General features: G+C 44.3%; 1 protein-coding gene across 1 annotated transcript; it reads right to left on the bottom strand.

Moving 5' to 3' along the window:
- Window positions 1–14,099: 14,099 nt before the first annotated feature.
- On the bottom strand, window positions 14,100–62,758 carry PAXIP1 (PAX interacting protein 1). The gene is made up of 20 exons (XM_073677701.1): window positions 62,343–62,758; window positions 52,665–52,799; window positions 48,845–48,888; window positions 46,187–46,250; window positions 41,540–41,653; window positions 40,803–41,444; window positions 35,197–36,712; window positions 33,679–33,773; window positions 32,708–32,803; window positions 31,136–31,273; window positions 29,323–29,444; window positions 29,001–29,185; window positions 27,976–28,019; window positions 27,815–27,876; window positions 25,793–25,895; window positions 24,507–24,675; window positions 22,278–22,378; window positions 18,386–18,520; window positions 14,947–15,022; window positions 14,100–14,862 (listed from the first exon to the last, which is right to left on the bottom strand). Exons 1-20 carry the CDS (start codon window positions 62,421–62,423, stop codon window positions 14,783–14,785), a joined length of 4,002 nt encoding a protein of 1,333 aa, XP_073533802.1. The 5' UTR covers window positions 62,424–62,758; the 3' UTR covers window positions 14,100–14,782.
- Window positions 62,759–72,089: the final 9,331 nt, after the last annotated feature.

Here is a 72,089-nt window from a genome sequence, read left to right as displayed (position 1 = left end):
CACCAAGACAAAACATAAAATCTTTAAAATCCTATAAGTTATTAGATGCAGCCTCCAAGGATCCAACTTTTTACGTTTTTCCAGGACATCCCCTAGATGCTCAGTTAGAGCTCATTCAGAAGTCAGTTTTCGCGTACTAATTCTATTTGTGTTTTTCACAGATAGGTCTAAAGGGGAATGTTTCTCCTTGCGGAGAGCGCCAAGCCGGTGTAAGGAGACTTATAGGCCATGCAATTATCCTCTGCAAATTTAAATATGCAAACAGTCTCTTCAGAAGGAAGAGGACTTTATCTCTGGTGCCACCTATTTGATGTAGCAATCCTAAATGTCAATATTGACCCTTTTACAGAGCAAGGAGAAACATTCCCCTTTAGAACCTGTCAGAGGCCTCTCATCTAGCCAAATAAGATCTCCTGATTTGGACTGAGGAGGGGAAAACACTCCGAAACACTTGTCTGCAAATGGAATTTCGGGTTTGGTTTCTTATCCTAGGTCATGTGGAAGGGCTCGTTAAAGAGTCGATATTGACTTTTAGGATTGCTACAGACAGAGGTAAAGGGTTGATGTTGACTTTTAGGATTGGTGGTGCCAGAGATAACGTTCTCTTGCTTTTGAAGAGGCTATTCGCGTATCACAGGTAGAACTCATACCTATTATAGTCTATGGGACTGTTCACATGTCCCTACATTTTTTCGGACTGAGTGGTCTGCACAAAATCACAGAGACATGTCAGATTTTGATCCTAATCAAAGCTCAAACTCTCCAAATGCAAATTTATGGATCCATGAAAAAATCAGACAATACTTGGATGCCATCCGTGCTGCCAGTTTTTCATTTTTCACAGACTGTTTGATAGGAGAAGCTTGAGAAACCTCCATCATTTTATTTTTTTCATCCAAGATAAACTGATGAAACTCTAATGGTAAAAACACTGAGCAAACGCTGATGACACTGAACAAAAATATGACAAAAATCAGTGCCATCTGAATAAGGCCTTAGATTGAGATCTAAGGAATTTGGAAGCCAAGTCAAAACCTTAAGCTCTTGTCATGTTCCTCAAACCATTCCTGAACAATATTTGCAATGATATTGGGTTGTCGTATCCCTGTGGCTGGTTCACAGATTGTGCTTCCTTTGAACAGTTTTGGTAGTTATTAGCCACTGCCTAGAAGGAAGACGTGCGATTTTGGCGATGTTCTGACTCTGCCATCTAGTCATCACAATTTGGTCCTTCTCAAAGTCACTTAGACATCTTTACACTTCACAGTTTCACCCAGCCATCTACAAGAAACGTGTTCACTTACTACCTTATATATCCCATCCCTTTATTGCTTGTAAGAAGATAATGAATGCTTCAGATATAAACCATTTTAATGTAGTATTATGCACAATACAGTATGCTACACTGCAAATAGAAGGTAAAATAGGAAGAAATTAGTACTGGGTTATCTCTGGCCAGTACCACCAGTATAAGCTGCTAAGAGTTGTGCCCAGTGATGTTCCCATCTAAAACATAAAGGCATTATAATAGAATATAATAAATATAAGCAGGGGCGGACATAGAAATTATGGGGCCCCATAACAAAGTTCTAGTTGGGCACCCCCCCCCCCATCAGAAAAAAAAAAGTTTGGTGGGATCACAGAAGAGCACATATCACAACTTTGCAGCCTTATCAAAGTGATTTTCCTCCTACTGAAGCCCTAGATTCCCCTTTCATTGCACCCATAAAGTATGATGCCAACAAAAATGCCCCACAAAGACTGTATGATAATTCCACAGTGAACTCCTCCACATGTCAGTATGATGACCCTACTGTACCCTACTTCAACTCCTCCGGGAAAGTATGGTGACCCCAATAAAGCATGATCCCCCCAACTGTGACCCCCATGCAGCCCTCCATGCAGTATAATGAGCCTACTTACAGTACAATAGCCCCATACCTCACTACACTGTATGACACCAACAAAGCCCTCCAAATATTATAATGTCCCCCACATAAATCTCCAAATATTATATTAGCTCCCACATAGCCATCCATATAGTATAATGGGCCCCATAGTCCTCCATATTGTGTACTGCACCCTATAATCCTCCATATAGCATACTCTACCCCATAGTTCTCCATACAGAATAATGCACTCACCATAGTCCTCCATACAGTATAATGTGCTCCCTATGGTCCTCAATATAGTATAATGCACTCCCCATAACCATCTATACAGTATAATGCACTCCCCATAGTGTTCCATATAGTATAATGCACTCCCCATAGTCCTCACAGTATAATGCACTCTGCACAGTTGCCCATATAGTATAATGCACTCCTCATAGTACTCCATAACAGTAAAATGTGCTCCCTATAGTCCCCCATACAGTATAATGCGCTCCCCAGTCCTCCATACAGTATAATTTGCTCCCCAGTCCTCCATACAGTATAATGCACTCCCCAGTCCTCCATACAGTATAATTCACTCCCCATAGACCTCCACATACAGTAGAATTCACTCCCCATAGTCCTCCATATAGTATAATGCATTCCCCATAGTCTTTCATAGACTATACAGCATACTGCACCCCCCATAGCCATCCATACAGTATACTGCACTCCCCATAGTCCTCATACAGTATTATGCATTCCCCGTTGTCCTCCATACAGTATAATGTACTCCCCATAGTCCTCCATAAAGTATACTGCACTCCCCATAGTCCTCAATACAGTATAATGCACGCTGCATAGTCTTCCATACAGTATAATGCACCCCCCAAAGTCCTCCATAGTCCATACAGCATAATGCAGACCCCATAGTCCTCAATATAGTATAATGCACTCCCCATAGTGCTCCAGTGTAATGCACTCCACATAGTGCTCCATACATATAATGCATCCCTTAGTTCTTCATATAGTATAATGCACTCCCCATATTCCTCCAGTCCATACAGTATAATGCAGACCCCATAGTCCTCCATATACTATAATACACTCCTCAAAGTCCTCCATACAGTATAATGCACTCCCCATAGTCCATACAGATTAATGCACTCCCCAGTCCTTCATATGGTATAATGCACCTCCCATAGTCCTTACAGTATAATGCACTCTGCATAGTCCTCCATACAGTATAATGCGCTCCCCATAGTCCTCCATGCAGTATAATGCACTTCTCATAGTACTCCATCCAGTATAATTGTTAGAACCCTCCTGTTTGTTTTTTCCATCTTGTATTTTGCGGTCAAGTGACCATCTGCCTTTATATTCCAGCTCCGCCCTTTTGGCTGTGCTGGACTTCAGTGTTTGTCTGTTTCTCTAGCCAGGTGCTTCTGTGCCTTTTTCAGTCAGTTCGCTTGGTCCTTCTGGGACCTCTAGTACCTTTTTGTCAGTTTGTCTTTTTGTGTTCTGCAACATCTTCTCTGTTTAGGAGGTGTCCCATTTTTGTCCCAGTCCTTAGTTCTTTTAGGGACCCCTCCCCTTATGCTATAGGTCTTCGTTCAGACTAGCTGAGGACAAAGGCGGGTCTGTTCACTAGGTACAGACAGCCCGCTACATCGTAGGGATTCATCTTAGTCTTACTGTAGGGGCAGCTTTCCCCTATCTTTCCTTAGTACTTGTTGCAGATCATAACAATAATGTGCTCCCCATAGTCCTCCATACAGTATAATGTACTCCCCAGTCCTCCATACAGTATAATGCACTCCCCATAGACCTCCACATACAGTAGAATTCACTCCCCATAGTTCTCCATACAGTATAATGCACTCCCCATAGTCTTTCATAGACCATACAGCATACTGCACCCCCCATAGCCCTCCATACAGTATACTGCACTTCCCATAGTCCTCATACAGTATTATGCACTCCCCGTAGTCCCCTATACAGTATAATGCACTCCCCATAGTCCTCCATAAAGTATACTGCACTCCCCATAGTCCTCCATACAGTGTAATGCACTCCACATAGTCCATACAGTATAATGCAGACCCCATAGCACTCAATATAGTATAATGCACTCCTCATAGTCCTACAAACAGTGTAATGCACACCGCATAGCCCTCCATACAGTATAATGCACCCCTTAGTCCTTCATATAGTATAATGCACTCCCCATAGTCCTCCAGTCCATAAAGTATAATGCAGATTCCATAGTCCTCCATATACTATAATACACTCTTCAAAGTCCTCCATACAGTATAATGCACTCCCCATAGTCCTCCATATAGTATACTGCACTCTCCATAGTCCTCCATACAGTATAATGCACTCCTCATAGTCCACTACACAGTATTATGGCCACTACAATTTACTCATTAATTAAAAATATATATACAATACTCACCTCTCCTCCTCGTTCCCAGCTGCTCCGGTCTCTGCAGCTAGCGTTCTGAAGCGCTTGCACATCTCAGCACAGCAGGCATCATGTAGTGACGTCATCGCGCCGGCTGAGCTGAGACGTCAGACGCAGAGGGGGAATGATGGGAGGCTCCTTCCATTATTGCTTTCAACTGTATTGGCAACCAAGATGCCGATATAGTTGAACTTGCCATGACAAGCGAAGAGGTGGCCCTGTGCCGGAACTGACACTGGGCTCTCCTGGCTCACTGGCCCTATAGCAGCCACGTGGCCTGCCACCATTGGCGGTATGCTACTGAATATAAGGTAATACTGACGAACAGAGTCAGGTGTTCTGAAAGCATGTTCAGAGGTATCATAAAATAGAGGTCTCCATTTAAACCACCATGGATTGCATTCAACATAAATGCCGTGGACAAAACTGAAAAGGCGAAACCCTGAGTCAGGAGAGAAACATGAGGCGTGCTGTTTAATGGCCTGTTTTATGTATATGAGTAAAACACATTGGACCTAATTAATCAAGCCATACTGTTTTACACTATAGTTGGATGTCTGTTTGTCCTTAAGAAGTAGTGCTGGATAATTATTCCCCTGGATGCTGTGTAGTGCTTAGGAGCTGGTGGTTTAAATGGGAGACACTTATCTTATGAGACCCCTGAACAGAATCAGAACATCTGACTAGTCGTGAGTGGATACAGAATCTGTATTACCGTAAGTCGTCCAACACGATATTTAGTGTAACTTTCTTTGAGGGCTTTTAAAAGCTTTCTGCCTCACGGTTGTGTACCTGCTCCATAGGAGACTATTTTTAATGAGTGTGTTTTGCACTGTTAGGTATAGTCAATTGTTCATCCTGTCTACAATTTAATTTGTTTGTGTTGGCTGTCAACCATAGTACCTTTATATTTATAGGATATGCCATAACTGTCCAGTAGATATGGGTCCCACCACTGATACCTTTATGTGTTGAGAACAGGACCTCTACGTGCCCGGTCAAGAATGGAAAGGTGGCTGTGCATGTGCTACTCTCTCACTTCTTGTCTATGGAGGTCCAGAAACAGCCGAGTGAGCGATGCGGGGCGGTATGCCTCTGATTGTATCAGATATTGCTGTATGCCCTTTATAGTTATCTCTCTGCCTGGTTAACACTGGTATTTTGCTATGATCCAGAAGTGAAATTTGATTTGGTTCCACGAGAACATTCAGACTTCATTGATGAAAGAAACTGAATTTGTTCTTCCTGGATTTGTTTTCCTAGACCGACAAAATAGAATTAAATGTTCATGAAATAAGAATACTATCCGACCCTCCAGAGTGACCCAGTCCAGCCAGAACAAATTGCTTTACTTCAGTTTAATTTTATTTTCAATTTTATGTTACGGTGAAATAAAAACATCACTCTCTTAAGAATATCCTTATGTTAAAATCCAGCCGAAATCCTATTATCTGTGCCCTCTTTCCTCTATAATTGTGCCTTACCTCATCAGTTTCTGATTGCCCTAGTTATTATCTAGAAATTGGCTGTAGAGAATTGAGAACATCTCATGACTCTGAATGTGTTGGCAACAGAGATGACAGGCTTCCAGCAGCAAATTGTTCTAAGGACAAAAATACCTTCAAGAAATCTAGTTTGCAATATTCAAGACTATCAAAAATGCTGTGAAAAGCAGGACAAAGACCGAGAGGTTTCCAGCTATATTTAATCTTTCTTGGTGTAGGTGTGTGACTTGGCCAACCAGCAGCTATGCAAAATAGAGGAAAAAAAATATTTTTGGTTTGGTAAAATAGTTTTATGCACATATGTCATTGCTTACCATACTTATCAATCAGCCAATATTTAAACTGCGGTGAGAAGTTAAGGTTGGAGACGCACTGCTGAACACTCAATCTGGCTGGCAACTTCCTGGCTTGATTGAGGACCCAGAGGCTGCATAGATACAGTGGCTTGCAAAAGTATTCACCCCCTTGGCTTTTTACCTATTTTGTTACATTACAACCTGTGTTTAAATATTTTTGTAACCCGATTGGTGTGTGATGCATCAGCACTAAATAGTCTAAGTTGGGAAGTGAAGTGAGAAAAATATAGACATAAATTAAATTTATGGGATCAAATAAATTGCCAAGTTCATATGTATTCACCCATTTTGCTATGAAGCCCCTAAAAAATTTCTGGTGCAAGCAATTACTTTCATAAGTCACAAACTTAGTGACACGAAGTCCACCTGTGTGCAATCTAAGTGTGACATATCTGTCAGTATACACACTTTACCTTTATTGAAAAGCCACAGAGGCTGCAACACCATTAAGCAAGAGGCACCACTAACCAAACAAGATCATGAAGACCAAAGAGGTCTCCAAACGAGTCAGGGACAAAGTTGTTGAGGAGTAAGTCAGGATTGGGGTTATAAAAAAATATCCCACTCTCTGATGATCCCCCGGAGCACCATCAAATCCATTATCATCAAATAGAAAGAACAAAGTACCATAACAAACCAGTCAAGAGAGGGCCGCCTACCAAAACTCTCAGCCCGGGCAAGGAGGGCATTAATCAGAGAGACAGCACAGAGACCAAAGGTAACCATGAAGGAGCTCCAGAGCTCCCAAGCAGAGACTGGAGTGTATGTCCATACGACAACAATAAGCTGTACACTCCATAGAGGTGGCCTTTCTGGAAGAGTGGGCAAAAAAAGACTTTGCTTACAAAAAAATGTAAGGCTTGTTTTTAGTTTACCAAAAAACACATGTGGGAGACTCCCCAAATGTATGGAGGAATGTGCTGCGGTCAGATGAGACCAATGTTAAACTTTTTGGCCACAAAGGTAAACGCTAGGTCTCGCGTCAAACCAACACAGCTCATCACCCCAAGAACACCATCCCCACAGTGAAATATCGTGGTGGCAACATCATGCTGTGGAGATGTTTTTCGGCAGCAAGGACAGGAAAAATGGTTTGAGTTGAGGGAAAGATGGATGGTGCGAAATACATGAATAATCTTGAGCAAATAAGGTTTCAGTCTGTCAGTGACTTGAGACCGGGACGGCGGTTCACCTCTCAACAAGACCATGACCCAAAGCATACTGCTAAAGCAACACTCGAGTGGTTTAAAGGGAAACGTGTAAATGTTTTGGAGTGGCCTAGTCAAAGCAAAGACCTTAATCTAATTGAGAATCTGTGGTCAGACTTGAAGATTGCTATTCACCAGAGAAAACCATTAGTGATGAGTGAATGTGCTCGGATAAGAGATTATCAGCGCACGCTCGGGTGCTAACAGAGAATCTTCGGCATGCTGGCAAAGTAGGTTCGCGTCGCTGCAGATGCAGGTCTCGCGGCTGTTACAGCCACGAATCATGCAGGCACGGCGACGCAAACCTATTTTGTGAGCACGCCGAAGATACTCGGTTAGCACCCGAGTGTGCACTGATAATCCCTTATCACAGCACGTTCGCTCATCACTAGAAACCATCTAACTTGAAGGACCTGGATCAGTTTGCCTTGAGGAATGGGCAAAAATCCCAGTGGCAAGATATGGAAAGCTCATAGAGACTTATCTAAAGCAACTTACAACTGTAACTGCCGCAAAAGGAGGCTCGTCAAAGTACTGACTTTAGGGGGCTGAACAGTTATTCACACTGAAGTTTTCAGTTATTTTGTTTTATTTGTTGTTTCCTTCACAATTAAAAGACAACCAAATGTTCACAGTTGTAGGCATGTTTACTTGAACTGAAGCAAACCCTAAAAAAACCCCCAAAAAAACACCAAACAAACAGGTTATGAGGTAGGAAAACACAAATAAATGCTAAGTGGGAGTGAATACTTTCATAAGCCACTGTAGATGTGGTACATACAGTGGTGGCCAAAAGTATTGGCACCCCTGCAATTCTGTCAGATAATACTCAGTTTCTTCCTGAAAATGATTGCAATCACAAATTCTTTGGTCTTATTATCTCCATTTAATTTGCTTGCAAGGAAAAAACACAAAAGAGAATGAAGCAAAAATCAAATCATGGATCATTTCACACAAAACTCCAAAAATGGGCCAGACAAAAGTATTGGCACCCTCAGCCTAATACTTGGTTGCACAACCTTTAGCCAAAATAACTGCGGACAACCGCTTCGGTAACAATCAATGAGTTTCTTACAATGCTCTGCTGGAATTGTAGACCATTCTTCTTTGGCAAACTGCTCCAGGTCCCTGATATTTGAAGGGTGCCTTCTCCAAACTGCCATTTTGAGATCTCTCCACAGGTGTTCTATGGGATTCAGGTCTGGACTCATTGCTGGCCACCTTAGAAGTCTCCAGTGCTTTCTCTCAAACCATTTTATAGTGCTTTTGGAAGTGTGTTTTGGGTCATTGTCCTGCTGGAAGACCCATGACATCTGAGGGAGACCCAGCTTTCTCACACTGGGCCCTACATTATGCTGCAAAATTTGTTGGTAGTCTTCAGACTTCATAATGCCATGCACACGGTCAAGCAGTCCAGTGCTAGAGGCAGCAAAGCAACCCCAAAACATCAGGGAACCTCCGCCATGTTTGACTGTAGGGACCGTGTTCTTTTCTTTGAATGCCTTTTTTTTTTCCCTGTACACTCTATGTTGATGCTTTTTGCCAAAAAGCTCTACTTTTGTCTCATCTGACCAGAGAACATTCTTCCAAAACGTTTTAGGCTTTCTCAGGTAAGTTTTGGCAAACTCCAGCCTGGCTTTTTTTATGTCTCGGGGTAAGAAGTGGGGTCTTCCTGGATATCCTACAATACAGTCCCCTTTCATTCAGACGCCGACGGATAGTACGGGTTGACACTGTTGTACCCTCGGACTGCAGGGCAGCTTGAACTTGTTTGGATGTTAAGGTAATAGTAGGTTTAGAAGGCGCTACCGGCTAAACACTAACAAAGCGGCGAATTAATGGACAGGGAACCACCGGTGTCCAGGTAAAGGTTAGGTTAAATAATAGGTATAAATTCGCGCCAGTGGTAGTGGGCCTGGAGAAAGGAAGCCAGAGGTGGACAATTAAAAATATATTTATTGAGAAGATAAAAAGCAAATAATTATAAAATGTAAAATATAAGAGGGTAAAGATAAAAGATAGTGGGCGTCACTCAGATTGATGGACCAATAGCTTTGGAGGGTACCACGCTAATTATACAAGGAACATCAATACAGCATAAATACAATATAAAATTAGTTGAGAGAACTTTCTTCTCAGATGCGACGGGCGGGTAGAGTCAGCTGGGCCCGTTAAGGTAAGGGACTCACGTAATGCCTATAGCAAAAGAGGGGGAGATTAATTAAAAGTATGTAATGGTAATCAGTAGTAGCTTGGATATAAATAAATATAAAGTAAGTACCTGTAAGGCCGGAGAAACGGCGGGAGGTGTCCAGGAAGAGTGGAGTTGGACTAGTAAATATTGATCCCTTAGGTCGGTACAATAACTAGTTAAGACTGCACCAGGAGGCTCAGGATGAGCCGGGTAGGTCCAAGTTAGACTTGGACCTACCCGGCTCATCCTGAGCCTCCTGGTGCAGTCTTAACTAGTTATTGTACCGACCTAAGGGATCAATATTTACTAGTCCAACTCCACTCTTCCTGGACACCTCCCGCCGTTTCTCCGGCCTTACAGGTACTTACTTTATATTTATTTATATCCAAGCTACTACTGATTACCATTACATACTTTTAATTAATCTCCCCCTCTTTTGCTATAGGCATTACGTGAGTCCCTTACCTTAACGGGCCCAGCTGACTCTACCCGCCCGTCGCATCTGAGAAGAAAGTTCTCTCAACTAATTTTATATTGTATTTATGCTGTATTGATGTTCCTTGTATAATTAGCGTGGTACCCTCCAAAGCTATTGGTCCATCAATCTGAGTGACGCCCACTATCTTTTATCTTTACCCTCTTATATTTTACATTTTATAATTATTTGCTTTTTATCTTCTCAATAAATATATTTTTAATTGTCCACCTCTGGCTTCCTTTCTCCAGGCCCACTACCACTGGCGCGAATTTATACCTATTGTTTGGATGTTAGTTGAGGTTCTTCATCCACCATCCGTACAATCTTGCGTTGAAATCTCTTGTCAATTTTTCTTTTCCGTCCACATCTAGTGAGGTTAACCACAGTGCCATGGGCTTTAAACTGCTTGATGACACTGCGCACGGAAGACACAGGAACATTCAGGTCTTTGGAGATGGACTTGTAGCCTTGAGATTGCTCATGCTTCCTCACAATTTGGTTTCTCAAGTCCTCAGACAGTTATTTGGTCTTCTTTCTTTTCTCCATGCTCAATGTGGTACACACAAGGACACAGGTTGAGTCAACTTTAATCCATGTTAACTGGCTGCAAGTGTGATTTAGTTATTGCCAACACATGTTAGGTGCCACAGGTAAGTTACAGGTGCTGTTAATTACACGAATTAGAGAAGCATCACATGATTTTTCAAACAGTGCCAAAACTTTTGTCCACCCCCTTTTTTAGGTTTGGTGTGGAATTCTATCCAATTTGGCTTTAGGACAATTCTTTTTGTGTTTTTTCATTGAAGACAAATTAAATGAAGATAATAATACCAAAGAATTTGTGATTGCAATCATTTTCAGGAAGAAACTGAGTATTATCTGACAGAATTGCAGGGGTGCCAATACTTTTGGCCACCACTGTACTTCCTACACTGGTGCATAGCAGCTGAAAAGTTTGCCACTTTTGTGACCTAAATTATGATGCACCCACTATTTCTTTTTCTTACATTTGTTGGAGCTAGCATAAAAAAACAGTCACAAAACTGATCTGCAACCACCAAGCTGCATAAAAATGTAACCGTTTTAGGCCAGAATTCTGATGAAAACTCTTTCTTGAATTGGGGCCCTTGTGCCCATCGATGAAAAGATAATGGAGCTGTCCCTCAGGATTTGGGCTCGGCCCTTATTTCAACGAAAGTGTAATGCTGAAGGGGTATTGCCATTCTTCGGGAGTGTACGCACTTCCTAGGCAAGCAGGAAACTGGGTGGGGAGTGTTCCTGCTTGGTTGACATTTCAGACCAGCGGCAAGATCGTTTTATTATATTATGTTTTGCACTTATATAGCACCATTAATTCCACAGCGCTTTACAGACATCAATATCAGAGGCAGCGATACTAAAGTTGGCAGGATCCAAAAGTTCCTATTGGAACGAGCTTGTAAACACAGTGCTCTGTGCCTAGGAGATCGGTCACATTTTTAACCACTTATGAAGAGAATAAACTTTTCAATGCTATAAAGACTTTTCTTTTGGACAAGTGTAGGTTTTTCAAAATTGTAGCAACTAATCGAAGCTTCCAGGTCAGTCTTAAACATTCTGCTGAAATAGTGATGCTCTACTACAAAATCTCAGATCTGTAGGGATGTGATGTGGTGTAGCCATGTGATCCCCAGTGTTTCCCCTGTTCTAGCAATAGTACCAATATGCGGGATGGACAGAAGTCTACAGATGCGTGACCATGAATTTGGATTACCATAAGTGGACGTTACCAAAGATGGCTAGATTTCCAAACAAGTCAGTGGGAGTGACAAAATAAATTAAAATTACCATTAATGCTTCTTTTAGCATTTTGCATCCCCTTATACCAGGGGTGTCAAACTCATTTTCGCCGATAACCAGATCAGCATTATGGTTGACTTCCAAGGGCAGCTTGTAATTAAAAGGGCTCATGCAAACATCCGTGCAACATGGTATGAGCACGGACTGCAAAGCACGGATAGGGTAGTGGGGCTAAGAGCCGTCCCCGGGTATAGTGGGGCTAAGAGAGCCGTCCCCGGGTATAGTGGGGCTAAGAGAGCCGTCCCCGGGTATAGTGGGGCTAAGACAGCAGTCACCGGGAAGAAGGGCTAAGACAGCAGCCCCCGGGAAGAAGGGCTAAGACAGCAGCCCCCGGGAAGAAGGGCTAAGACAGCAGTCCCCGGGAAGAAGGGCTAAGACAGCAGTCCCCGGGAAGAAGGGCTAAGACAGCAGTCCCCGGGAAGAAGGGCTAAGAGAGCAGTGCCAGACCTAAGAGTCCAAAATGGACTGCTCCGTATGCCAAGTACTGGTTGCATATGCTCTGATTCAAAGATGGAACCACACAAAAGTGCTTACTGACTGCATTCACTTTTTGTGCTGGCTGACTGTGATCACTCATTCCCTCAAAGATGGCACCCGCTCCTTGTGCTGGCACTGCCCCTCTACTAAGTGCTGGCTGCGCCCGCTCAGTTTCCAAGATGACACCAGCTCTGCCCCCTCTGCTAAGCACTAGCTGTGTCATTTAGAGCGCAGCCAGTACTTAGTAGAGGGGGTGGCACCAGCACAGGGGATGCATTTTGAGCTCTGCCACCCACCTATACCCTGCTCGGACCAGCTCTCCATATGGGAAAGTGGAGACTGGTCCTATGTGTCCTGATCTCGCAGGCCACATAAAATGACGTGGGGGGGAGGGGGAGGAGGGGGGACGACGACGACTGGGTTTATACCATAATGTAGCTTAAAAAAAAATAGAAACCACTGAAAACATACAACCAAAGTAAATTTATTTTAAACTTTGGAAAATATCAATATAAAATGGACTCTGAATTTAGAAATATAAAATAATACAAAAATGTTTTATTTTCTTTCTAATATTTAACAAACATTTAGCACTTTATTCTCCACAAAAAATACTGAAAGTACCTTCATTATTTTACATTTACATAAAAAAACAAAAAAGAAATTATTCAACATCTGGAGGGCTCATAAAACCGCACTATGATACAGACATGATCATTTATCTTAACGTTAACAAAATACACATCCCAAGAAAAGATGTCCATCATTTTATTTCAATGTATACAGCTGTATATCCTGCCCAACATTCAGTAACGTTCAGCATTATCCATAACGGCTGAGGAGCCTTGTGCTCCAGCGTGACCGCTGCCTCCTGCCTCCGGGTGTCACAAGCTTCATGTGAATTTATATGTGTGCTGGTTAAGGAAACACTGAATACAGTTATAAGTAGAAGTGCCGGCTACAGAAGACATTACAGGGGGCAAGTATTATTACATAGAGGCAGTAAAGAGGACCTGTCACCAGGTCAAAAAAGTGAACAGTTTATGCTTTTATTTTATTCCTGCTGCTCCTCTAAGCTTTTTTTTTTTTTCCAAGCTCCACAGATATGGGACTTTTTATTTAGTGCCCCCAGTATGCTAATTTTATAGTCTTTATTTAGATTAGATGAGCGGCTTAAAAAAGTGTCCGCAGAGAATTTTGTGCACCTCTTGGAAAAGACCATAAAAGTTAGCATATTGGAAATACTAAATATAAACTGCCATATCTCTGTACCTGTATGGCAGACTTAAACATTTTTTAAAAAATAAAATAAAAAAAAATAAAGTTAATATTTAAAGAATAAAATCAAATCAAAACACTGGCCACTTCTGACCTCGCTAAGATCCTCTTTTAAATGGTTACTTCTAGTGATGAGCGAGTATGTTCTGTCCCAGTATGCTCGGGCCGAGCTCCGAGTATTTACAGCTGCTCGGTGTTATGTTTGAATCGCTCCCGTGTGCATGATTTGCGACTGTTTGACAGCTTTATTACATGTGAGGAATGTGTAAGAAATAGACATTCCTCACATGTATTAAAGCTGTCAAACAATTGCAAATCATAAACACGGGAGCGATTTAACCTGATCACCGAGCAGCTATAAATACTCAAAGCTCGGCCCGAGCATACTCGGCGAAAGGGTTAATAGAACATACTCGCTCAACACTAGTTACTTCCATCTGGTACATTTCTACCCACAGGATATGCCATGAATGCATGGTGGGTACAGGTCTCGATAGTCAACCTGCACCAATCTTGATAATAAGCCCCAATACACAGCTGTCGGTGGAGACATAGAATGAGCTGTAATGATGTGTATGGCAAATCCAACCACCTCTTCCCTGACAATGGTGGTAAATATTGAGTTTTTCCTTCGGTCACTTCCAACACTGAATGGACGCACCATAATCACGAATTAGCTATCAATTTATTCATACATTTCCATGAGGAATAACAGAGGTACGATAATGCATAGATGCTAAAAAACTGCTATTTTAATGTGGAAAGCAAGTGTTTTATAAAGGACTTGTCAGATGAGATGGCAGGCAGTCTTTAAATCAGAGAAATTAATGTCACCCAGTAAGGGAATGTTCCGAAATTCTAGCAATTATATGATGCTCACCTATTCACTAAGAGTACATAGTATTACACAAAATAAGAGAAGCCATAGAAGCAAAAGCCATAAAGGCAAAGTGGCAAGTAGCAGGCGTGGTAGTCATGTGTTCGCTAGGACAGGAAAGCATGGAGGCAATAGCTGATATACTCATGTCTAGGTCGTCTGTAACAGTTCTGCACCGATATATGACAGATAATAGACCAAGAGTATACAAGCCCCAACCAGCAAGTGATCAGCAGTGTAAAGGATATGACTCATAATCCAATGTCTGTGTGAGGACGCCGGTGAGCACAAACTCTGCATTATGGACATCTGTGAAGGGAAAAAATAATAAAAAGAATTACACACATTGGATAGAGGCGAACTGCACATACCGGCAGCAAACACCCGTCTCACCTATACTGCCAGCAAAATATTCTCTGCAGAGGTGAAGGTCATTTTCACACGATATCAGAATGATCTCCGCCAAACTCTACAACAGAGAACGGGAACATGAATAAGACAAAGCCGAAAATGTCATCTTCAGAGATCTGATCTCACCACAGACACCATGCCGAGACCCCCACAGATTGTCAAAACAGACTGTCCCCGTTTGAACCCCTGCTCTACTCATTATCTATGGGACTGCCAGAGATGGCACTGTCATCAGCTATATCCAGCATAGTCTATGGGACTGCCAGAGATGGCGTCGTCATCAACTATATCCAGCATTATCTATTGGACTGCCAGAGATGGCGCTGTCATCAGCTATATCCAGCATTATCTATGGGACTGCCAGAGATGGCGTCGTCATCAACTATATCCAGCATTATCTATTGGACTGCCAGAGATGGCGCTGTCATCAGCTATATCCAGCATTATCTATGGGACTGCCAGAGATGGCGTCGTCATCAACTATATCCAGCATTATCTATTGGACTGCCAGAGATGGCGCTGTCATCAGCTATATCCAGCATTATCTATGGGACTGCCAGAGATGGCGCCGTCATCAGCTATATCCAGCATCATCTATTGGACTGCCAGAGATGGCGTCGTCATCAGCTATATCCAGCATCATCTATGGGACTGCCAGAGATGGCGTCGTCATCAGCTATATCCAGCATAGTCTATGGGACTGCCAGAGATGGAACCGTCATCAGCTATATCCAGCATTATCTATGGGACTGCCAGAGATGGCGCTGTCATCAGCTATATCCAGCATAGTCTATGGGACTGCCAGAGATGGCGTCGTCATCAGCTATATCCAGCATTATCTATGGGACTGCCAGAGATGGCGTCGTCATCAGTTATATCCAGCATTATCTATGGGACTGCCAGAGATGGCGCGGTCATCAGCTATATCCAGCATTATCTATGGGACTGCCAGAGATGTCGCCGTCATCAGCTATATCCAGCATTATCTATGGGACTGCCAGAGATGGCGCGGTCATCAGCTATATCCAGCATTATCTATGGGACTGCCAGAGATGGCGCCGTCACCAGCTATATCCAGCATAGTCTATGGGACTGCCAGAGATGGCGCCGTCATCAGCTATATCCAGCATCGTCTATGGGACTGCCAGAGATGGCGCTGTCATCAGCTATATCCAGCATAGTCTATGGGACTGCCAGAGATGGCGCCGTCATCAGCTATATCCAGCATTATCTATGGGACTGCCAGAGATGGTGCCGTCATCAGCTATATCCAGCATTATCTATGGGACTGCCAGAGATGGCGCCGTCATCAGCTATATCCAGCATAGTCTATGGGACTGCCAGAGATGGCGCCGTCATCAGCTATATCCAGCATTATCTATGGGACTGCCAGAGATGGTGCCGTCATCAGTTATATCCAGCATTATCTATGGGACTGCCAGAGATGGAACCGTCATCAGCTATATCCAGCATCATCTATGGGACTGCCAGAGATGGCGCCGTCATCAGCTATATCCAGCATTGTCTATGGGACTGCCAGAGATGGCGCCGTCATCAGCTATATCCAGCATTATCTATGGGACTGCCAGAGATGGCGCTGTCATCAGCTATATCCAGCATAGTCTATGGGACTGCCAGAGATGGCGCCGTCATCAGCTATATCCAGCATTATCTATGGGACTGCCAGAGATGGCGCTGTCATCAGCTATATCCAGCATCACCTATGGGACTGCCAGAGATGGCGCCGTCATCAGCTATATCCAGCATTATCTATGGGACTGCCAGAGATGGCGCCGTCATCAGCTATATCCAGCGTTATCTATGGGACTGCCAGAGATGGCGCCATCAGCTATATCCAGCATCACCTATGGGACTGCCAGAGATGGCGTCGTCATCAGCTATATCCAGCATCATCTATGGGACTGCCAGAGATGGCGCAGTCATCAGCTATATCCAGCATCACCTATGGGACTACCAGAGATGGCGTCGTCATCAGCTATATCCAGCATCACCTATGGGACTGCCAGAGATGGCGCTGTCATCAGCTATATCCAGCATTATCTATGGGACTGCCAGAGATGGCGCCGTCATCAGCTATATCCAGCATCACCTATGGGACTGCCAGAGATGGCGTCGTCATCAGCTATATCCAGCATTATCTATGAGACTGCCAGAGATGGCGCCGTCATCAGCTATATCCAGCATCGTCTATGGGACTGCCAGAGATGGCGTCGTCATCAGCTATATCCAGCATTATCTATGGGACTGCCAGAGATGGCGCCGTCATCAGCTATATCCAGCATCACCTATGGGACTGCCAGAGATGGCGTCGTCATCAGCTATATCCAGCATTATCTATGGGACTGCCAGAGATGGCGCCGTCATCAGCTATATCCAGCATCACCTATGGGACTGCCAGAGATGGCGTCGTCATCAGCTATATCCAGCATCATCTATGGGACTGCCAGAGATGGCGCCGTCATCAGCTATATCCAGCATCACCTATGGGACTGCCAGAGATGGCGTCGTCATCAGCTATATCCAGCATTATCTATGAGACTGCCAGAGATGGCGCCGTCATCAGCTATATCCAGCATTATCTATGGGACTGCCAGAGATGGCGTCGTCATCAGCTATATCCAGCATCGTCTATGGGACTGCCAGAGATGGCGCCGTCATCAGCTATATCCAGCATTATCTATGGGACTGCCAGAGATGGCGTCGTCATCAGCTATATCCAGCATCACCTATGGGACTGCCAGAGATGGAGTCGTCATCAGCTATATCCAGCATTATCTATGGGACTGCCAGAGATGGCGTCGTCATCAGCTATATCCAGCATCGTCTATGGGACTGCCAGAGATGGCGTCGTCATCAGCTATATCCAGCATCGTCTATGGGACTGCCAGAGATGGCACTGTATTCTAACTGCAATATATTATACTAGCTATTGAGCCCGTTCTACACCCGTATGGCGAGCATTTTTATTGGTATATGGTCTCCAATGTTGGTATTTGTGCTGCCCCCATCCTGGTATTTGTGCCCCCCCCCCCAATCCTGGTACGCGTGGTACCCCATCACCCCCCCCCCTCCAATTGTGGTACCCCATCAACCCACCCCCCCCCAATCCTGGGTATAGTGGGGCTAAGAGAGCCGTACGTGTGGTACCCCTCCCTCCCCCCAATCCTGGTACGCGTGGTACCCCTCATCCCCCAATCCTGGTACGCGTGGTACCCCTCATCCCCCAATCCTGGTATGTGTGCAGACAGAGGGATGCTTGGCCGATTATATTATAGATTTAGCGATTTTACAAATTTCAACAAGTTTTCTGTAAGCAGAAATCCCATTTTAATAAGCTTGAACAACCCCTTTAAATTATATTTGAGAAATCAAAATAGACAGAAGTCTACATCCAACTTACTTTGTTTTGTTTATGCTCCATAATTTTTCGGAAAGAAGGGGGTTTTGTTAATATTTTCCCGCCGGCACACTCCACAATAGACTTCATAGTTGACAGGCTGGGACATATTCCAGGAGTGATGTAAAAATACTTTCCCTAAATGAAAAGTGAAACATTTACCACATTTTCCAGACTATAAGACGCATCTTGCCATAAGAAGCACCCCAGTTTTAGACAGAAGAAAATAGGAAAAACATTTTTTCCTATTAAATTAAAACTTGGCGGTGTCAGGTGGAAGGTCATTATCACTAACTGTAATGTACTACGGTAGAATAGAGAGTTAGTGCCTCTCTGTAGTGTTTTACACACAACAAAGCTCTGCTACATGTGCACATATACATACACACAGCTCTGCTACATATGCATATAGACACACCCAGCACTCTGCTGCCTGCACATATAGACACACAACTCTGCTGCATATGTACACAGTTCTGCTGCATGTGCACGTATACACACACCGGTCGGCTGCATGCACATATATACATACACACACACACACACAGCTCTGCTACATCTGAATATAGACACACAGCTCTGCCACATATGAACACATACATACACGCACAGCTCTGCTACATACACATATATAGACATACACAGCCCTGCTACATGCACATATAGAGACAAACACACTATACATTACTACATCCTACAGTTCCTGATCAAGACCTGTATGGCGGCTGCAGCAGAGCATTTGCAGGACCTTCCACTTGATCAACTCAAGCACCTTTCAAGTCATGTGATCAGTCACAAGACCTGAAAGGTCCTGGAATTACTGGTGCAGAAGGTCCTGCAGCCTCCGATCATTCCCAGTGGCTTCCTCTCCTGCTCTGCACCGAGCTGTCAGACAGGAGGGGAGACAGCAGCTCTCTCTGATAGGGAAGGATGCGGTGTCAGCTTTCTGCTACATCACAGGCTATAACATGCACACACTTTTAACAAAATGTTATTTGTTAAAAAATACTACATGCATGCTACTTATTCTCACTTGATCTAAACTACACATATGTATCTTACACACCCCTTTGACCCATACAACTATTATTGATGAGCGAATCGTGGACTGTGGCCATGTCAGCAGTTCATGGCCGCCGAATGGTAGCCTTGAAAACCGCCTCCTACCTGCCGTAACCCCCAGCGCCTCTTCTGATTTATAAGCCAGGAGTGAAGTCACATTTGTGGCATGACACACACATGATTATTGTGCCGAGCTCCACTAATCAGGAGAGGAGCTGGAGATTCAGGCAGGTTACAGGTGGCTTACAAGGCTCCCATCTGATAGCCAATGACCAAGGTCCTGTGAATCAATTTGCTGATCTCTCCTGTTTATTAAAGGTAACAAATAAGAGGAGTAAATACAGATCTGGCTTTTCTGCCCTGTCAGTCAGCTACAATCACTAAAGGATGACTCCAGGGGAAAGGCAAGATTATTTTAGGAAGCATTCAGATGTCGACTTTTTTTAGCAAACGTGAAAAACAGACCAATTTCCATCAGTTCGCTGGATAAGACTTTTTTTTTCTTATGAAAAAGAACATGTGCACATCCCTATATATAGTAATGCAGTGGTCCCCAACCTTTTTTGCACCAGGGACCGGCTTGAAGCAAGATCATTTTTCCATGGCCCAGCAAGGAGGGGGTGGGGTGGGCGGGGCTTTGGTCATATGGGGGCGGGGTAATGGAGGGATTTGGAGTTTAGTGCATACTTATCATATAGTGTAGACCAGGTCCCCGCCAGGAGCTATGCCAGGAGCCCCACATAATGTGCTGTGCCAGGAGCCGCATCACTGAGGCCCCATCACGCCCTGCAGCAGGACAGGGCAGCTGTCTTGACAGCTGCTGTTCAGCTGCATTTACTTCATCCCAGGGGCGGACACAGACTGTAGTGGGCCCCTGTGCAAGAAATTTTTGGGGGCCCCCCCCGCCCTTCATAAGGCAACAAAGTTATGTAAACATAACCCCCCCATGTGCATCTCTCACCCCCCCATGTGCAGCTCACCCCCGTGCATCTCTCATCCCCTCCGTGCATCTCTCATCCCCCTCCGTGCATCTCTCATCCCCCTCCGTGCATCTCTCATCCACCCTCCGTGCATCTCTCATCCACCCTCCGTGCATCTCTCATCCACCCTCCGTGCATCTCTCATCCACCCCCCGTGCATCTCTCATCCACCCCCCGTGCATCTCTCATCCACCCCCCGTGCATCTCTCATCCACCCCCCGTGCATCGCTCATCCACCCCCCGTGCATCTCTCATCCACCCTCCGTGCATCTCTCATCCACCCCCCGTGCATCTCTCATCCACCCCCCGTGCATCTCTCATCCCCCCCGTGCATCTCTCATCCACCCCCCTGTGCATCTCTCACCCCCCCCGTGCATCTCTCATCCACCCCCCGTGCATCTCTCATCCACCCCCCGTGCATCTCTCATCCACCCCCCGTGCATCTCTCATCCACCCCCCTGTGCATCTCTCACCCCCCCTGTGCATCTCTCACCTCTCCCCTCCCTCCCATGTGCATCTCTCATCTCTCCCCTCCCTCCCATGTGCATCTCTCATCTCTCCCCTCCCCCATGTGCATCTCTCATCTCTCCCCTCCCCCCCATGTGCATCTCTCATCTCTCCCCTCCCCCCCATGTGCATCTCTCACCTCTCCCCTCCCCCCCATGTGGATCTCTCATCTCTCCCCTCCCTCCTATGTGCATCTCTCATCTCTCCCCTCCCCCCATGTGCATCTCTCATCTCTCCCCTCCCTCCCATGTGCATCTCTCATCTCTCCCCTCCCCCCCATGTGGATCTCTCATCTCTCCCCTCCCCCATGTGCATCTCTCATCTCTCCCCTCCCTCCCATGTGCATCTCTCATCTCTCCCCTCCCCCCCATGTGCATCTCTCATCTCTCCCCTCCCCCCCATGTGGATCTCTCATCTCTCCCCTCCCCCATGTGCATCTCTCATCTCTCCCCTCCCCCCCATGTGGATCTCTCATCTCTCCCCTCCCTCCTATGTGCATCTCTCATCTCTCCCCTCCCCCCATGTGCATCTCTCATCTCTCCCCTCCCTCCCATGTGCATCTCTCATCTCTCCCCTCCCCCATGTGCATCTCTCCCCTCCCCCCCATGTGGATCTCTCATCTCTCCCCTCCCCCATGTGCATCTCTCATCTCTCCCCTCCCCCCCATGTGGATCTCTCATCTCTCCCCTCCCCCATGTGCATCTCTCATCTCTCCCCTCCCCCCATGTGCATCTCCCATTCCCCCCACTCCTAGTTAATTGTATTTAAAAAAAAATAAAACTTGTTATACTTACCCCCATGCGATCCCTGCAGAATCCTGGCGCTCGTCCAAATCGCTGACACCAGGTTCTCCTGACTTCCGGCCATGTGACGGCGCCGTCACATGACCGGAAGTCAGGGGAATCATGAAGGTGCTGCCGCAGCAGCGCAGCGCTAAGATGTCCCGGACCCGGCGCTTAGCATGCGGCCGGGGGCCCCATGAGGAGAGAGACGCACAAGAGGGGGGCTCCGAGGGGGCTCCTACCGGCCGGGCCCCATACTGGAGTCAGGGCAGTCATGCCCTGATGGCGGCCCTGCTGGAGGCTGGAGGGGCCCCCTCTCCCCGCGGACCGGCTGAAAAACCCCAACGGCCCGGTCCTGGTCCGCGGACCTCTGTAGTAATGGATACGTGTCCTATCTGTGAAATTCACCCATAGAACAAGTGCGTAGAACATGGACATCTGAATGAGGCTTTACAATGATTTCATGTCTGACAAGAGTAACATAAAATGAAACTAAACATGTGAACAAAACGAGAGACCCGCACGGCACCAGAGTAGTAGTACATTACATCCAGTGTCTGTTACCTTGAAGAGAGCGGCCACTCGCGCTCTTTTTAGAGACTCTTCTAAACTAAAGCAGAAGAGAACTTCCGCTTCGGCGTCTCGCAGGATGTAGCTCTGTTCCTCTATGAATGGAAACACAGAAAGCGAGAATTAGTGAACAAAATTAAACAGACAATATAAATGCAAAGTCCCCATTAAGAATGGGGAGAAAAAACGTGACCAATCTATTATTCTGGTTGCAATGTATTTTTATATCCCATTTCCTTCCTGCCAACATAATGATGTACAAGTACATTATCAGGGGAATGTCATTCCCTCTGATTGTCGAAAATTTATGTTGGTCCTAAACAGCTGTACTGTGCAAATCAGCAGTACCCTCCAGCGCTAATGGCTGGGACCGGAGAAAACACGGATCCCGGCCATTTCTCTCTTAGGCACAAAGATCCATTCTGATTTCACTGTGGGCAAATGGAGGAAGCTCCTTTGTCTAGTCCATACATGTCAAAATGGGGCCCGCAGGGTGGTTATATTTGGCCCGCGACAGCAAAACCGCCACCCCTATGTGTGGCCATTATGCAGCATGGAGGACTATGGGGGGGCCCATTATGCTGCATAGAGGACTACGGGGGGGGGCCCATTATGCTGAATGGAGGACTATGGGGGGCCCATTATGCTGCATAGAGGACTATGGGGGCCCCATTATTCTGTATAGAGGACTATGGGGGCCCCATTATTCTGTATGGAGGACTATGGGGGCCCCATTATTCTGTATGGAGGACTATGGGGGCCCCATTATTCTGTATGGAGGACTATGGGGGCCCCATTATTCTGTATGGAGGACTATGGGGGCCCCATTATTCTGTATAGAGGACTATGGGGGCCCCGTTATTCTGTATGGAGGACTATGGGGGCCCCATTATTCTGTATGGAGTACTATGGGGGCCCCATTATTCTGTATGGAGGACTATGGGGGCCCCATTATTCTGTATGGAGGACTATGGGGGCCCCATTATTCTGTATGGAGGACTATGGGGGCCCCATTATTCTGTATGGAGGACTATGGGGGCCCCATTATTCTGTATGGAGGACTATGGGGGCCCCATTATTCTGTATGGAGGACTATGGGGGCCCCATTATTCTGTATGGAGGACTATGGGGGCCCCATTATTCTGTATGGAGGACTATGGGGGCCCCATTATTCTGTATGGAGGACTATGGGGGCCCCATTATTCTGTATGGAGGACTATGGGGGCCCCATTATTCTGTATGGAGGACTATGGGGGCCCCATTATTCTGTATGGAGGACTATGGGGGCCCCATTATTCTGTATGGAGGACTATGGGGGCCCCATTATTCTGTATGGAGGACTATGGGGGCCCCATTATTCTGTATGGAGGACTATGGGGGCCCCATTATTCTGTATGGAGGACTATGGGGGCCCCATTATTCTGTATGGAGGACTATGGGGGCCCCATTATTCTGTATGGAGGACTATGGGGGCCCCATTATTCTGTATGGAGGACTATGGGGGCCCCATTATTCTGTATGGAGGACTATGGGGGCCCCATTATTCTGTATGGAGGACTATGGGGGCCCCATTATTCTGTATGGAGGACTATGGGGGCCCCATTATTCTGTATGGAGGACTATGGGGGCCCCATTATTCTGTATGGAGGACTATGGGGGCCCCATTATTCTGTATGGAGGACTATGGGGGCCCCATTATTCTGTATGGAGGACTATGGGGGCCCCATTATTCTGTATGGAGGACTATGGGGGCCCCATTATTCTGTATGGAGGACTATGGGGGCCCCATTATTCTGTATACTGGTTGGCCCGCGACTTTGTCAAAGTTTTTTTCATTTTGGCCCTCAGTGTGTTTGAATTTGACATCCCTGGTCTAGTCCCAATCAACCTCACAAACATTATTCAAGGGCTGAGTGGGTGAAAGTGACAATCTGGGCCTCATTACAGTGGCCTCGGCAGAGGTGCGCTCTAATAGAGGTCTCATCTTTCATGCCCAGGCTGTAAGATACTGTTAAATAGTTTGTTATGGATAAAAAAAAAAAAAGAAAATGTGAAAAGTTAAAGTCCCAAAAAAATGGTTGGATTCCCCAACTGTGTATGGTATTGTGCAAAGGTCAGCATTACCAACAGCAGGAGACTGAGGAATTGTGGGGGTAAAGGTAAAGGACTAGTCTTGACTTGCTGCATCTCAACCACGTTGCTCATCCAACCTTTTATACTTACCAACAAATTTTTGGCATTTGAAGCTTTCGTCGAGCCATTCTGGGGTCACAATATGCTTGGCCACAGAGATGGCAGTCAGAAACTTTACAGTTCTTGTGACTTTACTGGCAATCAGGTGGGTGCACTTCTGTGCGGAGTCTACCACTTCTCCGCCAAGAATATACAGTTTCTGAAAGGAGGAAAATATGGGCAGGAAATACATTAATTCATACTTCAAGCCTGGGTTTCTAATCAGAAAACACTTTGCAGCTGATATTATCCCCTGTGGTGCCAACGCAGGACGAGAGTCAGGAACCCGAAAAATGGAAGAAAGAGGCGGCTTATAGAAGATATGTGTAGGATGAGAATCCCTACAATACATTCATTCATTGTTTATGGAATTTCGCTAATCACAAAGTCTAAAAGAAAATGGTAATATCCAAGGTTCTGGCATCACTACATAAGCCTTAAAGGGGTATTCCCATCTCGAAGATCCTATCCTAATTTGCACTAATAATATTATTATTATTATTAGCAAATCAGTATTATAAATGGCACATGGTTGGTAGTAACCCAGGTACACACGTGTTTAGGGGCCTATAGCTTTAAAGGTGTATTCCCATCTCCAAGATCTTATCCCAATATGTAGTAGGTGTAATAATAATAAAATAATAATAATATTAACAAATACCTCCAATTAGAAATGTAGTATTAGTATAGTTGTTCTGATTAGCTATGTCTCTTTCCTTATGTGCAGGGCATTGCAGTAACTTAGGTATCCATAGTTACAACCACTCATATAGTGGTAGCTTGTTCCTAGCGGTTGCAACCATGGATACCTAAAATACTGCAATGCCCTGCACATGGGGTAATTGACATAGCTAATCAGAAGAACTATACTAAATTTATAATTGGCGGCATTTGCTCATATTATTACCTCTACATACTACAATAGGATACCCCTTTAAAGCAAGTGGAAGAATCTCTTAATGCTGGCCACAGCTACAATCCAAACACTCGCAGAAGAGAAAGTCGCTGGCAGACACCTCCCGCTCAGGCGTATCTCCCCGAAATGGATAAGTCATTGAAATTCCAAGCTCCGATCCTTCACTCTCCGGACAAGATCTGTCAGAGGGAGAGATGGGGGACCCCATACACATCACCTAGTCGTCTGGTCCTGCTGAATAAGGACGGTTTACATCCAATGTATCTGGGGGCCTTAATATGAAATCACCTACAATACCCCAGCCTCTGCAATCACTGTTTGCATACGGTGATGATTGCAGAATGGTGGGATGTGATCATACCTTCACATACTGCAGTACTTGATTTGGGTCAAATCCAGTGAATAATACATGTGGCGTCTGATCAGGTGACAGTTTTTTAGTTGGAGGAGGAAGGTCTTCGATTCTGGAAAGAAGGGAAAAAAATGAAGATTACAAGAAAAAAAAAAAACACAAAAAAAAAAAGTATTTAAAGAATCCTGGAGTTAATCCGGCAAAACCACGGTGCTTTGGTAGATCTACATGTTTCCTCCGTCTCGTCGACTTCACTCAATGATTACATTGTGCGCACATGCCCAGAGCAGTCTTCGCTGTGGTAACGCAACGATGGGGGAGGGAACTAATGAGCTTGTCAGAACTTCTGTCCTGCAAGGGTGCACCTCCATAGTCAGCGTAACAAAATGGCTTTTGGATTAAGTACCAATTTGGCGAGTAGTGATCTATTTCTGAAGATATTGTGCAAAGTTATATCCTCAGGATTTTTTAATTAGTGGTCCAAAGTAATACAACAATAAAACATTGCTTTCAACTTCCATGTTGCAATTTCAAAAGAAAAAAACAGAATAAACAGCATGTGCAGCAATAAAGGCACCCCTAATACTTGGTTGCACACCCTTTGCCATTGCTGACAGCGTCCAAACGTTTCTTGTAGCCATCTATAAGCTTCTTGCACTTCTCAGCTGGAATTTTCTCCCATCTTCCTTTGCAGTTTGTTCAAGCTCTTGAATGTTTCCAGGGTTCTTTTTTCCCAATGGCAGATTTCAGCTCACCCCAAAGATTTTCAGTGGGATTGAGGTCAGGACTCATTGCTGGCCATTTTAAAACAGCCATTTTTTTCTTTTTTAACCATTTCTGTGTACTATTGGATGTGCTTTGGGTCATTGTCTTGCTGGATTACCCATGATCTTCAACTCAAACAAAGTTTTCTTACACTGGGTAGGACACTTCAGTCTAAAATCTCCTGATAATTCTCTGATTTCATGATTCCTGTGATATGGTCAAGGTCTCCTGTACCAGACGCAGCAAAGCAACCCCACAGCATTATGAATCCTCCACCATGCTTAACTGTTGCTAAGGTGTTTTTTTTTTTTGTTTCATCTGTCCATAGAATATTTTCCTAGAAGGATTGCGGTTTGTCAAGATACTTTTTGGTATAGATCAGTAGTTCCTTCTTATGTCTTTTCTTCGGCAATGGCTTCTTCCTTGGCCTTCACCCATAAAGCTCTGCTTCGTTTAGTGTGCGGCGCATGGTACTTGTTGAAACCACGACCCCAGACTATTCCAGATTGGCCTTCAGGTCTTTTGATGTCTGACGTGGCGTTTTTTCCACCATTCGCAGCAACCTTTGAAGACATCCCTTGTCAATTTTCCTCTTTCCCCCACGTTCAGGGAGGTTCTTGACGGTTCCATGCTTTGCAAACTTCTTAATAACATTGCGCACTGTTGAATCTGAGATATCAAGATCTCTGGAGATGGCCTTAAACCCTTTGGACATCTTGTGTTTGCTAATAGCAGTTCTGATGTCCTCAGACAGCTCCTTTGTCTTCACCATTGTGACAAAGAAACAAGGCCTACCATGTGGCTTTTTAAAACACTAATTCATGTCACATGGGCACCGACAATTAATAACAGGTTAATCTCTTGTGATTTACCACAGGTGAATCAAAATGCGTTTCCATACTAAATTAATGTAAAGGGTGCCAATTCCATTGTCAAAGAAAGCTTTAGGTTTTCAATTTTTCCCTCCCATTGTTTTTGTTTTAAATTATTGCTTATCATTTGTTCTTTAGTATTTAACACGAGTGCGCTATACAGAAAAACTTTCACTTCATTTTTTTCAGGAGATGAATTACGCACTTAAACTTCATGGGTGCCAATAACGATGAGCTGGACTGTACGTACGTATGTATCTTTATGCCTGCCAAACCCCTGCTGTATCTTTTCCCTGATGTTAAGTAAATGGAGTTTTCTTAATTGCCACAAGCTATAAAATTAAGATCATTGTAATGGTAGAAGGAGAAACAAGTTCTTAGGCGAATAGTATACCTGGGCCGTTTCGGCTGAACTGCGGGCTCATTCTGTTTAGGCTTCAGTGGAATTCTTATACTCTGCAAAAAAAAAAAAAAGGATAAATGTATGATGACAGAGCTCACTGAAGAACGGTCGTTATGTCCAATGTTACAGTAAGGCAATGGAATAAGACCCACCATTAGCACTTCTGAAGATACCTTCAAAGGAACTCTCCACGCATCTATAGACACAAAACATTGTGAACATTTCATCATTGGACTCAATGTGCAGAAATATGCGAACGGATTCTTATCAATTAGCAACCAAAGACTAGTAGCCATTTCTACAGACAGCTGTAACGCAAGACACATGCTTAAAGGGGTTGGCCGGCCACAGGATAGGTCATTAATATGAGATCGGTGGGCGTCCGACAGCCCCATTGATCAGCTATTTGTTACAGTGATGGCTGGATGTAAATACTCTGAATGAAGATGGAGATGTGCAGCGGTCGCTGCCAGGTACTGCTAATATAAAGAAAAGGCTCTGTACTGTAGTACCTCGCAGCGGATGCTACATATTTCATGGAGAAGTGCTTTGTAGCTCAGTCCAAAGTGCTTATATCCGGCGCCCACCTTATTGATATGGGTGCAGTGTCGGACCCCAACTGCTCTCATACTGATGACCTGTGTCATGACGTGACCGGACACAACCCCTTCAATACTTTCCATGTATTGTGCAACGGTCACTACAAGGAAAAGTTAATGAGGTATGACTAGCTTATACATTCAGGACATATGCTCAGAATATGCCATGAATGTAGTATATGTCTGTATCTCAGACATAGGACCTCCATCTACCAGGCAGAAAAAAAATTAACAGGTGGTCTCATACATCTGTGGACCGCTCAATTCAGTTGTGTAAGAGTCAACGAAATAGCCTTGTACGCCAAGCTTGGATTTTTCCATAACGCTCACAGAAGTGAAAGGACAGAGCCACGCACGCGTGTCCATTTGCGTCGGACACCTCACCAGGCGACCCATGATCTGGAGATAGATGTTGGTCCCAGATGTGGGTCGCAAATCAGACAATTAAGAAAAATCATTTGGATAAACCTAAAAAAATATGGGAGGACCTCTGTAAATTTCCATCCAAAAATCTAATCTTCGGATTAGTCAGACGTCTGCTAGTTACGAAATAACTGAAATATAAGTAGACATCTTACCGAGCAGATTTGACACCAGATATGATGAAGGGGCAAGTGGGTCCTTTAGGTTAAACATTGTGTATCGGCCATTTTGAATTTGTCGTAAAGCCTCAAAATTCCCAAGAAGAATGTCACAGAGCCACAGGGCGTTGACACAGGGTATCCTCCATTCTTTGGCTTTCTCATATTTCATACCAGTGGGCCTAAATTACAAAAAAAAAAAAAAAAAAAAAAAAAGTTACAAAGCAACTCCAGGGTGACACAATGTCTACTCCATGGAATGCAACTGATGATGTAAAAAACAAAATAGTCTGTAGGTGACGAGGATCATCTCACTTACTCTTTACAGATGAGAACTGTGTTGCTGCGGCAGAGATACCCTGTGTACTTGGCACCTGCTAGGTAGGCCATCAGCTTCAGGTCATCTCTATCACTATCAACAAATCCGGTGACAGAAACGATCTGGAAAGAAATATAAAATAATGTCATGATCTGACAAATGATTCTTACTTTTTTAACCCATTCCCGACACACTTTTGTAAAGACCAGCCTTTGGTAGTGCAGTACATAGTTTAAGCGATTAGACAATCACAGGTTCTAGTCCCCTAAAGGGACTAATAAATAAAGCGCCATACAATGAACACCGTAAAAACAAAACCCAAACACACACAATAATTAAAAATAATAATAATATTTTTTTGATGGGACTCTTGTCAGCAGGTTTTTGCTATGTAATCTGAACACAGCATGAGGTAGGGGTTAAAACACAGATTTGAGCAATTCCTCTCTTTTGGTTTTGTTTGCTTGCAATGATGGTTTTAGCACAAGGAGCTTATCATTGCTGAGACACAGCAGGGTGTGCATGCTAGTCCGATGAGCCCCCTCCTGTCATAGGCAGCTCACTGTCTATGGACATTGTATATACAAAACCTGGTGTGGGAGGGGGTAGCTTTTCAGCTCTGCTTCATGCTAAATCTAAAAACTCACTGATTCTGTGAGAACAGCTGCACCCAGTGATCTAAGTGATACATCGTTGGATTCAGCTTCTCTTTGCCTACATTAGGCTGCTCTCAGATGAGATAGCAAAAACCTGCTGACAGATTCCCTTTAATTTCAAATGAATGGTGAAATATTCAAAACAAAAAGTGGTCTTGCAAAAAAAGAAGCTGTAAGGGTATGTGCACACGATGCAGAAATGCTCAGGATTTTTTCCTGAGCGTTTCTGCATCTCTCTGGCAGGAAAAAACGCATGCGGATTGTACATGCGGTTTCCTGCCAGGGACATGCGGAAATGAAGCGGTCTTCACTTTCATTTCCGAATGCGGGTTGACAAGCGCTTTCCAGGCGATTTTAGCATCACTTGGAAAGTGCTTGTCAACTTCACACTATATAAATCCATGCAACCGGCATGGATTTATATAGTGTGTGAATGTCAAAAAATAAAAAATAAATATATACTTTACCCTCTGATGGCCCCCGGTGTCCTGCTTCATCGGTCCCGGCTGCCGGCAGTGAAGACTGTAGGACCTTCCAACGTCAGCGTCACGTGACCCGTCACATGACTCTGACGTCAGCGAAGGTCCTTCATTCAACCGCGAAGTGCGCGGGAAGCCGGCAGGACGCAGCGCGGGCCGTCAGAAGGTGAGAATATATATATTTTTTATTTTATTCTTTTTTTTTTTAATGGTACCTGGGTCTGGATGAGAGTCCTCTCCTCCACACCCGGGTACCATCCGCACATTAGACCGCATGAAAAGCGCATCAACATATACAGTGATGCGGATTCCATGCGGTCTAATGCAAGTCAATGGCGGCAAAAGAGCAGCGTTTCCGCAAAATTAATTGACATGCTGCGGATTTTTGACCGCAGCGTTTACGCTGCGGAAAAATCCGCATCATGGGCACAGCACATGCGGATTTCCATTGGGGAACATTGCTGCCCTTCTACCATGCGTTTTTCATGCGTTTCCGCGGCGTTTACGCAACTGCAAAAACGCCGCGGAAACGCATGAAAAACGCATCGTGTGAACTCAGCCTAATAAGGCTTTATGTGGATGGAAGTATAAACATTATGGTTCTCAGAAAGGGAGGAAAACAACAAATACATGGTAAATAAATGCTACCATAGACATTATAGAGTATGGCTTCCTTACATGTTGAGAACATGGCTTTCCTCCTGGTGGAAAAGCCACTGGAAAGTGTAGCGTTCGATGAGGTGGCACCATTTTCTTCTTCTTCAAGACTGTGTTCAGCCAGTGAGCGGTGATGCATCGCCTCCTCTCCTTTATTGCCTATAAATGACAGAATCTGAGTGGTAATAGAGTTCCCCCAACTGCACAAAACATTTAAGCAGTCAGGTTACTCAAGTTTCCATTTAAGATAAACCCCAATTAGGTGATAACTTCTGAATTGGTATGGGTCCAAGTGCTAATGATCCTGAGAGAGGAGCTTTGAATTGCAAGCATTCTCTATGGGACGGCTGGAGGTAGCAGACTACACCACTAGGCTAACCTGCAGATCAGTGGCGGCAAAATCACAGGAACTCCAACCAATCTGCAAGTTATCGCCTATCCTTTAGTGGTTTTAATGATGGAATTCATCCTTTAAGACTGTGAAATTTAAAGAAATCATCTCTGTGTATCTCAGGAGCTCAGCCGTGTCCTCACCTCAGTTATCGGTGTCTGGCTGCAATGGGAGCTTTACTCGAGTCGTCTGCAATAAGGTATAAACATTTCGCCCTGCCCCGCTTAGCTCAGCCTGCCCAGTCAGCTGTTCCCTAGCCAAAAACAGAACATTTCTTGGGTGACACAGGAACCATGGATGTATGCTGCTGGTACCAGGAAGCGGACACTAAGAATTACAAAGGTCAGCCCCTCCCCGGCAGACTACACCCACCTGCACACAGTGGACTACACCAATTTAGATTAGTGTCACATAGGAGGCAGACACAGGTCTGAGGCCCAGAGTTGTTTATGCCTTTATTTTTCCTCTTCTAGAAACCAGGCTTCCCATGTCAGCCTTCTGGTCTTCTCCAGTTCGAAGGCAAGATGGTGAAGATCTATTTTTAATTCCAGTACATTTTATCTTCCGGTGTCCCCAGTTTCCTCTTCGGGGGCTCCAGTTTCATCTAGTCTGTTCAGGTTGCTCCTTTCTACTGGTTCCTTTTCTACTCCAGTTTTCTGATTTTTATTTTATGAAACAATAACTATACATTGTTTATGTCTCCAGAATACCCCTTAAGAGCAACACCACAATTCCATCACAAATTATCACGTAGGCGATCTCTGAATGCCATGGGTGAACTAGTGCAACAGTACAGAAGTTAGTTAAAAGGGTATTTCTATCTCCAAGATCCTATCCCAATATGTAGTAGGTGTTATAATAATAAGCAAATACCTCCAATTAGAAATGTAGTATAGTTCTCCTGATAACCTATGTTGCTTACTTCATGTGCAGGGCATTGCAATAGCTTAGGTATCCATGGTTACGACCACTCATATAGTGACAGTTACTGGCTAGTGGCCGTAACCATGGATACCTAACCAATGCAATGCCCTGCACATGAGGTAAGCGACATAGGTTATCAGAAGAACTATACTACATTTATAATTGGAGGCATTTGCTAATATTATTATTACACCTACTACATATTGGAATCAGACCTTGAAGATGGGACTACCCCTATAATATTGTGTGTGGAAGCATTCAGTCACATTAACACCTACCTGTGCATACATGCTACTGACTTGGCTCTCACACAGGAGATGTGTACAGCGGCTTGTTAGTGTAGGGTCCACAGTACCACCATGCGTTTGGATTATCTGCAAATTAAAAAAAATAAATGTTATGTCCTAAATATACAGTCACATTACAGGTTAGTGATTTACATTTAAATGTAATTCCTGGTTACACTATATTTTAGATAATTTTTAATTTTCAGCAGAACCCTATCTTACCAGTAGAACTATGTTTCTTGTCTAATCCTGATTAGAAAACTAGGTTTCCTGAAGATGTATTTGTTTGTACAATAAATTCATTTTAATTATTTTTTTTGCATAATTATTTATATTAACAAGTTGTGGGAAATTAGATATCAGCGTGAAAACTTCTGGCAATCCAACATATAGAAGAGGCAGTGGTGGAAGTAAGGCCTCATTCACACGTCCATTGTTTTGCGTACAAATGCTATCCGTGTTTTTCACAGATAGCACTTGGACCTATGACAGACTTGTGAACAGCCCCATAAACTGATATTTTGCAGATGGAGTGGTCAATGCAAAATCATAGAATCATGTTCGATGTTGATCCGAGTGTTGGATCAAAAGTGGCAATGAAAGTCTATGGGTCCGTGAAAAATGATCTAACATCAGTAGGATGCCTCAAGCTCCGTCCGAGCCGCAATGTACAGGAAAAATGCTGGGATTGGTAGGGTATGAGGAGTCCATTATGGCAGGTCTTAGGTGACACTTTCTTTTCAGGCAAAACCCAATAAACTTCATACACTTTAGCTATCTATAGCCTACATGGGTAAAACTTGATTAAGCATATACTTTTAATCTTTAAAAAGTTTAGATAAAAAAGTAGTAGTTTAAAAAGCAAAAATTACAAGTAGGGAACGCCACCACAAACTAGTAGAAATGCTAGTGAAACCATGTAAGTCATTGAGGAAAGGGGTCACAAATCACACTAAACCTACCCGTTTCCAAGTTGCTAAAAGTTGTTTATCAGACATCTGCTCTGGATAATCAGCGATTGCAAACACACAGCCCATCAAAAAGTAATCTTCAGGAACTGAAAGTTCAAAGATAGACCCATAAATGAAAGGAAATAATGCATCATCACAAAAATGACAACCAAGGTTTTATTACAATTTGACTATCACAAAAAAAAAACACCACAAAAGAAAATATTGCAGTTATCAGACTAATGACTGTAGCACACATACAGCTGACATTCCCTGCTTCTGTAGCTCATTTGTCAAATTTACTGTGTAGACTGGGACAGATTAAACAAAGAATGCAGAGGACAAGCAGATGATATACGTTTCAATCAATATATAATGTTGTTGGTAGTAATCACCCACATAGTGAAAATGTACATCAGCTGATTAGATTGGATAGACCAATCGGAAAGAAACACCCAATAAAAATTAATCATATAAATAGGTCGGATATAATTCACAATAAAACACCTTTATTTATGCGATAAGGTACCCCCTGATGGACCCACCGAAACGTGCGTCAGGGTGAGCGCCACACCAGCGGGAGGATCACTCAGCCCAGTGCATGTGCAATACGTCTTTGTCTCACAAAATAGGTATGAACTATTACTATATTACACAGATATATATATACACATATATATAGAGAGCCTACAGAATGATTAATAACCAACTCTAGATTCTACGGTCACATTGATTTATAAAACTCTTTAATTGGACGTTTAAAATCGGCGTAGGGATATGTGCATATATTTACAATTACCATCCCTTTTCTCATATACTTATAAGTATGGTCTTTCTTCACCTGATGCTCTTTTACAATGATGTTTAAGTCTATTGAGTGTGTACTAGTTTGAATCTATTTATTAATATCCATACTAATATTGCACTTATTATTTGTGGTTTTTATCTGGCCCGTTTATTTTCCCTACATTTGATATATGTAATTAATTACTATCTCTGCCATCATGTACCCTATTGCATAAATAACGGTGTTTTATTGTGAATTATACCTGACCTCTCTATCAGACTAATTTTTATTGGGTGTTGGGACAGATTAGGCAGCGTTATCTCACGGATGGAATATTTAATAACAGCTCTATGAGAAGCCCTGTTGCTTTGCTGCGCTGGGGCTCTTGGTTCAAATCCCACAGAGGACAACACCTAGCAAGGAGTTTATATATTATTCTCCCCATGCTTGCGTGGGTTTCCTCAGGGTACTCCAATTTCTTCCCACAATCCAAAGATATACTGATAGGGAATTTAGATTGTTAGGCCCAGTGGAGACAGTGATTATGATATCTGGAAAGCAATGTGGAATTTGAAGGCGTTCTAGAAGTAAAATAAATGATTGTTCTCCTGCATGCCTAAGTAGAGAATGATGGCCATAGGGGACATACATACAGAGATTAGTGGAGTTGCTGTAGTGCAGGAAAACCTGAAATATAGTAAAATCACCTGTACTAAAACTATGAAAAAGTCTAATTAGCTTACTATCCAGTGATGGGTCGTGTCCGTGAAGTTGTTGAGATTGCAGTGGCTGTTGATTAGGTGTCTGGGGTGGCACTTGCTGTATCTGTCCCAGTTGCTGTTGAGTCTGATTTTGCATTTGCCGCTGCTGTAAGCGTTGGAGATGCTGCTGTTGGAGTTGCTGTTGTAACTGCTGAAGGTTGTGTTTTTGCTGCTGAGCTTGTTGGGCCTGGAGCTGGGGCTGAGGAAGGGTCACCTGCTGAACCTGCACCTGCTGCAGCGTCACTGGCTGTTGAATTTGTGATTGCGGAGTCTGCGGCATTTGCTGCTGCTGAAGGCCAGCTTGTTGCAGCTGCTGCTGTTGCTGAATTTGCTGTTGTTGGAGCAGTGTCTGTTGTTGAAGTTGCTGCTGTTTAATTTGCTGCTGTTGAAGCTGAAGCGTTTGTTGTTGCTGCTGTAATTGCTGTTGATTGAGGGATTGCGGTTGGAGCATTTGTGAGGGAATCTGATGCGGCTGATGAGTTTGATTCTGAATTTGATGTTGAATCTGAATATTATGTGGTTGCATTTGGTGTTGCTGAAGAGTTTGTGCCTGCACTTGATGCTGCTGCTGGAGGGCTTGTGGTTGCACATGATGCTGTGGAGTTTGGGCCTGGATTTGCTGCTGTTGTAGGGATTGTACTTGGATTTGCTGCTGCTGTAAGGACTGTGCCTGCATTTGATGTTGCTGCTGAATAACTGACGGCTGAATCTGCTGCTGGATTGCCTGTGACTGAATCTGCTGCTGTTGTAGAGCTTGAGTCTGGATTTGCTGCTGCTGCAGAGTGTGTAACTGAGGGTGAGGCTGAATTTGCTGCTGCTGCTGAATAGCATGCTGCTGAAGTTGCTGCTTTTGCTGCAAAGTTAAATGTTGTATCTGTTGTTGCTGAAGCTGCTGAATGCTTTGTTGCAGGTTTTGCTGCTGTATACCAGGCTGAAGAGTTTGCTGTTGCTGAATGTTCTGCTGCAGTGTCTGTTGCTGCTGTATAGACGTCTGAATTGTCTGCTGCTGTCCAGGAGTCTGTTGTCGTTGAAGGATTTGCTGTATATTTTGCTGCTGAAGCGTTTGCTGTAGTGTCTGTTGCTGTTGAAGATGCTGCTGCTGTTGCAACTGCTGGAGCTGCTGCTGAAGTGCGTGCTGCTGTTGGAAGTGCTGCATGGTTTGCTGCTGTGGACGAATTATCTGTTGTTGCTGTGAGAATTGCAACTGAGTGAAGTGTTGCTGTTGGTTTACTTGTGAAAACTGATGCTGAGGAAAAGCCTGCTGGGTGATTTGCTGCTGCTGTTGTTGCTGCTGCAGTTGCATGAGCTGCTGAGGCTGAAGCTGCACAAGAGGATGGTGCTGCTGCTGCGGCGTCTGATGGGACTGCTGCTGTAATAGTTGTTGAGCTTCTGGCGTTAGGGATTTCATCTGATTAAACAACACAGCATTTGGATGTCCTTGCTGGGGATGGCTGCCTTGTTCTAAGTTTTTGGTGGAAGCAGACAGCGTTTGTAAAAGCTAAGGAAGAATGAGAACAAGTTGGAGATAAGAAAAGATAAACAGATATACAGTACTGTGCAAAAGTTTTAGGCAGGTGTAGAAAAAAAATGCTGAAAGGCAAAAATGCTTTAAAAAATAGAAGCATTAATTTTTATCAATTAACAAAATACAGAGTGAATGAACAAAAATATAGAATCAAATCAGTAACTGCTGTGACCAGTCTTTTCCTTCAAAACAGCATCAACTCTAGGTAAACGTACGCATATGAGACATATGAGTAACCAATTATACCACATGGGTGATAATGATCATCATTTTCATATGTAGGTTAAAACACAGTTATGAACTATAACAGAAACAGCAGTGTAGGAGGCTGGGTGAGGAACTTTGATATAAAGTTGATTGCATGGAAGACCGTTTCAGGTCACAGGTCATTCATTGTGGCAAGACTGAGCACAGCAGCAAGACACAAGGTAGTTATAATACATCAACAAGGTCGCAGCCAGGCAAAAACTTTAAAAAAAGTAGACCAAGGTTTTAAGATGTGCTGTACAATCTATATTGAACAAAAGCACCAAGAAAGGGGCAACACTGAGTACAGTAGATGCAACGGTCAGCCAAGGACCAAGGCCACTAAGTGAAAAACACATTCAAAATTGGAAAATGTTCAGCAGTGAAATCAGCTCAGAGCTGGCAGCAACCACTGGGACCGAGCTACATCCACCTACTGTTCAAAAAAGTCTGACCAGAAGTGGTCTTCATGGAAGAATTGTGGCAAAAAAAATCACATGCCTTCAACATGGAATCAAGGCCAAGTGACTCAACAATGCATGAAAACATGGGAACTGGTGCAGAAAAATGGCAGTAGGTGCTCTGAACTGGTGAATCAAATATGAAAAAAATTGTAACAAAGTAGTTTGCTGCAGATGGGCTGATGCCTGGTGTAATAACGAGAGTCTGCAGGTATCAGTGCAGCATGGTGGAAGGCCCTTGCAAGTTTGAGGCTCCATTTTGGTAAATGAGGTTGGGGGAGTTGGTCAGAATTAATGATGTTCTCAGTGGTGAGAAATACAGGCAGATACTTATCCATCATACGATACCATAATGGAGACGTCTGACTGTCTCCAAATTTATTCTGAAATATCATAACCAGGGCTGTGGAGTTAGAGTCCATTTTGGTGGAGTCGGACTTGGAATAAAACTGACCGACTCCTAAAAAATATAAGCGTGCGGCTGCAGTGAGGATACAAATTCATCTCCCTGTTCCCGTTGCAGATTACCACTATAAAACTCATGATCAAAACAAAATAAGCAAATACCCGTCAGTAAATAAATAGCAATAGTGCATGAAAATAACATAGGGTATTTAGTTAACGTGATTTTGATATAAAAAAAGAAATAAAAGCAAACCCAGCACGTCAAGGTGACCCTATTCAGGAGGGTCCTAACCTCTAATATTAAAACATTACCATATGTCAAATGACATGAATAAGGGTTGAGCAGGGCAGAGACCCCAACTAATGGACAGCCGGAAGTGGGGAGCTATATAAATGTAATAACCAGCTCAAAGAAAAGGGATGCCACGCTCTTATTTGCACAGAGTGCAAAAACCTGAAACAAAAACCCAAACAGATGAAGAACTGAAATATAAGTTGGTATGAATGCAAGATGTAGGCATATACTCACACTGGCCACTAAACAGACAAAACCTAAGATAAAAACAAAATGAGCAAATACCCTGCAGTAAATAAAACAGCCATCCCACCATGTCAATGCGTCCCTAATCGGGATGGTTCTAATAGGGGTGTGGCATCCCTTTTTTTTTTGAGCTGGACATTAAGTTTATAAAGCTCGCCATGGCTGGTTGGGTGTTTATTAGTCGGGGTCTCTGTCCTGCATGATCCCTATTCACATTCACGTAATTTGACATATGGTAAGGTTTTAATATTAGAGGGTAGGACTGTCCAAAAAAGGGCCACCTTGATGTGGTGGGATGGCTTTTACGTTTTGCTGATCAAAATTCCGTTAACCAAGTATCCCATGTTATTTTTATGCACTGTTGCTATTTATTTATTTTACTGCAGTGTATTTGCTCATTTTGTTTTTATCTTGGGCTTTGTTTGTTTAGCGGCCAGTGTGAACATGCGCCTACACGTTGCATGCAAACCAACTTACATTCCAGTTCATCTTTTTGGGTTTTAGATTACCACTATATCAGCAGAGAATAAGGTGCCTTTTCGGATATGACAGGATCTCTTTAAAAGTATTGCATGAGCAGAGAAAACCATTTTCTGCTATTTCTACTCGCAGTGATTGAGAGTCTTGCTCCACTGCCAGGTCATTTGCTTTCTTTCTTGCAGTACTTTTTAGTACTTTCACGGCAACTAATAAAGGAGAAAAGCTGCAAGAAAAAATGCAATGCCTGACACGTGTTTTGCCAGATTACTGGCTTCTTCTAAGGTCTAATTTAAGTCTCTCACTTTCATAGACAGGTCACCATATTTTAACCCCTTAACGACCATGGGTCTTTCTGTTTTTGTGTTTTCATTTTTAGCTCCCCTTCTTCCCAGAGCCAGAACTTTTTTAATTTTCGTTCAATATGGCCGTGTGAGGGCTTATTTTTTGCGGGACGAGTTGTACTTTTAAACACCATTACTGGTTTTACCATATCGTGTACTGGAAAACAGGAAAAAAAATTCCAAGTGTGGTGAAATTGCAAAAAAAATGCAATGTCACAGTTGTTTTTTGGGTCCTTTTTTTTACGACGTTCACTTAATGCTAAAACTGACCTGCCATCATTATTCTCCAGGTCATTACGAGTTCGTAGACTCCAAACATGTATAGGTTCTTTTTTATTTAAGTGGTGAAAATAAAATTCAAAGTTTGCTAAAGAAAAAAAAAAAAAAATGACGCCATTTTCCAAGACCTGTAGCGTCTCCATTTTTCGGGATCTGGGGCCAGGTGAGGGCTTATTTTTTGCGTGCCGGGCTGACGTTTTTATTGATACTATTTTGGGGTAGATCCGATGTTTTGATCGCCCGTTATTGCATTTTATTACAATGTTGCAGCGACCAAAAAAAAACGTAATTCTGGAGCTTAGAATTTTTTTCTCGTTACGCAGTTTACCGATCGGATTAATTCTTCTTTTATATTGATAGATCAGGCGATTCTGAACGCGGCGATACCAAATATGTGTATGTGTTTGTTTGTTTTTTTAATTATTTTATTTTGAATGGGGCGAAAGGGGGGTGATTTAAACTTTTATATTTTTTTAATATTTTTAAAAACATTTTTTTTTTTATGCACTTACTGCATGCTTCAATAGTCTCCATAGGAGACTAGAAGCAACAGTTGTCTGATTGCTTCTACTGCATACAAGCGATGAGCAGATCGCTTGTATGCAGCAGAAATGCTCATGTGCTATGAGCGCCGACCACTAGGTGGCGCTCATAGCAATTGAGACATGACAACCACAGGCCTCTGCAGCAGACCCTGGGTTGTCATGCCCACCCATCGATGACCCGTGATCACGTGACGGGGTCACCGATGGGCGGGGCTTAGGACGCGCTTCCCGGAAGAGCGAGTTGAATGCCGCTGTCAGAGATTGACCGCGCCATTTAACATGTTAACAGCCGCGGGTGGATCGCGATTCCAGCCGCTGCTGTCGCGGGCACATGTCAGCTGTAAGAATCAGCTGACATGTGCCCGGTTCAGTGCGGGCTCAGCGCCGGAGCCCCCGCTGAACCGGCCTTTCCGACCAGGTGCGTACTATTACTGACCTGGTTGGAAAGGGGTTAATCTTGTATAACAAAAGTTAATTTTTAACATTTAATTTAGTTCATATCTCTTCTCTCCCTCCTTATTTTCCCCAATGATTTAGGCTAGTCGTGTAGCTAATGTGAACTCTATACTTATACTGACTATTCCTGTACGCCCATATATATCTTCTACTAAGAAAAAATAAAGTAAGTGACCCAGTCCTGATATCAGGGTCTCTACCGCTACTTCATGCTGCCCACATAGGTGCAATCATAAGACTGATGTCTTTTAACAAGGGTTTGTTTAACCAACATCTACTACTATACACAAGCATGCCATTGACACTTACGTGTGCTACATTTGATGGCCTATTTATTTGCTGTATATCAGCGCTATTTGTGATGTTTCTAAGTGTCCTTGTTGCTGGACTACGAAAAGCCATAATATCCGGTCTTTCTGAATTCGTTGCCCCAGGGACCGATGAGAGCAACCCACTTCGAGCATCAGGAGGCAAAATGCTCCCTGGCACAGGCGGAACATTTGCACACAAGTTAATCAGCCCCGAGTCCTTGCCCTGAGGCAGCCTTCTCTTTGCAGCACTCATCTGTGGTATCTCTGCTGGCGTCCAGTTCAGATTTCTCTCTTGCTTTTCTGGTGAAGAGTCGTCAGAGTCATCAAACATCAGCTCCTCTTTAATTTTCGCTGCGGCGCTACGCTTGGGTGAAGATTCCTGATCAGGCAGAGGAGATCTGTCTCGAGATGATACTGGACTAGATTTGGAGGAGTATCTGTCCTCATCGGCACTTGCATTTTGGGAGTCCCTTTCATTTTCTTCCTCTTCATCCTCCTCTTCTTCCTCTTCCTCATAGTACGTAAGACGTGGGTGGTATGGTGCTTCATCTTTTCTGATCTTCTCGGATATCGAGTCTACCACCCAGTCTGGTGCGACTATTTTTATGTTCTCGCGTTGATATGCATATTCAAATTTGGTCTGAGAATAAGAGAAAGACGAAGGAATGTAAAAAAAAAAAAAAATGAAGTGATAACACATAAGAAACAATGAGACCATCTCCAAATGCTTCTTACCCCTTTTGGCTCAGGAACGATAAGATGAGTGCATTTCTTATTAAGACTCAGTTGACATTCCCCACCATAAAATGTTATCAGTGCCCAAAGGGCATTTCTATCATCAGGCGAAACCTAATGAGAAAAAAAAAACAAAAATGATGAGTGTAATAGACAATCTTAAATCATGTTGTAACTATTTCTAAAAATTCTACACACACATACAAATCGCATCTCATGGAGGGGACCTTATCTCCTGACGCAGGAGAGCACCACTTCTCTGCCTCCTGCTTGCCAGGGGTGATGCGCTCCTGCTTGTCAGGGGTGATGTGCTCCTGCTTGTCACAGCTCGGGCCAGAGGCATCTTCACGCCACTGGTCTGGACTGTGTGCACTCCAAGAGGAGGCAGCTTTGCCTTTGCAGTATCAGTGGACTGCAGGGGCGCAGACTTGTCAGATCCAGATAGTTTCAGAGCAAAGTTTTCAAGCGCTTTTGAAAAGAGCTTGTAAACACTGTGTTTAGTGACAGGTTGCAGCGGTGTCCGGTTTCTAGGCAATGAGCATTATGCAATACAATGAAAATCTTTATGTTCTTGAAAGAGAACATTTTTAATAAGTAAACTGCAAAGTTGCTTGTATTTTTACCAGTTTGTGATGAGAATAACCCTTTAACATATACTTCTAACAAAGTGAATAAATGCAGTGTGCACTTCGCTTTATACTTCCTGAATATTCATAAACCGAGTGTTACCGTACCCCTTTGTGAAAGGGACGAGTCCCTCCATTGTCCAACCTTCACGGACGGTACCACAGTGTATGGACAAGTTCTTTATACAGAGGCAGACTAGTACCACCCAGTTGTCAATTTACATATAAACATTCAGGAGGAGGAACAGCACAATGCAGAGTTTCAAGGAAAGATGTTCCAAAATAATTACTCCATGGGGAATATACGGTAGATATATATATTTTTTTACTGATATAGACCCATCAGGAAAGTTAATAGGTCCTTTACAGCTGAGAAGTCTGCAGATTCAACAGAAAGTCAGAAACTTTAAAAAAAGACACTTAAACTTTTAGTTACTCTTTAAATAATACAAGACTCGCTAAACAAACATAAAATAATTGTATTAACTTTAATCAATGGCTCTAAAGAATAATAATTCATTCATGATAATAAATTATGACTAAAATATACAGTATATTTGGTAGATTTCCATAACATATTGCTATTTTAATGATTAATACATAGTAAAAATAAATAAAGAGTTATTTCCATGTTTAGAAGTTATCAGCCATCTACTGGACAGGAGGTAATTTGCAATTAGCAAGTTATTACCTTTCCTATGGATAACAGATAACTTCTAAAGATCACATTAAACCTTTAACCCCTTTACCCCCGAGGGTGGTTTGCACGTTAATGACCAGGCCAATTTTTACAATTCTGACCACTGTCACTTTATGAAGTAATTACTCTGAAACGCTTCAACGTATTCCCCTGATTCTGAGAATGTTTTTTCGTGACATATTGTATTTCATGATAGTGGTAAAATTTCTTCGATATCACTTGCGTTTATGTGTGAAAAAATTGGAAATTTGGTGAAAATTTTGAAAATTTCACAATTTTCAAAATTTGAATTTTTATTCCGTTAAAATCAGAGAGATATGTCACAGAAAATAGTTAATAAATAACATTTCCCACATGTCTACTTTACATCAGCACAATTTTGGAACCAAAAATTTTTTTTTATTAGTGCGCTATAAGGGTTAAAAGTTGATCAGCGATTTCTCATTTTTCCAACAAAATTTACAAAACCATTTTTTTAGGGACCACATCACATTTGAAGTGACTTTGAGGGGCCTTTATGACAGAAAATACCCAAAAGTGACACCATTCTAAAAACTGCACCCCTCAAGGTGCTCAAAACCACATTCAAGAAGTTTATTAACCCTTCACAGGAATTTTTGGAATGGGGAAGAAAAAAATGAACATTTAACTTTTTTCACAAAAATGTTACTTTAGACCCCAATGTTTTTATTTTTGCAGGGGTAACAGGAAAAATGGACCCCAAAATTTGTTGTGCAATTTCCCCTGAGTACGCAGATAACCCATACGTGGGGAAAAAACACTGTTTGGGCGCACAGCAGGGTTCAGAAGGGAAGGCGCGCCATTTGACTTTTTGAATGTAAAATTTGCTTGAATAATTAGTGGATGCCATGTTGCATTTGGAGAGCCCCTGATGTGCCTAAACAGTGGAAACTCCCCACAAGTAACACCATTTTGGAAACTAGACCCCTAAGGGAACTTATCTAGATTTGTGGTGAGCACCTTGAATCCCCAGGTGCTTCACAGAAGTTTAGAACATGGAGCTGTGAAAATAAAATTTTCACATTTTTCCCACAAAAATGTTTTTTCAGCCCCCAGTTTTGCATTTTCATAAAGGTAACAGGAGAAACTGCACCATGCACCAGTTTTGCATTTTCATAAAGGTAACAGGAGAAACTGCACCATGCAACTTGTTGTGCAATCTCTCCTGAGTAAGCCAATACCCCATATGTGGGGGAAAACCACTGTTTGGGTGCACGGGCAGGGTTCGGAAGGAGCGCCATTTGACTTTTTTTAAAGTAAAATTTGCTTGAATAATTAGCGGACGCCATTTTGCGTTTGGAGAGCCCCTGATGTGCCTAAACAGTGGAAACCCCCCACAAGTGACACCATTTTGGAAACTAGACCCCCTCAAGAATTTTATCAAGGGGTATAGTGTACATTTTGAACCCAAAGGTACGACAGAATTTGATAACATTAGGTCATCATATTGAATAAGTTGTCATTAGTCTTGAGTGCAAGGTGCTCGCTACTTGAGTTTGCATCGGGTACTCAGGTATGCACCAAGTATCGCGGGTGCTAGAATGACATGCTCGAGTCCCCACCCCGCATGTTTCACGGTGGTTAGACACCCAAAAAAAAACATGTGGGGATCGCTCGTTCATGGCAGGCGATCCCAGCAACGTTTTTTTATGGCCGCGAAGCATATGGGGCAGAGACTTGAGCATGCCACTCGAGCACCTGCGATACTCAGTGCATACCAGAGTACCCGATGCAAACTCAAGTAGCAAGCACTTGCGCTCAACACTGGTCGTCATATGGTCATTTTTTTTTTCTTTACTTTTGAAAAAAACCCAACCCTAGAGTTTATTTTTTTACACCATTCCTCGTGTGGTATAAGTGATTAGACTACTTTATTCTTCGGGTCGGTGTGAGTACAGCAATACCAGATTCATATCAGGTTTTTATGACTGACAGCTGTCACACACTAAAAGACGCTTTTTTTGCAAAGACTAGTGTTTGCATCACCATATTTTGAGAGCTATGATTTTTCCATATTTTGGCCGACAGTCATGTGATGGCTTGTTTTTTGCGGGACAAGTTAACGTTTTTATTGGTACCATTTTCGGGCACGTGACATTTTTTGATCGCTTTCTATTCCGATTTTTGGGAGGCAGAATAAACAAAAACCAACAATTCAGGAATTGTTTTTTTGCGTTTTTTTTTATGCCGTTCCGCGTGTGGTAAAATTGATAATGCAGCTTTATTCTTCGGGTCCGTGCATTTACAGCGGTACCGCATTTATATAGTTTTTTTTATGTTTTGCCGCTTTTACACAATAAAAACGATTTTCTATAAAAAAATAATTTTTTTGTATCGCTTTATTCTGAGAGCTTTAACTTTTTTTTTTCCGGACAATGGAGCTGTATGGCAGCTTATTTTTTGCAGGACAAGATGACGTTTTCAGAGGTACCATTTTTATTTATATTCGTCTTTTTGATCGCGTGTTATTCCATTTTTTGTTTGGCGGTATGATAAAGCATTATTTTTTGCTTCGTTATTTATTTATTTTTTACAGTGTTCACTAAAGGCGTTAACTAGTGGGACAGTTTTATAGGTCAGGTCGTTGCGGATGCGGCAATACCAAATGTGTGTACTTTTATTGGTTTATTTTTTTTTTTTTTCATAATAAATAAATATTATGGGTTCAATATATTTTTATTTTTTGGGGATTTTTTTTTTCACTTTTCTACTTTTTTTTTTTTACTTTTACACATCGTCCCACTATGGGACTTTCACTTTTTGCAGCCTGATCGGCTGCATGGCATACAGAGCAGCAGCTCCCTTTGTCATGCAGCCCGTCAGCGCTGCACACAGGGGAGACATTACTTTGGTCGCGCACTGCGCATGACCAAAGTAACGTCCTGCCTCCTGGTGACCCGGATGTTGTCATGACGACATCGGGTTGTCATGGCAACATCCGGGAGCCGCCGCAGACATCGCTGGACGCCGGCAGGAGAGGTGAGTATAGCGATCACCTCCCCCCTTGCCACCGTAATTCTGCGATTTACTTCGATCGCAGCATTGCGGGGGTTAATCTGCCGGGAGCAGTGCGGGACCGCTCCCAGCACATAGCACGGGGTATCAGCTGTGACAATCAGCTGACACCCGGCGGCGATCGCCCCGCACCGCTTGTGTGCGGGCACGATCACAGCTACGTACTATTACTGACATGGTCGGAAGGGCTTAAGGATCAGTCATATATGAAAGCCTTTTTTTTCAGTACTTGTAATCTACAAATGACACCGTGTAATTAAAAAAAAAAAAATATATTATACATACCTGCGAGAGACAAGCTGTAATTCCAAAAAATATCTGTCCTGATTCTGGAGAAAAGCCATTTTCACTGATTATTTTAATTAAGGAATATACTTAAAAATAAGAGAAATGCAGAGATCATAGAATACAACACCTCAGTCAGAAGCCAAGTATATCTTACACATGTGGATGGCAATATTTGTGGTTATCCTCTCATGGCAATGATCGAGACCCCCCTCCCCCAACAACCAGCTGATCACCATATACTCCACTGCTGAGAACTCAAGCACACAGTGTTACTCAGTAAGGTTAAAGAGGTGGTCCCGAAGTCAAACTAAATTTCATTCTAAATTCTTATCTCTTTAGTGCCATAATCTAAGGTATTTTCTAAAATACTTGCATTAAAAATTACCTGCCGTTTCCTAACTACACTAATTACTATTCTATTTTTCCCCTATTTCTCCTGTGGCTTCATTTGAGAATCCCAGTGCATGCTGAGATACTCAAAGTGTGATAAGAGCAGAGGCAAAAGACTGCAGTCACTGTCACAGCTCCTGCCCTCTCCCTGAAATGAAGGGTCATCAGAGGCTGTGGTCACTGTCACAGCTCCTGCCCTCTTCCTGAAATGAAGAGTCATCAGAGGCTGCGGTCACTGTCACAGCTCCTGCCCTCTCCCTGAAACAAAGCGTCAGAGGCTGCGGTCACTGTCACAGCTCCTGCCCTCTCCCTGAAACAAAGCGTCAGAGGCGCGAGTTGGAGATGTGCTTTTGCGAGATTTTGTTTGGCTATGCATACCTCGCTGGAGCATTTGAAAAGGTTTTTTGGGGAATATAGAGGAGCGTCAGGACATAATATACAACTTCTCTAGAATGCAGCACAGGCGCTGAGGAACTTTGTTGTATTGGTTTATACAACCCCTGGCAAAAATTATGGAATCACCGGGCTCGGAGGATGTTCATTCAGTTGTTTAATGCTGTTGAAAAAAAGCAGATCACAGACATGGCACAAAACTAAAGTCATTTCAAATGGCAACTTTATGGCTTTAAGAAACACTAAAAGAAATCAAGATAAAAAAATGTGGTACTCAGTTAGGGCCATTTTTTTTCAAACCAGAGGTAAAAAAAATTATGGAATCACTCAATTCTGAGGAAAAAAATTACAGAATCACCCTGTAAATTTTCATTTCCAAAACTAACACCTGCATCTAAAAAGGAGTGATCACCCCTTGGAGAGCTGTTGCACCAAGTGGACTGACATGAATCATGGCTCCAACACGAGAGATGTCAATTGAAACAAAGGAGAGGATTATCAAACTCTTAAAAGAAGGTAAATCACCACACAATGTTGCAAAAGATGTTGGTTGTTCACAGTCAGCTGTGTCTAAAATCTGGACCAAATACAAACAACATGGGAAGGTTGTTAAAGGCAAACATACTGGTAGACCAAGGAAGACAAAGCGTCAAGATCGGAAACTTAGAGCAGTATGTCTCCAAAACAGGAAATGCACAACAAAACAAACGAGGAACGAATGGAAGGAAACTGGCGTCAATGTCTGTGACCGAACTGTAAGAAACCGCCTAAAGAAAATGGGATTTACATACAGAAAAGCTAAACAAATGCCATCATTAACACCTAAACAGAAAAAAACAAGGTTACAATGGGCTAAGGAAAAGCAATCGTGGACTGTGGATGACTGGATGAAAGTCATATTCAGTGATGAATCGCGAATCTGCATTGGGCAAGGTGATGATGCTGGAACTTTTGTTTGGTGCCGTTCCAAAGAGATTTATAAAGATGACTGCATGAAGAGAACATGCAAATTTCCACAGTCATTGATGATATGGAGCTGCATGTCAGGTAACGGCACTGTGTAGATGGCTGTCATTACATCTTCAATAAATGCCCAAGTTTACATTGATATTTTGGACAGTTTTCTTATCCCATCAATTGAAAGGATGTTTGGGGATAATGCATCCTGCTATAGAGCAAAAACGGTGAAAACATTCCTTGAAAGAAGACACATAAGGTCAATGTCATGACCTGCAAATAGTCCGGGTCTCAATCCAATTGAAAATCTTTGGTGGAAGTTGAAGAAAATGGTCCATGGCAAGGCTCCAACCTGCAAAGCTGATCTGGCAACAGCAATCAGAGAAAGTTGGAGCCAGATTGATGAAGAGTACTGTTTTTCACTCATTAAGTCCATGCCTCAGAGACTGAAAGCTGTTATTAAAGCCAGAGATGGTACAACAAAATACTAGTGATGCATTGGAGTGTTCTTTTGTGTGTTTGTTTTTCATGATTCCATAATTTTTTCCTCAGAATTGAGTGATTCCATATTTTTTTCCCTCTGCTTGGTCTGAAAAAAAATTACCCTTACTGATTACCACATGTTTTTTCTTGATTTCTTTTAGTGTTTCTTAAAGCTATAAAGTTGCCATTTGAAATTACTTTAGTTTTGTGCCATGTCTGTGATCTGCTTTTTTTAACAATATTAAACAACTGAATGAACATCCTCCGAGCCCCGTGATGACATAATTTTTGCCAGGGGTTGTACATGAAAACTCGTGACAGGTTCCCATTAACGGGTAAGCTGTAACTAGCACAAATCAAACTTTTAAAAAGGCAGAGAAACTAAAAAGTAAAAATAAGAAAAACGATGTAAAACAGTAATTCAAAGGATACGGTAGACGAGCTCCACAACGAACAGATAAGATGACCCACGAGGGCTGTAAGATGGGAGAAAAAAAACTAAATTAGATTTCTTGCAAAATACAGAAGGCGGGTCACGTTCATCGCAGCTACAAATATAGTGTGAAAAAACACAGGAATACAGACATATTTATTGGCAAATTCACAAGATTGTCTACAGATCCCACAAAAATCTAAATTATTTGGATGAGAGTAGGAAATATGATAAGGTGAAACACCATTGAGGCCAGTGATTATTTTTTTCCCATATGACCGCTACAGCCAAAAAACAGAAGGGACCACAGGAGGGCCAGTGCTGAAGTTTGAACAGGTGACTGTTGGATATGTTTCAAATGTGTCTTTTTCTATTCCAGTTACAGTTATTGTAGATCAGTCTACTGGTGTTATGTCAGTCCAGCATTGCAGAGCCAGACCGGCTCCACCAGCAAGCTGCATCATGGCAGAAACTGGTTTACCATGTAACCATAACTTCAGTGGTAGTCCCAGTTTCATTGAAAAACTACATATGACCTCCTGAGGAACATGTTATGTAAAGTGTGTGTATAAATGTGTGTGTGTGTATAAGTGTGTGTGTGTGTGTGTGTAAAAGGGAACACTAAAATACCACATCCTAGATATCCCTGAATGAAATATTCCAGTTGCAAATATTTATTCATTACATCGTTGAATGCGTTGAGAACAATAAAACATACAAATTATCAATGTAAATCAAAATGAATATTCCATGGAGGTCTGGATTTGGAATGATACTCAAAATGAAATTACAGGCTGATCCAACTTCACTGGAAATGCCTCAAGATAAGGAAATTATGTTCAGTAGTGTGTGGCCTCCACGTGCCTGTAAGACCTCCCTACAACGCCTGGCCATGCTCCTGATGAGAAGGTGGATGTTCTAAGGAATCTCCTCCCAGACCTGGATTTAAGCATCAGTCAACCCCTGGACAGTCTGTAGTGCAACATGGATGGAACGAGACATGATGTCCCAGATGTGCTTGATTGCCTTCATCATGCAGGAACATCAGACATACTTTAGACACATGAAGTCTGGTATTGTCATGCATCAGAAGGAACCCATGGCCCACTGCACCTGCATATGGTCTCACAAGGGGTCTGAGGATCTCATTCCGGTACCTAATGGCAGTCAGGCTACCTCTAGCTAGCGTATAAAGGGCTGTGCGGCCCTCCAAAGAAATGCCTCCTCACACCATTATGGACCCACTGCCAAACTGGTCATGCAGGAGGATGCTGAAGGCAGCAGAACGTTTTCCACGGCGTATCCAGACTCTGTCACATGTGCCCACTGTGAACCTACTCTCATACGTGAAGAGCACAGGGTGCCAATGTCGAATCTGCCAATCTTGGTCTTCTCTGGCACATGCCAATTGCCCTTCGTGGTGTTGGGTTGTAAGCATAACACACACTTGCAGACGTCAGGCCCTCATAGCACCCTCATGGAGTCTATTTGTGACAATGAGCAGACACATGGATGTTAGTGGCCTGCTGGAGGTGATTTTGCAGGGCTCTGGCACTGCTCCTCCTGATCCTCCTTGCACAAAGTAGGGGGTAGCGGTCCTGCTGCTGGGTTGCTGCCCTCCTACCGCCCCCTCCACGTCTCCCGGTGTACTGGGCTATCTCCTGGAATCTGCTCCATGCTCTGGACATTGTGCTGACAGACACAGCTACCATTCTTGCCACAGCTTGCATTGATGTGCCATCATGGATGAGCTGCACTACCTGAGCAACTTCTGTGGGTTGCACTGTAGACGCCACCTCATGCTACTGTACCTCTAGGGGTGAGAGCAATGACCAAATGCAAAAGTGACCAAAACAACAGCCAAAAAGGATGAGAAAAGAGAAATGGTCTGTGGTCACCACCTGCAGAACCACTCCTTTATAGGGGTGTCTTGTTAACTGCCTATCATTTCTGCAGGCTGTCTGTGACGTTTGCACAACAGCAGGAGAAATTGATTCACAATCAGTGTTGCTTCATAACTGGAAAGGTTGATTTCACAGAAGTGTGATTGACTTAGAGTTACATTGTGTTGTTTAAGTGTTCCCTTTATTTCTTTAGATAGAGATATAGATTATATACAGTACAGACCAAACGTTTGGACACCTTCTCATGTAAAGATTGTTCTGTATTTTCATGACTTTGAAAATTATACATTCACACTGAAGGCATCAAAACTATGAATTAACCCATGTGAAATTATATACTTAACAAAAAAGTGTGTAACAACTGAAAATATGTCTTATATTCTAGGTTCTTCAAAGTAGCCACCTTTTGCTCTGATGACTGCTTTGCACACTCTTGGCATTCTCTTGATGAGCTTCAAGAGGTAGTCACCGGAAATGGTTTTCACTTCACAGGTGTGCCCTGTCAGGTTTAATAAGTGGGATTTCTTGCCTTATAAATGGGGTTGGGACCATCAGTTGTGTTGTGCAGAAGTCTGGTGGATACACAGCTGATAGTCGTACTGAATAAACTGTTAGAATTTGTATTATGGCAAGAAAAAAGCAGCTAAGTAAAAAAAAAAAGAGTGGCCATCATTACTTTAAGAAATGAAGGTCAGTCAGTCTGAAAAATTGGGCAAACTTTGAAAGTGTCCCCAAGTGCAGTAGCAAAAACCATCAAGCTCTACAAAGAAACTGGCTCACATGAGGACTGCCCCAGGAAAGGAAGACCAAGAGTCACCTCTGCTTCTGAGGATAGGATTATTCGAGTCACCAGCCTCCGAAATCGCAGGTTAACCGCAGCTCAGATTAGAGACCAGGTCAATGCCACACAGAGTTCTAGCAGCCGACACATCTCTACAACAACTGTTAAGAGGAGACTTTGTGCGGCATGCCTTCATGGTAAAATAGCTGCTAGGAAACCACTGCGAAGGACAGGCAACAAGCAGAAGAGACTTGTTTGGGCTAAAGAACACAAGGAATGGACATTAGACCAGTGGAAATCTGTGCTTTGGTCTGATGAGTACAAATTTGAGATCTTTGATTCCAACCACCGTCTTTGTGCGACGCAGGAAAGGTGAACGGATGGACTCTACATGGCTGGTTCCCACCGTGAAGCATGGAGGAGGAGGTGTGATGGTGCTTTGCTGGTGACACTGTTGGGGATTTATTCAAAATTGAAGGCATACTGAACCAGCATGGCTACCACAGCATCTTGCAGCGGCATGCTATTCCATCCGGTTTGCGTTTAGTTGGACCATCATTTATTTTTCAACAGGACAATGACCCCAAACACACCTCCAGGCTGTGTAAGGGCTATTTGACCAAGAAGGAGAGTGATGGGGTGCTACGCCAGATGTCCTGGCCTCCACAGTCACCAGACCTGAACCCAATCGAGATGGTTTGGGGTGAGCTGGACCGCAGAGTGAAGGCAAAAGGGCCAACAAGTGCTAAGCATCTCTGGGAACTCCTTCAAGATTGTTGGTAGACCATTTCAGGTGACTACCTCTTGAAGCTCATAAAGAGAATGCCAAGAGTGTGCAAAGCAGTCATCAAAGCAAAAGGTGGCTACTTTGAAGAACCTAGAATATAAGACATATTTTCAGTTGTTTCACACTTTTTTGTTAAGTATATAATTCCACATGTGTTAATTCATAGTTTTGATGCCTTCAGTGTGAATGTACAATTTTCAGTCATGAAAATACAGAAAAATCTTTAAATGAGAAGGTGTGTCCAAACTTTTGGTCTGTACTATATATCTTAAAGGAAGCAACTATACATTCCTAAGTGTGAAATCAGAGGACGTAAAGCACAGAAAACAAATGCTGACATCACCTACTTTTACAATAGGAAGATCAAAGACCTCCCGAGCCTCCCCAACCTCCGGATTGTCGCCATCTTCCGCAATAATGTGTGTAGCTAAAGCATTATAGGACACTTCTTTGGCTTTTCCAGCCTTCAGCATCTGCACAACCTGTAAAGTAAGGTTAATATATGAGTTACAGGAACCTAAAGCCCAGCTTTAAAATAAGTCAGACCCAGGAACATAATAGAAATTAATATGGGGGAAAGAACAGATCAGAGGCTTCAATCGCACAAGTTTTACTGCAAATGATCGGATTTTACTTACTACATTATTCCAATTGATATTTTATTTTCAGATGGACGACATCATGTGGCTATAGCGTGTAACATGGATATACGGGGCGCACTACCAGCCTACATGACTTTTGGTTGGGGCTTGAAATATATAAAGCAAAGATACTGGTGGCAAAATCGTTGCAAAAACTACGGCAAAATTGCCAACTAAACGGCTGGCTTTTCCCTGGAGTGGTTTCGCCTTGGAAAACTGCATCTTAAAAAAGGAGTCATCTGCACAAACCTGTCCCCTGTAAACTCCCAGTGATTCAGCTTTCTAGCCTTGGCCCGTCCTCACCACTGATTAGAGCAATCCAAACCCAGCGGAGGCCATAACCCCATGTGCGGTGATTACCTGCTGCTCTGCACGCCTAAGACTCTTCTGCCTAATCACTAGCCCAGCAGGACATCAGTGACTATCAAGATCATTTCTAATACAGCAAGGGTCAAATGATTCTAAACTCCATCTAGAGATCAATCACATATTTACTGAGCAAAACCATCCTAAGGCCGATGACACATCAGTATTTTTTATCATACAGAAAAAAACCCAAAAAAACCCACAGGTTTTCATGTTTTCGGCCCGAGTGTTCGTTTTCACAATCAGTATAGCATTAGTTTATCTCACATGGGAATACAAGTAACTGATGGAAATTTCCCAAGCATCAGTAAAATCCCTGACATCCGCATGATGCCCCCCCCCCCCCTTTTTTTTTAAGACCCTATCTAGTTCACAAATCGAAAGTTGTTTTTTTTGGGGGGGTGAGGGGTGGGGTTTGAAGGACATAAGAAAGAAAAGAGCACATATATAAAGCTTGGATGAGGCCTAAGGCTGTGTGCCCACGAAGCATTTTCCAAGCGTTTATGCTGCGGAATTTACGCAGCGGAAACGCTTGGTAATCCGTCCCCCATGGTCCCCAATGACAAGCCGCAATGTCAATGCCCATGCTGCGCTCAAAAATCCGCAGCATGTCCATTAATTTGGCAGACACGTAGCGTAATCGCCGCCATTGACTTGAACTGGACCGCTTGACATCTGCATCACTACATGTGCACAAGCGGATATCACACGATTCAATGTGCGGATGGTACCCAGGTCTGGAGGAGAGGAGACTCATCCAGACCTGGGTACCATAGAAACTGTAAAAAAAAAAAAGAATTTAAAATAAAAAATGGAGATTATACTTACCTTCTGATGGCCTCCCGGTGTTTTCTCCCCTTCGTCTGGTCTGCTGCATGGGTCGCTGTGTTGTTAAGGACCTGCCATGACGTCATGTGACCTGTCACATGACTCAATGACATCACCGCAGGTCCTTCACACCACAGCGAGCAGTGCAAGACACCGGACGCAGCAGAGAAAACACCGGGAGGACATCGGAAGGCGAGTATAATCTTTATTTTTTACCATTCTTATTCTTTTTTTTAACTAACTTGGTCACACTACTATAAATCCATGCCGGTTGCATGGATTTATATAGCGTGACCAAGTTGTCAAGCACTTTTCCAAGTGATGCTAAAATCGCTTGGAAAGCGCTTGATAAGCCGCATGCGGAAACGCTTGACAAACGCTTCTACCTTGAGGGAAAAACGCATGGGAAAACCACATGCGTTTTTCCTGCTAGGGAGAAGCGGAAAAAATGTGCAGCATTTCTGCATCGTGGGCACATAGCCTAACAGAGGATCCTTTAACCCCTTTACCCCCGAGGGTGGTTTGCACGTTAATGACCGGGCCAATTTTTACAATTCTGACCACTGTCACTTTATGAGGTAATTACTCTGGAACGCTTCAACGGATCCCCCTGATTCTGAGATTGTTTTTTTCGTGACATATTGTACTTCATGATTGTGGTAAAATTTCTTCGATATCACTTGCGTTTATTTGTGAAAAAAACGGAAATTTGGCAAAAATGTTGAAAATTTTGCAATTTTCAAACTTTGAATTTTTATGCCCTTAAATCAGAGAGATATGTCACATAAAATAGTTAATAAATAACATTTCCCACATGTCTACTTTACATCAGCATAATTTTGGAAACAAAATATTTTTTTGTTAGGGAACTATAAGGGTTAAAAAGTTGATCAGCGATTTCTCATTTTTACAACTAAATTTACAAAAACATTTTTTTTTTTTTTTTAGAGACCACATCACATTTGAAGTGACTTTGAGGGGCCTTTATGACAGAAAATACCCAAAAGTTACACCATTCTAAAAACTGCACCCCTCAAGGTGCTCAAAACCACATTCAAGATTATTAACCCTTCACGTGCTTCACACCAATTAATGGGGGGGGGGATAGCCATTGTTTGGGCGCACGGCAGGGCTCGGAAGGGAAGGAGCGCCATTTGACATTTTCAATGCAAAACTCGCTGGAATTCACAGCGGACCCCATGTTGCGTTTGGAGAGCCCCTGATGTGCTTAAACAGTGGAAACCCCCCACAAGTGACCCCATTTTGGAAACTAGACCCCTTAAGGAACTTATTTAGATGTGTGGTGAGCACTTTGAACCCCAAGTGTTTAGCAAAGGTTTATGACGTAGAGCCGTGAAAAAAAAATTTTTTTTTTCCACAAAAACAATCTTTTTGCCACTATTTTTATTTTTACGAGGGTACCAGGAGAAATAGGACCCCAAATGTTGTTGTGCAATTTCTCCTGAGTATGCTGATACCTCATATGTGGGGGAAAGCAATTGTTTGGGCGCACGGCAGGGCTTGGAAGGGAAGGAGCGCCATTTGACGTTTTCAATGCCAAACTCGCTGATATTGACAGCGGACCCCATGTCACGTTCTCAGAGCCCCTGATGGGCCTAAACAGTGGAAATGCCCAACAAGTGCCCCCTTTTTGGAAGTGGTAGCTGATTTTTGAACTTTATAATATAGTGTCATAAGTCAGTTGTGTAGGACAACCTGACGAACACTACACAACTGAAGTATGACAACCTGACGAATACTACGTCAGTTGTGTAGTTTTCGTCAGGTTGTCATACGTCAGAAATGAATTTAGTTGTCCATGGAAGTATGGTACCTTCTGAAGCAGTCTTTCATGCACAGGCCAGGTTTGTCGGGGCAGGTGTCACATTAATAAATGGTGTCCTTGCGTATTCCCCTTTTATAACACACTCTGCACCTCTTTTGTGACTTACTTTTTTTCCCACTGTGAGGGATCTGCCCCGGGAAATGCTGGCCTGGTACAATTCTCGGTCCTTCAGTTCCGGAAGTACTGGGGCCCGCTTAGTCACCGCTGCCAAATATCAGGGCCTTGATAACTGTCTCCTGGAAGTGAAGGTACGACGCAGAAGTCTGGCCTGCACATTGTGACAGAAGGAAAGTGTTGTGCATTGCCATCTGTACAAGGTGCACCGCCAACTTCTTATACCATATGTTGGCCTTTCTCAAAGCACTGTACGGCTGGAGGACTTGATCGGAGAGATCAACTCCCCCAATGTACTTGTTGTACCCCACTACACAGTCTGGTTTGCCAAACTGTGTAGTGGAACCTCGTACAGTGCTGAGGGTTCTGCCATCACCATGTATGATGGTCAAGAGAAGGACATCCCTCTTGTCCTTGACCACAAGCAGGTGATCGCTACATTGGACTCTGCTCTCACCCCTTCTGAGCAGCTGCCCAATTAGCGTCTTTGGGAGGCCTCTCTGAATTTTGCGGACAGTACCGTAGGCTGCGGTATGTCGCGCAGAGAGGGTTTTGAAGAGAGGGACACTGGTATAAAAGTTATCCACGTACAGGTGATAACCTTTATCCAGCAGTGGGTGCACCAAGTCCCACACAACAGAACAGGGGGGCATTCAGGGGGTTCAATCCGGGAGTCCTTCCCTTCGTAAACTCTAAACTTGTGAGTGTACCCTGAGGTACTCTCACAAAGTTTATACAGCTTGATTCCGTACCTGGCCCTCTTACTGGGCAGGTACTGCCGGAATCCAAGCCGCCCCTTAAAAGCAATTAAGGACTCATCCACACAGATGTCCCTTTGGGGCACGTACACTTCAGCAAACTTGTTGTTGAAGTGTTCGATGACCAGCCGAACTTTGAAAAGACGATCAAAGTTCGGGTCATCGCGTGCAGGATACCTTGCATTATCGTTGTAATGCAAGAACTTGTGGATGGCCTCAAAACGTGTCCGGGTCATGACCATTCGGAACACTGGAGTGTTATACAAAACGTCAACACTCCAGTATTGCCGAACCTCTGGCTTCTTCACGATCCCCATATGAAGGACCAGGCCCCAAAACTTCATCATTTCTTCTGCATCTACAGTTAGAAAATGATGATGAGGGGTTTTGTTCCAATAACTGATGAGCGTACAAATTAGTTTGGCCCACCATGAGGTTTATAAAATCCTCAGAGAAAAAGACTTTGAAAAAGTCTATTTCTGTGAGGCCGGTGGTGTCAAACTTGATTCCCGATTCCGCCACGAAATCAGGAATCAGTGGCTCATAGTTTTCGAGGGGCAAGGTCCATATGGGGTCAGTAGTGGGGGGCGCTGGTTCGTCTTCTCTCCTGGGACGATTGCGGGGCGGTCCAGCAGCACCTGAGGAGGAAGAAGAGGAGGAAGAAGAGGACGATGAGGCATCGGAAAAATAAAGAAATGTGGGATCCTCGCCCTCACTGTCAGTGTCATTGGCAAGAATAGCGAGTTTGGGATGAGCAGGACATTTTTTTTTCTTTATGTACTGTGTGTGTGTGTCAGTACTTTAGAGTGTGTATGTGTCAGTGTGCTTAGTGTGAACTTTTTTTCTGAAAAAAAGGGACTACTGTATGTGGTGCAAACAGCGAGCACGAGTGTGGATCGGTGAACTATGTCACCGATCCCAACGCTCGGCAGCTGCTGGTTGTGCGCACGGATGTGTGGGAAGTGGGAAATTGGGATGGATGAGGGGAGATCAGAGATGACTTACCAAAGTCTTCTCTGTTCTTCTTCCAGCAGCAGGCTCTGGAGCAGGATCAGCAGCAGGCTCTGGAGCGGGAGAAGGCGCCCGGGGCGGGAGACCAGGACCAAGAGAATTAACAAAAAAAAATATCCTGAAAAGCAGCGAGCACGGACGTTGATCAGTGACGTAGTCACTGGTCAGCGCTCGGCCGCTGCAGGATGCACGAAAAAAAAAAAAATGGTGGGAAGGGGGGGGGGTAAAAAGAGGGGGAAGGGGAGAGGGTGGGATTGGGTGGATGAGGGGAGAACAGAGATGGACTTACCAAAGTCTTCTCTGTTCTTCAGCAGGATCAGCAGCAGGCTTTGGAGCAGGAACCACAGCAGGTCAGGAGCAGGAGACCCAGGATGCTGGAGCAGAAGATCCAGGAGCAGCAGCGACTGGAACAGGTGAGAAGATGGTCTTGTGGTATCACAGAAGATTCTGAGGCACTACAAGGCCCAGCAACAGACAGATCAGATGTGACCGCTCTGTAGAAATCCTCACCAAGTGTGAGGGTCTGCAGGGCGGTCACAGGGGGGTGACAGGTGGAGGTCACCACCCAGTCAGATAATCTGATTGGAGCGATCGATGACGACATTGATAGCCCCAATCAGAGTTTCTGAATACAGGTGACCGGGCAGTCACAGGGAGGTGTCACCTCTGTGACCCCCTGTGGTGCATGCTGTGCCCCAGCCATCTGATTGGTGACATAGATTGCACCAATCAGATGGCTGGGGCACAGCATGCACCACAGGGGGTCACAGGGAGGTGACACCTCCCTGTGACCGCCCGGTCACCTGTATTCAGGAACTCTGATTGGAGCGATCGATGTCATCATCGATCGCTCCAATCAGAACAGTCTGGTGGCTTTCATCACATTGCGTGACCTGTCACATGACTCAATGATGTCATCGCAGGTCCGTTCACACCACCGCGACCCATACAACATAATGGACAGAGCGGAGAAAATACCGGGAGCCATTCTTATTCTTTTTTTAATTATTACTTGCATGGATTTATATAGTGTGACCAAGTTGTCAAGCACTTTTCCAAGTGATGCTAAAATCGCTTGGAAAAGTGCTTGATAACCCGCATGCAGAAATGCATGCAAAAACGCTTGACCTTGTAAAATCCGCATGCGTTTTTCCTGACAGGGAGAAGCGGAAAAAATATGCAGCATTTCTGCATCGTGGGCACTTAGCCTAAAGTAGGAAATATGGGGCTCAAAAACTCTTGTTAAAGGGGCTCTGTCCGCACAGAATAAGGCTGCGTGCCCACAATGCGTTTTTCAAGCGTTTTTGCTGCGGAATTTCTGCTGCGGAAACGCTTGAAAAACGCTTAGTAATACGCACCCCATGGTCCCCAATGACAATCCGCATGTTCTGTGCCCATGCTGCGGAATTTTCCGCAGCGGATTTTATGTGCGGAAAAATCCGCAGCATGTCCATTATTTGTGCGTTTACGCATGCGGAATTGCCTACTCAATGCATTAGAGAAACGCATGGCAAATCCGCATGTCAAAAACGCATGTTAAAATCCGCACGCGTTTTTACTGGCAAGGACATGCACAAATGAAGCGCAAATTTTCCGCTTCATTTCTGCATCGTGGGCACATAGCCTTTACTGTTCAAACCAAGCACAGGCGCTCGGTGCTTCACGATGGGGACAAGCATTTATATACACCTTCCCACCTGCTTGTTTTCCCTCTAGCTCCAACCTCCCCTTCTTTGATTGACAGCTCTGGTTTCATAGCACTAGAGCAGGGAAGAGATAGATGGAAATCAAGCAGGTGGGAAAGTAAATATAAATGCTCGGCCCCGCCATGGAGCATCGGGCGCCTGTGCTTGGTTTAAACAGTCGTCCTGTGCTGACAGAGTCCCTTTAAAACACAACTTCGTGTAAGTGCACATGGCGCCTATCAGACATCGACCGACCCCTGAGTTAATGAAGCAAAAGACACCGCAGGAAAAAGCTGGCGCTGGTTTTCCTGAAGTATCTTGATGTCGTCTTGGGCGTTTTGTGAGGGCTTCTTTTTCTTAACTGTAGATATAAACTAATGGAAGCCGCTTGAAGAACAGACCGGTCACATCTCAGCTACTTAATGGCTCTTGAAGAGGTTAAAAAAACCTCAAAAGCCTCGCACATGAGCGCAGCAAGACGTTCTGACATTGTCGCTCATACGACTTTTTTTTTAGCATCTTTTAAACACTTTTCCCAGCAGATCTCTGGCGGAATTCACCTGAAATAGACGTCTGCAGACACCTTCTCCAGGGAAAAAAATAAGTGATGTGCAACTTATGCCACACTCGCCGCTGATTTTCAGAGGGAGGTCAAGAAAGTGTCATTGTCACCGCTGGTCGTCTGCACCGCAGCATCCAATAATCATATAATGTACATCATAGGCCATTCCTGCTGAATCCAGGCCGAGGGGATCTGTCACCAGATTACACAATACAAACATCATTACATCTCTGAGAGCTGATGAGGCTGGTGTGGTTACGCTGCAAATCCATCAGAATAGCTAGAAAATCTTTATATTAAAATCAAGTGGCCGCATGTTGCTCCCACAAGTGACAGCAGACATGTCTGGCCACCAGCTGGAGGTCGCTCTGTTAGGAGCCTCAGTTGCAAATTTTATTAGCCAACAGGCACCAAGACGAAGCCCACCTCAGCGGACCCCATTATACATCAGATTCAGCCGGCAAAATGTAGATCCTGAAGGGCAACAGTCATATCCTAGGGAGATAATGGCAGCGTGACATCAGTAATGAGGCGGCTCACACAGTGCAGCCCCCAGTCGCGCGCAGGGACCACACAGTGCAGCCCCCAGTCGCGCGCAGGGACCACACAGTGCAGCCCCCAGTCGCGCGCAGGGACCACACAGTGCAGCCCCCAGTCGCGCGCAGGGACCACACAGTGCAGCCCCCAGTCGCGCGCAGGGACCACACAGTGCAGCCCCCAGTCGCGCGCAGGGACCACACAGTGCAGCCCCCAGTCGCGCGCAGGGACCACACAGTGCAGCCCCCAGTCGCGCGCAGGGACCACACAGTGCAGCCCCCAGTCGCGCGCAGGGACCACACAGTGCAGCCCCCAGTCGCGCGCAGGGACCACACAGTGCAGCCCCCAGTCGCGCGCAGGGACCACACAGTGCAGCCCCCAGTCGCGCGCAGGGACCACACAGTGCAGCCCCCAGTCGCGCGCAGGGACCACACAGTGCAGCCCCCAGTCGCGCGCAGGGACCACACAGTGTAGCCCCCAGTCGCGCGCAGGGACCACACAGTGTAGCCCCCAGTCGCGCGCAGGGACCACACAGTGTAGCCCCCAGTCGCGCGCAGGGACCACACAGTGTAGCCCCCAGTCGCGCGCAGGGACCACACAGTGTAGCCCCCAGTCGCGCGCAGGGACCACACAGTGTAGCCCCCAGTCGCGCGCAGGGACCACACAGTGTAGCCCCCAGTCGCGCGCAGGGACCACACAGTGTAGCCCCCAGTCGCGCGCAGGGACCACACAGTGTAGCCCCCAGTCGCGCGCAGGGACCACACAGTGTAGCCCCCAGTCGCGCGCTGGGACCACACAGTGTAACCCCCATCGCGCGCTGGGACCACACAGTGTAACCCCCATCGCGCGCTGGGACCACACAGTGTAACCCCCATCGCGCGCTGGGACCACACAGTGTAACCCCCATCGCGTGCTGGGACCACACAGTGTAACCCCCATCGCGTGCTGGGACCACACAGTGTAACCCCCATCGCGTGCTGGGACCACACAGTGTAACCCCCATCGCGTGCTGGGATCACACAGTGTAACCCCCATCATGTGCTGGGACAACACAGTATAACCCCCATCATGTGCTGGGACAACACAGTATAACCCCCATCATGTGCTGGGATAATACAGTATAACCCCCATCATGTGTAGGAATAATACAGTATAACCCCCATCATGTGTAGGGATAACACAGTATAACCCCCATCATGTGCTGGGATAACACAGTATAACCCCCATCATGTGCTGGGATCACACAGTATAACCCCCATCATGTGCTGGGATCACACAGTATAACCCCCATCATGTGCAGGGATCACACAGTACAGGGATCACACAGTATAACCCCCATCATGTGCAGGGATCACACAGTATAACCCCCATCATGTGCAGGGATCACACAGTATAACCCCCATCATGTGCAGGGATCAGTGAGGACCAGGAGATTGCTCCACTTCTGTGCTCAGCAGAATCTCACTATTTAGCAGGAAGTGGCCGCTCAGCCTCATCCGTCCCATACCTCCCCATGGATCACTATGTGGCAGGCAGTTAACGTCCCAGAACTGAGCGGCACTGGAGACAGCAGGCCGGAGCGGGGCGCGGGTGCACGGACGTCCCCGGCTCTCCCCTCACAGTCCCTCGCCCGCCCCCATACTGAGCCGCCTCCGCCTCTCTGTCCTCGGTCTTTACCTGAGGATCCAGATCCCCTACGGGGTAAAACTTCACATCCTTGAACATGTCCTCCGGAACTTTCATCTCGGTCTCCGCCATGACTGTGGCGGCGGTGTCGCTGCTGTCTGCGGGGTAACGGGTATTACATTCCCTTCTCCGGTCACTTTCGGGCGGGAATCAATGAGGGGTCAGAGGAGGCTCCACACCGTCACCAAGATGCGGAGATCGCGCCGCGGCGCCAACTACCAGAGCCCGAGGGGCGAGCGCTCCGTCTGTGTCACGTATCCGGGCCGGAGAGTGCTGTAGAGGAGGCGCCTCGTCTCCTTCCCGCCACCATATACTCCTTACAACCACATGAAGAATATGCTCTGCGACAGGTCTTGAAGTGGGATTGTTTTCTGGTAAAAGTATTGTAACTTCCCCTCCTTGGAAAGACTTGGTACATTCTGAGGAGAGGGCGGGGCCTGAGCGGCTCGTCCTATAAACAAAAAGCGGCGCGAGGAAGGCGCCTTTATAAGAGGTCACTGGGCGCGATTACCTCATTCGTCTGCAGGAGAGTGCCGGCAGTGGCTGGTGTGGTTATGGATTCATGAAGTGCCTTGTGTTCAGGCGGTTTTCTCCACAGACCAATGTCTTCCCACCAGGCTCACTAGTTCTGGGGATCTCCCCAGTTTCTTATGGATTTCAGTACTGTATATGAATATGTCCACTACTGCTGTTTCCACTATTTGTGCTGGAGAGCAGGTCTGATGCTGCAGCCATTTCTGGACCAAGTCAAACACCTGATTTCCTTGTACCTTTGGTGGTGCACCAGTTGCACCCTGATGGAAAGCCTCAACGTCATCCTTCTGAGTTATTTTTTTTTGTAAGGCCTCCCATACCGTTTGCCTCACCTGAATACCTTCATTTTGGCTAGCGGATGGTGCCATCTCCCTGGCTCGATTGCAAAAAGAACTTCGGCACTCCATACATGAATATATAAGAAATATTGTATCTAGACTAATGTCACTTTGAAAAATGAAGTTTTTTTGCGCATAATTTGGCCAATTTATGTGTGCCCATCAACCATGACAAGGTCACCTTCGTATGATGGGAAACTACGCTACCACTGGATATGCCACTCTTGGCCTGTAAGCCTGTATGGACAATATGTCTCTGCTTGGGCTTTTAACCTACAATGTATGGGCTGGTAGAGCTAGTTAAAACCACCTGTGACTGAATGGGAGGGACACATGGTCAGAGAAAAGGCTGTCAAACTTCTTAGGGTATGTGCACACGATGCAGAAATGCTCAGGATTTTTTCCTGAGCGTTTCTGCATCTCTCTGGCAGGAAAAAAACGCATGTGGAGTGTACATGCGGTTTCCTGCCAGGGACATGCGGAAATGAAGCGTTCTTCACTTTCATTTCCGCATGCGGGTTGACAAGCGCTTCCCAAGCGATTTTAGCATCACTTGGAAAGTGCTTGTCAACTTCACACTATATAAATCCATGCAACTGGCATGGATTTATATAGTGTGTGAATGTCAAAAAATAAATATGTACTTTACCCTCTGATGGCCCCCGGTGTCCAGCTTCGCTCTGTCCCGGCTGCCGGCAGTGAAGACTTTAGGACCTTCCGACGTCAGCGTCACGTGACCCGTCACATGACTCTGACGTCAGCGAAGGTCCTTCTTCATTCAACCCCGAAGTGCCGGGAACCAAGCAGGAGCGCTGCGCGGGCCGTCAGAAGGTGAAAATATACTGTATATATTTTTTATTTTATTCTTTTTTTTAATGGTACCTGGGTCTGGATGAGAGTCCTCTCATCCACACCCGGGTACCATCCGCACATTAGACCGCATGAAAAGTGCATCAACATATACAGTGATGCGGATTCCATGTGGTCTAATGCAAGTCAATGGCGGCAAAAGAGCAGCGTTTACGCAAAATTAATTGACATGCTGCGGATTTTTGACCGCAGCGTTTACGCTGCGGAAAAATCCGCATCATGGGCACAGCACATGCGGATTTCAATTGGGGAACATTGCTGCCCTTCTACCATGCGTTTTTAATGCGTTTCCGCAACTGCAAAAACGCCGCGGAAACGCATTAAATACGCATCGTGTGAACTCAGCCTAATAGTGTGAACACGTACCTACTGCAATGTTTCAGGAGCGAGATCCCAAAAATGATTTATACAAATAATGGTTGATGGGCACACATAAATTGGCCAAATTATGCGCAAAAAAACTTAATTTTTCAAAGTGACATTAGTCTAGATACAATATTTCTTATATATTCATGTATGGAGTGCCAAAGTTCTTTTTGCAATTGAGATTACTTTTTTCTTCAGAGCACCCGAATAGACCAGTGAGCGACCCCTCTCTTTTTTTCTATCTCCCTGGCTCGGACACTTACTGCCAGGAGAGCCATCTGCTGTTGCTGTAACCTCTTCACAACCTATGACATATAGGTATGTCATGGTCCTGCCTCTCCCTTTAATGCAGGCACCTGCGCTGAGCCCACATCTGTCCTGGCACATGACAGCTAATTTGATCAGCCATCATGTACCCATATCGCGATCCTCTTGCGGCTGTTAACATGTTAGACAATCACGGACGGCGGCATTTAAGTAGAGTGTGCCGGAAGCACGTCACAAGACACGTCCATCGGTGCATTATTCACATGATCGTGGGCACCCGTGAGTTGGCATGACAGCTGCGGGTCTGCAGAAGATCCCCCTCCCTGCCTGTCATTGCAGATCTATAGGGATTTATGATTATGTGGCACAAGCGATTGGATGATCGCAGCTTCAAGTCTCCTAACAGGACAAGTAAAAATATTTTAAAAATGAATTTTTTATCACCCCCTCCTCTCTTTTTGCCTCATTCAAAATTAAAAAAAAAATACACATTTGGTATTCAGAAATGTCTGATCAAAATCTAAAAATAATTAAGCCAATCAATAAACAGCATAATGAGCAAAAAAATAACACCAGAATTAAGTTCTTTTGGTCGCCGCAACATTGCAATAACATGCGATCAAAACATTGTATCAATAAATCAAAAAAGCAGCTCGGCATGCAAAAAATAAGCCCCGGCCCCAGATACCGAAAAATGGAGACGTTACAGGTCTCGGAAACTGACACCATTTTTATTTATTTTATTTTTTTTAAATTTGGGATTTTTTTTTTTTACCACTTAAAGCGAACCTGTAAGCAGGATTTATCCCTATAAACTAAAAGCATGGATATAATGGCCCTGTGATCCTGACTAATATGATACCTGATGAGAAGGGATCCGCTCAGTGGCTGTTTAACACTCACCTTGTGAAGTTTTCAGATGACATCTTGTGTGCTTGGGAGCAGGTGGTTCTTCTCGTTCTTCGCCCCCACCCACCAGCCTCCTCTGTTTCTTGTGCAGGTGACTGATTATTCAGTGAGCTGCCTCCTTTTTAAACTTCCGTGGTGTTGCCACCATCATTGTATGGGCGGTGCGTGCGCAGTGGGAGCGGCGTCCTGTGTGCAGGACTTCAATAAAATGGCGCATGCGCAGATTGAGATCTCAGTTCAGAGCCGAAATCTCAATCTACGCATCCTCCGGCGTCATTTTATTGAAGTCCTACACACAGGAAGCCAAGTCGCCCGCACAATAATGGCGGTGCAGAATTTTAATAAGGTGGGAGAACGAGAAAATTCTGCCCTGCCCCAGAATACACAGAAAACATAATTTTCTGAAAACTTCACAAGGTGAGTATTCATCAGCCACTGATGGCTGATCAGGTATCAGATTAATCAGCATCACAGCGCCGTTGTAGCCATGTCTTTAGTTTATAGTGCTAAATCCTGCTGTCAGGTTCTCTTTAAATAAAAAAAAGAACCTGTACATGTTTGATATCTGCGTACTCATACTGATTTAGGGAATCATATTGCCAGGTCAGTTTTATCATTTAGTGAACATGGTAAAAAAAAAAAATTGTGGAATTGCACTATTTTTTGCGATTTCACCGCACTCAGAATTTTTTTCCTGTTTTCAAGTACACTATATGGTAGAATCAATGGTGTTGTTCAAAAGTACAACTTGTCCCGCAAAAAATAAGCCTCCATACGGCCATATTGACAGAAAAATAAAAAAGTTATGGCTTTGGGAAGAAGGGGAGCAAAAAAAAAATAAAAAAATTGCAGGGTCGTGAAGGAGTTAAAGAGGTTGTCCACTAACCTTACGATAGGTGATCAGTGTCTGACCGGTCAGGGTCCGACGCTTGCCTCTCACGCCGATCAGCTGTCCTCGGTGTTGGCGGACATACTTTCAGAGCTGGTAGTATTCTGATAGTGGCTGAGTCTTGGTACTATACATCTGCCTCTTAAAGGGGTTGTCCACGGATGGCAGAGCCGGCTGCAGCCGGGGGTCACATGATGCCTGTGAGTGGGCTGTGGTAGTGCCGCTCACAGACAGTAGCTGCAGCGCAAGGTATTTACAAAAACCCTTATGGACCCCGGGATAATACATTAGGGGGATAATAAAAAGCATTGGCCATCTTCTTTAAATCAGTTGCTTAAAGGGGTTGTTTATTAAATTTCCCATATTAAATTTCCCAGAGGAGCATTGCATGGCGAATATGCCTCCTTACATTGGCGTTCCAGAGCTGGAATGTCACTCTCCACAAGGAGAAACGTTACCCCTTAGATCCCAGTCTTAAGCCTCTCACCTAGCCAAATCAGTTCTCATACTTTGCTCTGATGAGGGATAATACCCCGAAACACTGTCTGCAAATTGAGATCCTGATTTGGCTTTTTACCTAAGTCATATTGCAAGGGTCGATAGTGACTTGTAGAATTGCTGCTTCCAATAGGTGGTGCTATAGAGTTAAAATCCTCTTCCTTTCTGAAGAGGCAATTTACATATTAAATTTCCCAGAGGAGAAATGTAAACCAATGCTATGTAATCTTTTATAACTAACTTAGAATTATAATAAAAAATATTTTTTTAATTATTTTTGTAGCAGAAGAAAAGTAATATTAGAAATTGGAAAAATATTGTTGCAAGGTACCTAAAGTCACTATCCGTCGACATTTTAGTTGTGCCAGCAGGCTTTTTAAATCACCCCTTGATGCCGAAGTGGAGCCGGTCAACACCTCGCACCTTAACAACCCCCCTAACGCATTTTTGCGGTGGTCATTAAGGGTATGCCTCAGCGCCGTGAAAATGCATCAATGCTGTATATGACAGCTGACACCCCCCTAACGCATTTTTGCGGTGGTCATTAAGGGTATGCCTCAGCGCCATGAAAATGCATCAATGCTGTATATGACAGCTGACACCCTGCAGTATCAGCCCCGGCCGGTATCGATGCCGATCGGGGCAGCTTAACCTCTTAAATACCGCTGTCAATTTACCACATGGCGAACGGCGCAAAAAAAAAAAATAATTGAATTGCTGGTCTTTGTTCATTCTGTGTTTGAAAAATCTGAATAAAAAGCGATCAAAAACGATGTGCCCCAAGATGGTACCAAAAAAATCTGCAACTTGTCTCGCAAAAAATAAGCCATCATACAGCGCTATTCACCAAAAAATAAAAAAGTTACAGCTCCCAGAATATGGCGACAAAAATAACTATTTTGTATATCAAAAAAAAAAAAAAAAAGCATTTTTACTGTTATAGCAGCAAAACCTAAAAAAAACCCAATATAAATCTGGTATCGCTGTAATCGCACCAACCGGAAGAATAAATCTGCCTTATCACTTATATCGCATAAAAATAAGAATTCTGGTACTGTTGTCTATTTCTTCATTCTGCCTCCAAAAAAAATCGGAAAAAGGCTCGGCTCACGTTTATCCTGCGCTCTCCGCTGAGCACGTATGTTGGGATAAGGAGCAATTGTACAACAAATTTTGGGGTCCAATTTCTCCTGTTACCCCTGTGAAAATTAAAAAATGGGGCTAAAAGTACATTTTTGTGGAAAAAAAATTTGATTTCTTAATTTCACATCTCTACATTATAAACTTTTATGAAGCACCTGGATGTTCAAAGTGCTCACCACACATGTAGATAAATTCCATGAGGGGTCTAGTTTCCAAAATGGGGTCACTTGTGGGGGGGTTTCCAATGTTTAGGGGCATCAGGGGCTCTCCAAACGCAACATGGCATCTGCTCTCGATTACAGCCATTTTTGCCTTCAAAAAGTCAAACGGTGCTCCTTCCTTTCCGGACCCTGCCGTGCGCCCCAACAGTAGTTTTACCCTACATATGGGGTATCAGCGTACTTGGGGTATCAGCGTACTTGCACAACAAATTTTGGGTCAGTTCACAAATACCGACTATTGGTTAGGGGATGTAAATACATATAACAGAAAAAAATTACCCCCTTAAAATTTAACATTTAATAGATATGGCTAAAATAATGCCCATACGGGCACACAATAGGTGCTGTATAGTGTTGAGCGAGCACTAAAATGCTCGGGTCGAGCTCGCCGTGATACTCGGGTGCTCGACCCGAGCAACGATCCCAATGTTAGTCTATGGGAGACCCGAGCATTTTTGCGGCGGCACCCCCGGCAGTCTTTTAAAAGCCTAACAAGTGCCCAAAACGATAGTGACTGTGCTCAAATGACATGGGGGCAGCATGGGGATCGCCTCAGGAAGCATTTTTGACCCCCAGGTCACTGCTGTCAACAATGTGGTCAGAGGTATTAAGCCACTTTTAAGGGCTCACAATAAAACGTTCAAAAACGAAAGTGAAACTGCTTTCCTGTGAAATATGTTAAGGAACTACCTTTCCAGGGTAAAGACTTGTGTATAAGATAAAATAACCCCCCCAAAAAATACTCCTCCACACCTTGGGCTATGTTCACAAGTAGCATTTTTTATGCGTTTTTGCACTTTTGTATTGCTCTCAACCGTGACAAATGCATTCACCGAGAAATGTCATTTTAACATTTTACTACCTTATCTGGCCATGTGCTGTGTGACACATGCATACAGTGCTGAAAAGACTTGGGAACAGCATGGGGAAGACCCCTGGAAGCATCTCTGACACCCAGGTCACTGCCTAAAAGTGTGCCCATCAGAAGTCATCCTTGCCGCATCAGAAGATGCAGACTTGCAACTATCCCCGTGCAAGTTCTTGTCCCTGGGCAGTGTTCAATTGTACCTCCCCCATTCCTTGCAATGCAAGCGCAAATATGCAGCCAACCACCCACCCCCAGGCTGCAATACCATACTGCTTGCTTGCACTTGAAATTGGGCCTTTTAGGCATGTGGAAGCGGAATCTGGCCACCACGTCATGGCTGTGTTGGCGGCCTGGAATCCATACTCAGTTCCCAGCCGCCCGGCGGCCGGGTGTCCACACTCGGTCCCCAGCTGCCAGGGGGCGGCTGGGTGTCCATACTCGGTCCCCAGCCGCCCCACGGCCGGGTGTCCACACACGGTTCCCAGCCGCCTGGGGGGCAGCCGGGTGTCCATAAACGGTCCCCAGCTGCCCCTATTTCTCCTGTCAACTTCCCTCCACACACTTTTCTTAGCCCGGCCTGCTTTAGGGCAGCATTGGACGAGCCCACCAGAGAACCAGACTCCTCCAGTGGGCCCTGGCTTCTCCATCAGGGGAGTTGAGAGTGCCAAGGTGAGGAGCATGATGATGATGATACAAGTTAGCATCTGCTTTGTTTTCTTGGAATGCAAGCGCATGTATATAGTAGTGGCTAGGCCTGAGGTGGTCAGCGTTTTGGCGCATATCCTACCTCCTCCGAGAATTGCTGGATGTTTTCCTGCTACTATCCCAGTTCTATGACTCCCGTTAAAACAAAGCTTCAGGTGATAAATGATGGATGAGGTAGTGGCAAAGGAGAAAGAGCAGGAGGAACAGGGACCATTCACATCAATATCAGGCCAGTCAACCACATATGTCTTGTAGGATATGTTTCTGTAACAAAAGGAGCGGTCGGTTCAGCTACACAGTTATAGGGCATACAGTGAGTGCAATGCCTACCAAAAATTTTGAGGCACTCCAATGCCCCTTGGAAATGACATGGAGGTCAGAGGGCCTTAACTAAACCATTTTTTCCATTTATAGCAACTGGGTCTCCTGTACACTGTTGGCCTAAGCAGTGAATGGAAGGCTTGCAAAAATTATGAGGAACTGCAATGCCCCTTGAAACAGACATGGATTACAGCGTACTAAAAACCTTCTACCCATTAATGGGGAGTGGGTCTCCCTTAGTTTTCACCTTTGCATTGAAAAGCAAAAGCTGACTAAAATTAGGAGGAAATGCAATGCCCGTTGGAAGAGTCGTGGAGGTTAGAGTTAATTAAAAACAACATTTCAATGCCCCTTGGAAGAGCTGTGGAGTTCAGAGTGGCTTAAGAAGACACTTTTAATGCCCCTTTGAAGAGACGTGGAGGTCACAGTAGCTTAACAAGACGGTTTTAATGCCCCTCGAAAAAGACGTGGAGGTCCCAGTAGCTTAACAAGACGGTTTGAATGTCCCTTGGAAGAGACGTGGAGGTCACAGTAGCTTAACAAAACGGTTTTAATGCCCCTCGGAAAAGTGGTGGAGGTCGCAGTAGCTTAACAAGACGCTTTTAATGCCCCTTCCAAGAGCCATACAGTACAGCATATTACAAACATTATTCCCATTATTGGGGAGTGTGTCTCCCATAGTCTTTGCTTATGCCTTCCAAGCAAAAGCTGCCAAAAATTAGGACAGAGGAACTTGCAATGCCCCTTACAAGAGCCATGCAGTACAGCATATTACAAACATTATTCCCATTATTGGGGAGTGGGTCTCCCATAGTATTTGCTTATGCCTTCCAAGCAAAAGCTGCCAAAAATTAGGACCGAGGAACTTGCAATGCCCCTTACAAGAGCCATGCAGTACAGCATATTCCAAACATTATTCCCATTATTGGGGAGTGTGTCTCCCATAGTCTTTGCTTATGCCTTCCAAGCAAAAGCTGCCAAAAATTAGGACGGAGTAACTTGCAATGCCCCTTACATGAGCCATGCAGTACAGCATATTACAAACATTATTCCCATTATTGGGGAGTGTGTCTCCCATAGTCTTTGCTTATGCCTTCCAAGCAAAAGCTGCCAAAAATTAGGACGGAGGAACTTGCAATGCCCCTTACAAGAGCCATGCAGTACAGCATATTACAAATATTATTCCCATTATTGGGGAGTATGTCTCCCATAGTCTTTGCTTATGCCTTTCAAGCAAAAGCTGCCAAAAATTAGGACGGAGGAACTTGCAATGCCCCTTACAAGAGCCATGCAGTACAGCATATTACAAACATTATTCCCATTATTTGGGAGTGTGTCTCCCATAGTCTTTGCTTATGCCTTCCAAGCAAAAGCTGCCAAAAATTAGGACGGAGGAACTTGCAATGCCCCTTACAAGAGCCATGCAGTACAGCATATTACAAACATTATTCCCATTATTGGGGAGTATGTCTCCCATAGTCTTTGCTTATGCCTTCCAAGCAAAAGCTGCCAAAAATTAGGACGGAGGAACTTGCAATGCCCCTTACAAGAGCCATGCAGTACAGCATATTACAAACATTATTCCCATAATTGGGGAGTATGTCTCCCATAGTGTTTGCTTATGCCTTCCAAGCAAAAGCTGCCAAAAATTAGGAGGAAATGCAATGTGCCTTCGAAGAGTCGTGGAGGTTAGAGTTAATTAAAAACAACATTTCAATGCCCCTTGGAAGAGCTGTGGAGTTCAGAATGGTTTAACAAGAAGCTTTTAATGCCCCTTGGAAAAGTGGTGGCGGTCGCAGTAGCTTAACA

Source organism: Phyllobates terribilis, unplaced genomic scaffold (assembly GCF_046119375.1).
Source record: "Phyllobates terribilis strain yellow unplaced genomic scaffold, ASM4611937v1 Scaffold_4__5_contigs__length_816908805, whole genome shotgun sequence".
NCBI lineage: Eukaryota > Metazoa > Chordata > Amphibia > Anura > Dendrobatidae > Phyllobates > Phyllobates terribilis.
Note: the sequence above shows the minus strand (reverse complement) of the source record. Positions and strands in the feature narration are given on the sequence as shown.

Excerpts from the sequence above, each read along its gene's own strand:
- PAXIP1 (XM_073677701.1), bottom strand. The coding sequence starts at position 62,423 with ATGGCGGAGACCGAGATGAAAGTTCCGGAGGACATGTTCAAGGATGTG. Across the intron at positions 33,774-35,196 it reads ACACGACCCATCACTGGATA|TTCCTGAAGATTACTTTTTG; the intron begins GTAAGCTAATTA and ends TTGAACTTTCAG. Across the intron at positions 18,521-22,277 it reads GAGTGGCCGCTCTCTTCAAG|GGAAAGTATTTTTACATCAC; the intron begins GTAACAGACACT and ends CTTTTCATTTAG.